Source organism: Ambystoma mexicanum, chromosome 2p, assembly GCF_040938575.1.
Source record: "Ambystoma mexicanum isolate Mex_15411 chromosome 2p, UKY_AmexF1_1, whole genome shotgun sequence".
In the NCBI taxonomy this organism is placed as follows: domain Eukaryota; kingdom Metazoa; phylum Chordata; class Amphibia; order Caudata; family Ambystomatidae; genus Ambystoma; species Ambystoma mexicanum.
Genome location: NC_090923.1, coordinates 245,251,718 through 245,323,806, shown reverse-complemented (window position 1 = coordinate 245,323,806; position 72,089 = coordinate 245,251,718).

Below are 72,089 nucleotides of genomic sequence, written 5' to 3'. Positions count from 1 at the left end.
GGAGCGCACATTCGGAGTGCTGAAGTCACGCTTTCGCTCCCTTGACCGTTCTGGCGGGCAGCTGTTGTACGCTCCCCCAATAGTGTGCAGGATCATAGTGGCAGCATGTGTCCTGCACAACGTTGCAACACGCCGGGGCCTGGCCATGGACATGGTGGTGCGCCCCATCCCCAACCACATGCACAGCCGCTGCGCATGGGAGGGGAAAGGGCACGGGGGGAGGCAGCCCGTACACAGCTAGTGGCTAATTACTTCACATAGAAATCACACCCCTGTGGAGTGCACACTGCCCTGGCACATTCCATCTGACAATCAATGATGACTCAACCTGACACTGATCCTGAATGTCTGGAGAAAGAACCGTGAAAACCATATCAGCCTGAGATTGTTCACCTGGAAGTGTCACAATGTGTGCATCCCTACCCACACAGACAGCACCAATGCAGTTTTGTGAAGTTACACATTCAAGCAGCTAAAATGAACACCCACTTGCAAAATGCAACAAGAGGACAGTGCCATGTCAGCCAACCCAACCCCAGCACCGCCACACCACACACCGTGCCATGTCATGCTATTTGCAGGTAAACAAAGTAATCCACACAACATGACACTAGGGTCACAATGTACAGTGTCCCTATTAGAAACTTGCAACACCTGAAATGCTCACAGTAATGCCGGACCAACAACAAACTTGAGCATGTACTACCATTAACATGACATCACTAATGTTAAATATTAGTAGTCTCACCACCTGGAAATGCCTGCACTCCCACCACTACCAACTGTGCAGTGTTGGCGCCATGTGGAGTTGTAGGTACACAGCTGCCAACAGGGACCACATCTCCAGACTAGAGGTCCTTGTGTCGACATGAGGAAGGGACCTGCAAATTGGGAGGTAGACACAGAAGATGAGTTAAACATCAATGCAACATGCAGTGTACAACACAACAGCAATATGCACTAGGAATGTATACACAGTATTGACTACAGACTGCCCACACAGCTCATGGGAGTCCAACGTCACTGTGTAATTCACTGTCACTTGGGCACACCCTTTGCAAGCCCATGGAAACGGGAAGCAGGAGGGGTGTGTGTGACTCAAACCCAAGCATCGGAACCAAATACATTACAAGCCTGCATGTGCCCAGCCACAATGCAGCATATGCCCACAGGAACCACGGAAGCCAACAAATCGTCCCAAAAAAATTGGGAATAAAATAAATAAAAATAAAAATAAAAATAAAAATAAAAATAAAAATAAAATCAAAAATGGCCATTGAAGGGCCCGGGGGGGTTGGGGAGGCCACCCAGGAGGTCCGAGGACAGGATGCACACCAGAACCCACCTGCGTGGATCCTGGGAAAATAAAACACCTCCATGGGCTCATGGCCCACACGGCTACCCTATTGTGGGAGTATCACTGCTGTCGCTATTATCACCCTGTGCAGCTGCATCCAGAGGTGTTTGCACTATGGGAGGCAGCCCACGCAAGGCCCTAGTCTGCTCCTCCATGGCTGCAAGCATGCGGGTGTGGTAGGTCTGGTTCTGGAGGATGAGTGTGCGGAGGTCCCCATGCAACAACTCACGGGATGCCCGGACCTCCGCCCTCGTTGCCTGCATCTCAGCTGAGAGCGTATGGGTGAGACGCTCCAGCTGCTGTTCTGTCCTTTGGTGTGTTGAAGCCTCAAGCTCAACAAGAGTCGTCCTGAGGTGAAGGAGCTCCTGCCTCAGGGCTTCCCTGTGGCCCTGGGACTCAATGGAGATGGCCTCCTGCAGAGTCGCCAGTGCCGCCCGCCTGTCCCTGTTGGACCCCAACATGTCCTCCCTGTGTGACTGGCAGATAGAGTCGGTTGCCTGCTCTAGTCGCTCCATCAGCCTTTCAGGGGGGACAATGGAAGTGGCCACCCTATCCATGGCCTGAGCCATCATCTCGGATGATGCTGCCTGTTGGGTTGCCATACCGTAAATGGATTGCTCCCATGCGGTATTGCCAGGTGGCGTACGGCCACCACCTCGGCGGGCACCACACCTGTCTGGGGCAAGGCGAACTGCGCCTTGCTGTGCCGGCACTGCCTGAGGCTGCAGGACTGCATTCCCCCTCTGATCTGCTGGCCCAGGAACAGGATCAGATGTCCCGGAGTGTGACCCTGCATCCGTAACCACCAAAGGCGTAGCTGCCAACACTGACATCCCCATTGAGGGTTCTGACCCTGGTGCAGGTGGGTGAGACAGAACAGAATCCCTCCCTGGAACACTCACCTGCGACGGCACGTAGGTCTCATCCGAATCAACACCTGAGTACAGCTCGGGGGAGGTGCAGCCAGAGACACCCCTTGAGAGCACAACCTGCAGCACTTGTGGGTTCTCACCCACCACCACACCACGTCCCTCACTGGTGGTTGGTCGGCCCTCGGACCCCTCCTGGGTCTGCACCATCTCCACAACCCCAGCAGTATCAGGTGCGTCTTCCCCTGCAAAGACATGAAAACAAAGAAATGGAAACAGGCATTAGCACCATGGCACACAATGAGGGCTGAGAAGCAAGAGAACCAGTACTTGTTTGACACATGTCCCACATGACTAAAACCCTCCCATGCATGCACCCTCACTGCGTATGAAGGGCAGGCAAATGGCACACACTGATGACACCAAGATGGAAGATGAACACATTTTCTGCATGCTGCCTGGCAGTGGCATCACACATTGGCCTGTGATTGCCAGGTGAAACACATATGCCATCACACAGATGGCATGTACCATTGCTATTGAGTGAAGATGGAGAGGAGGGCAGCACCTATTCATTCAGTCCAGTTCCCGCATGTAATAGCTTTTCTAATTCAAACAGGTCAGATTCTTCACCTGGAGCTGCCAGTCCGAAATGGTGCAATTGCACAGGGACATGTTTGAACAAATGATATCCAGGTAACAAAGTCACTCCACTTTACCATAGCCATGTCAGACATGTGACTAGAGGATTGCGACATGCCTAGTAAAAGTGGTGGAATGCAAACAATCTGACTAAATGAACAGTGAAAAATCAGGCAACAATGTTGTGGCAAGGTGACACTTCAAGGGCAACTGGCGTGCAGTTGGGCTAGATGTCTACTGTTGGCAGAAGGGATACTGCTATGGCCAAATGCAACTGCGCAGGACGTATTGCATGAAGCACATGGCTGACCCATACGACTCAGGTGCACACACTCTCACCTGTCACACAAACAGAAGCCCTCACACACACCATGCACATGGATGACACACACATGCATGTGCACTCACCGGACAATGCCTCGTAATCAGCCAAATCTCCCACGCCTTGGATCTGTTCCTCCGTGACGTAGATCCCAGCGACTGACTCATGTGGAGTGAGTTCCATGTCTACTACTGGAGACCCACCTCCAGTCACTAGAGTTGCGGCATGACTTGAGGCCAGCTTACTCTTTGCCCTGCGCTTTAGGTCATTCCAGCGCTTATAGCAATCATTGGCTGTGCGCCTCACGATTCCAAGGGCACTTACGATGTCCGCAACGGTCTGCCAGTGTGCCTGGCGTTGTGCAGATGTGGTCTTGGATCCTGCAACAATGACCATCTCGTTGTCATGTGCGGACACATACTCGACAAGTGCATTCAGTTCGTCATCCGTGAAGCTGGGCTTCCTGGATGGGCCGGACTGTGTAGCCGTGTCTGGGGCATCAGCCTGTGCCGGACGAGCACTCTTCCTCTTCCGCTTGGAAGGTGGTGGTGATCCTGAGTGTCCTGCGCTGCTCTGGACACTAGGGGCAGGAGCCCTGGTGGACTCTGTATCAGGAGTGTGGGATTGCACACTCAGCATGGGAGTTGGTGCAGGCATTGGCTCTAGTGTGATGGTGTCAGGGGGAATGTCAGCAGCATGGACTAGGACCGACACTGTCCGGGCTGGGTGTGTGAGGGCTGGGGTGGATGGAGCCGCAGCTGCCCCTGCAGCCTCTCCGCCCTGCCTACTTGGTGCAGCAGATGACCTTGCTGCCACAGATGCACGTGGCATGGTGACATCAACGTGCACCAGCGCACGTGTCATAGGCCTGCTGACCTGGAAGTCAGCCATGGAGTCAGCCAGGTCTGGTGCCACAATGGGCTGGTCCAACAAGGGCTGAGCATGGATGGTGTCAGCCACATCAGCCTCAACGGGAGGGGGGGGATTATGGGTGCCCTTGACTGGTCCTCCACACATGGGGGGGCAGGCTCACCCTGCAAGTAACGACCACGTCCCCTACCGGATCCACCACGGCCACCACTTGTGGCTCTTCCACCTTTGCCACCCTTACGGAATCCTCGCCTCCCAGCCATGGCACTGATGTTAATGTGCGTATGGGAGTGGGTGTAAAATATTGTCCTGGGCAATTGGGGGTCAAAGGGGTTGGGTACCAGATGGTAATTGTACCCTAGTGCTCTTGCAAGGCTGATTGTAACCCCTGGGGAAGATGACGGGTCACGCTACGCACAGGAGCCCCAAAAAAGGGAGATGACGTGCACGCAACCCCTCCTAGACCACGTGTGCAGAAAGAAAAACCTGCACTACGCTGTGGCACCCAGTAACACAAGAATGAACGTATGCATGTCACACGCAGCCTAGAATGACCTCTGAAGGGGTAGGCTACACACGGGGCAAGCACAGATGTTAGATATGTGCGTGACTCACCGTCTGCCAGGTAAAAGAGCGTGAAAAAGGAGCGCGTTTGGTTGGCAACACCCCCGCCAAAAGAAGATTTGTACGTTGTCTGAGGAGACAGGACAACAGTAGTAGGGAACACTGTTTGAGGGAACAGGCCCAGGTAAACCAGTAAAAGTGAAAAAAGAGAAAAAGCTGTCAGAGGTAACAGGGAATACGAACTTGAAACGCTGTGAAGTAAATCGCGTGTGAAACGACAAGAAGTACAGAATTCACCCACTCGCTCTCCACGAAAAGCACGTACAAGGAAATGGTGTTCTACGCGTACCTTTTATACAGGCCCACACGTCCAGCGTCACTTACGCGGCGTGTACGCGCTAGGGCCATTTCCACCAATTACACGCTATGTCACTTCTGCGTGTAGGGCCATTTCCACCAATCACACGCGATGACACACTGACGTGCAGTCCAATTACACGCGATGAGACTCTGCCGTGCTGTCCAATTACACGCGATGAGACTCTGACGTGCTGTCCAATTACACGCGATGACACTCTGACGTGCAGTCTTTCCACGTGTGCTCTGTCATCACGTGCTGTGTGGGAAACACCCGTGCGGGTCACGTCACAGACGCGCTTATGCGCTGAGGGCCTTTGGTCCAATAGAATCGCGTATGCGTGCTGACGCGCTTACGCGCTAAGGGCCTTTCCTCGGTTTTCACGTTGACGTGCAGGATTTTCACGTGCCAAATCACTCCGTACCAAGCTGGCCACGCGTAAGCAGACGGAAGACCACGCTCCTGCCCAGAAGGCCGAACTACTGCCCCCCAGAGCCCCGAGCACACTCCCACCTGCCATCTGCTGCTGCCTGACTGCCTGCTGCCCACGTGCACTGCCATTTGCTGCCTGCACATCAGCCAGGGGTGCTGTTGCTGTGACCACCCCTGCTGGAACCGAAGACTCCCGACTGGAATTCCATCGCTCCACAGCCCAGCCCCAGGACCCAGTTGCCCACCCACTCCTGCCTCTGGGGTTGTCATGTCGGGGCAAACACCATCTGTGACCACTGGCAACCCCCGGCCAGAGAGGCAGAGGGGCACCAGCTTCAGTGCCACCGAAGTTGGTGTCCTGGTGGAGCAAGTCCTGGGGCAGTATGATGCCCTCTTCGGAAGTTCCCGCGCCGACAAGGAAGGACGGACTCGGATCTGGACTGACATCATGACTGCCATCAACGCGGAGGGGGTGGCAGTCCGGGACTTACAACATGTCAGGAAGCGCTGGGAGGACTTCAGGTCCAGGACCCTGAACAAGGCCCGGCGCCTCTTGAAGGCAGCGGATGCCAAGGGGCGCCAGGGCCACTTGTCGGAAGAACAGATGGGGGTCCTGGAACGCATATCCCCAGCGCTCCACGTCCAGGTCCTAGAGAAGCAGACCCGTCTGGAGTCGAGCGGTGAGTGTACATGCATCCTGATTGTGAGCAGTGCGTGTGGTGATTATTCGGCATTGTGCCGGTTGCACATCTGTTTGTATGGGGTCGAGTATGGGTGGGGGTGTACAGGGCCGTGGGGCTTACACATGCGAGGGCTGTAATGTGTGAGACATGGATGGTTTTTGTGTGTGTGGGCTTGCATGGCAAATGCAGTTGTGCGTGCACACATGTTTGGATGAATGTGCATGAAAGTAGACATGTCCGTGATGTCAGGCATGTATGTTGTTTTCGGCTGCATGTATGAGCACTGTGTACATGTGCATGTGTGTGTATTTATCAAGGGTGCAACAGTGATGCAACATGGATGCATGTGACAGCGGTATGTGGAAGCCTGATTGGCAGATGTGACATGGATGCCCGTCTGAACAGTGCGACACTTGGCAGAGGTGTAGACATGCATGCAAGTGTGGTGGTGTGTGTACATGTGTGGTGCACTTCCTGTGTTGCATGTGATGTCTGGCTCCCCTTTGGCTGCTGATGCTGTTGTATGTGTAGGGATGGTGGTGGCAGTTGCGATATGGCTGTGGTATGGCTCATGTGTGCGAGTTGCAATGACATGTGTGTTGGGGATTGTGATGACATGTCTGAGGTTTGCCAATGCAACTCATGTGCAACTGTCATGCGTGTATGTGTCCATTGTACAGTGCCCTGATGCCTGTGTTTTGTTTCTCCCTGTCTGCAACGTCAACTGATGAAGAGGGCGGAGAAGGTGCTGTGGAGCACAGCAGCGGGGATCCGACCGCCAGCCGGAGACGCAAGGCCCGGCTCCCCTCCCGTGTTGTCATCTCGTCGGGGAGTGAGAAGTCCGGTGCCGCGTCCCAGGCCGCAGCTGCCGGGGGGAGGTCCAAGTGGCGGAGGTTGCAGTTGGACTCCTCGGCAGCAGAAGGGGCAGCTGGGACCCCACAGGGCCCAACAGGGGAAGATGGCACGGAGTCATCCAGGTTGGTGGGCGGTTTGGTGGAGGAGGAGGCCGTGCAAGCACCAGAGACGGGGTCTGGAGGTGGGGATCCCACTGGTGCTAGTGGTGCAGTCCAGGACCAGGGACAGGAGGCAGCACAGGCGGCCGCGGAGGTGCCTGTGTGCAATCCTGTCCCCGATCCTGTCCCTGCATCATCTTGCACCAGCAGGGTTGCCTACGTCCAGACCCCGTTTTCAGGCAGGGGATGAGCTGACGTTAACTGGCCTTCCTCTGCCTGCGTACGTGGCCATCCAGGTCCGGGTTGAGCCTCTCCTGGCTGGTGTGGCGTTGCGTCAACGGGCCATGCGAGGTGACCTGCAGTCTTTTCATGGAGAGACTGCACGTCATCTCGAATGGCTCGTTGACCACGTCAGCCTGCTGGGACAGGTCACCCAGGCCAGATTCCTCCGTCTGATGGGGCTTGCTCCGACCCCCTCCTCAACTGGACCCCCTACGCGCCAGTCGTCCTCTGTGCCATCTTCCCACCCATCAGTCACCTGGGTGCCCTGTGGAGCTGCCTCTGACGGTGCGGCCAAGCTGGTGGAGGAGGCATCCCTGCCACAGTCGGGAGTCGGAGGTCCAGCAGGGGTGGCCACATCAACAAGTGCACCCCAGCCGGCGGAGGATGTGCAGGCAGCAGGAGGCAGTGCACGGGCAGAGGCAGAGCAGCAGCAGCAACAACATGGTGGGAGACATGAAGGCTCGGGGCTTTCGACATCGGAGGGGCAGGCATCGGCCGGAGGGCAGGGGGACCCAGGACAGAGAGTGTCTTCCGTGTGGCAGCAGTTGGGCCACGCCATAGGTGCGGAGCGGCGGCGGGCGGAAGAGGCGCGGCTCACAATGGTCAGGGCGGAGAACTCCATGCGGAGGGCCCTGAGGCGGGCCGAGTGCCTCGAGGCAATCCGCAGGGGGTTGGAGGTGGACACGGCGTCGTCCCTGCGGACCCTCGGGGCCATGGAACTGGACCGGCTCCGGGACATTGAACAGGAGTTCGATGATGCCCTGGCCCGGGACACCACGGAGTGAGCCGCTGGACTTGCCCGCTGCCTTTGTATATAGTTCTTTAGTTTTAGGTTTCCTTTCTTTCTTATTATGATTTGGAGTCGACGGACACTGCTCCACTTTTTGTATATAGTTGATTTTTAGGTAGGTTTATTAGTAGGTTTCCTTTGTTCAGTTGGGCTCATGGACCCTTGTTAGTTTTGTACATAGTTCTTTTTTGCATGGAGATTTTTTTACATTTGACTTTGGACATAATTTTTTTGGATTCTGATTTGCAGTTTTGTGTTTTTATATGGACATGCAGCTCTTTTTTTCACATTCACATTGTAGTTATTTTTCTTTCTTTACAATACAATTTTGTTAGCATACTTCACTGTGTGGTATCATCTCATTGGTTTCATGCATGTCATGTTGTGTGTTTTCCCATTCAATTGCAACCATTGTGTGTGACGGACATGGGTTCATTAGCTTGATGAACATTGGGGGTGCAACATGTGATTTCCATTTCCATGTGGGTGAATGGGTTACTTGGTAGGGCTTTTTGGCTGTGGAGGCTGACCATTACGCACATGATTGGGGTATGTGAGGACCTGGTGGGGGCTGCCCATGGTGGCAGGGGGGTGGGGGTGGTGGGAGACATGAGTGGGGGCCTGCTGGAGGCTGCCCCTGCACTGCTGGGGTGTGGGGGTGGTGGGAGACATGAGTGGGGGCCTGGTGGAATCTGCCCATGGTGGCAGGGGGGTGGGGGTGGTGGGAGACATGAGTGGGGGCCTGGTGGAGGCTGCCCCTGCACTGCTGGGGGGTGGGGGTGGTGGGAGACATGAGTGGGTGCCTGGTGGAGGGTGACCCTGGATGCTGGGGGGTGGGGGTGGTGGGAGACATGAGTGGGGGCCTGGTGGAGTCTGCCCATGGTGGCAGGGGGGTGGGGGTGGTGGGAGACATGAGTGGGGGCCTGGTGGAGGGTGACCCTGGTGGCAGGGGGGTGGGGGTGGTGGGAGACATGAGTGTGGGCCTGGTGGAGGCTGCCCCTGCACTGCTGGGGGGTGGGGGTGGTGGGAGACATGGGTGGGTCCTGGTGGAGATTGCCCCTGCACTGCTGGGGTGTGGGGGTGGTGGGAGACATGAGTGGGGGCCTGGTGTAGTCTGCCCATGGTGGCAGGGGGGTGGGGGTGGTGGGTGACATGGGTGGGGGCCTGGTGGAGGGTGACCCTGGTGCCTGGGGGGTGGGGGTGGTGGGAGACATGAGTGGGGGCCTGGTGGAGGGTGACCCTGGTGGCAGGGGGGTGGGGGTGCAGGGGGACATGAGTGGGGGCCTGCTGGAGGCTGCCCCTGCACTGCTGGGGTGTGGGGGTGGTGGGAGACATGAGTGGGGGCCTGGTGGAGGGTGACCCTGGATGCTGGGGGGTGGGGGTGGTGGGAGACATGAGTGGGGGCCTGGTGGAGTCTGCCCATGGTGGCTGGGGGGTGGGGGTGGTGGGAGACATGAGTGGGGGCCTGGTGGAGGGTGACCCTGGTGGCTGGGGGGTGGGGGTGGTGGGAGACATGAGTGGGGGCCTGGTGGAGTCTGCCCATGGTGGCAGGGGTGTGGGGGTGGTGGGAGACATGAGTGGGGGCCTGGTGGAGGGTGACCCTGGATGCTGGGGGGTGGGGGTGGTGGGAGACATGAGTGGGGGCCTGGTGGAGGATGCCCATGGTGGCAGGGGGGTGGGGGTGCAGGGGGACATGAGTGGGGGCCTGGTGGAGGGTGACCCTGGATGCTGGGGGGTGGGGGTGGTGGGAGACATGAGTGGGGGCCTGGTGGAGTATGCCCATGGTGGCAGGGGGGTGGGGGTGCAGGGGGACATGAGTGGGGGCCTGCTGGAGGCTGCCCCTGCACTGCTCGGGTGTGGGGGTGGTGGGAGACATGAGTGGGGGCCTGGTGGAGGGTGACCCTGGTGGCAGGGGGGTGGGGGTGGTGGGAGACATGAGTGGGGGCCTGGTGGAGGGTGACCCTGGTGGCAGGGGGGTGGGGGTGGTGGGAGACATGAGTGAGTGCCTGGTGGAGGATGCCCATGGTGGCAGGGGGGTGGGGGTGGGGGTAGACATGCATTGTTGATCAGTAGTGCAAGGTGACATGTGGGTTGGCTGGGGGGCATGCCCATGGTGGATGGGCTGCCTGCGGGACATGAGCATGGGTGCAGGGTAGTCCCCCGTGGTGTGGGCTGCCTGCAGGGTCCGTGGAGGTTGTGGAGCGTACACCTGGGAGGGCCCACACGGCCAATTCACGTGTGGTACTCCCCAGAACCCCTGAAATACACGTACCCTGCTGAAATCGCGTGTGGAACTTCCCGCGCACCCCTGAAATACACATACCTTGCTCGCACTGGGCCAATCGCGTGTGGAACTTCCCGCGCACCCCTGAAATACACGTACCCTGCTGTAATCGCGTGTGGAACTTCCCGCGCACCCCTGAAATACACGTACCCTGCTCACACTGGGCCAATCGCGTGTGGAACTTCCCTCGCACCCCTGAAATACACGTAGCCTGCTCGCACTGGGACTATCGCGTGTGTAACTTCCCGCGCACCCCTGAAATACACGTACTCTGCTCGCACTGGGCCAATCGCGTGTGGAACTTCCCGCGCACCCCTGAAATACACGTACCCTGCTCGCACTGGGACTATCGCGTGTGGAACTTCCCGCGCACCCCTGAAATACACGTACCCTGCTCGCACTGGGCCAATCGCGTGTGGAACTTCCCGTGCACCCCTGAAATACACGTACCCTGCTGAAATCGCGTGTGGAACTTCCCGCGCACCTCTGAAATACACGTAACCTGCTGAAATCGCGTGTGGAAATTCACGCGCACCCCTGAAATACACGTACCCTGCTCGCACTGGGCCAATCGCGTGTGGAACTTCCCGCGCACCCCTGAAATACACGTACCCTGCTCGCACTGGGTCAATCGCGTGTGGAACTTCCCGCGCACCCCTGAAATACACGTACCCTGCTAAAATCGCGTGTGGAACTTCCCGCGCACCCCTGGAATACACATACCTTGCTCGCACTGGGCCAATCGCGTGTGGAACTTCCCGCGCACCCCTGAAATACACGTACCCTGCTGTAATCGCGTGTGGAACTTCCTGCGCACCCCTGAAATACACGTACCCTGCTCGCACTGGGCCAATCGCGTGTGGAACTTCCCGCGCACCCCTGAAATACACGTACCCTGCTGAAATCGCGTGTGGAACTTCCCGCGCACCCCTGGAATACACGTACCCTGCTGTAATCGCGTGTGGAACTTCCCGCGCACCCCTGAAATACACGTACCCTGCTGTAATCGCGTGTGGAACTTCCCGCGCACCCCTGAAATACACGTACCCTGCTCGCACTGGGCCAATCGCGTGTGGAACTTCCCGCGCACCCCTGAAATACACGTACCCAGCTGAAATTGCGTGTGGAACTTCCCGCGCACCCCTGGAATACACATACCTTGCTCGCACTGTGCCAATCGCGTGTGGAACTTCCCGCGCACCCCTGAAATACACGTACCCTGCTGTAATCGCGTGTGGAACTTCCCGCGCACCCCTGAAATACACATACCCTGCTCGCACTGGGCCAATCGCGTGTGGAACTTCCCGCGCACCCCTGAAATACACGTACCCTGCTCGCTCTGGGCCAATCGCGTGTGGAACTTCCCGCGCACCCCTGAAATACACGTACCCTGCTGAAATCGTGTGTGGAAATTCCCACGCACCCCGGTATACACGCACACGTATTTTTTGTCAGCGGGTGTCCGTGTTTGTGGGTACCCCTTTGCACGTCATTTGTCCTGGAGGGCCACAGTATAGGACATTCATCATGGCAGTATATAGGTGCTATTTGTTGGCGCACCTTTTGGCGCACATTTCTTACAGCCGCAGAGACGCTACCGCCTGCTTTCTTGTGGTGGTCGTGTTTGTACCTGTGCGCTGGTTTGAGCGTGCGCTTTTTTGCCCTATTCTATTCCATGAATACGTGTTGTAGGCGAGCGTGTGGGCGTTCCGCGCACTTGTGCCCTGTACTTCCCCCGTGACGCCCACGTTTTGGCAAGTTGTTCCCCATTCCGAGTGTTACGCACGTGTTCCGCCTACTTTTGTTGCGTGCGCCGCGCTATGTGCGAATTTCGCTGTGGCCTGTGCGATTTTCGCTGTTAGATGGCCTGTGCGCCAACGTGCGCCGCGCTCTTTTTTATCGCACATCCGCTGGTTTTCTTGCGCACGGACTTCCATGAATCGATGTGCGCTGCTTTTCGTGCGATTTTCGCACTTGCACTGCGATTTTCGCTATTCCACTGTGATTCGCACGTTTTTGCCCACTTGCGCCGCGCTAATTATTCCATGAATCGGCCTGTGAATCTGTTAGGTGTCTTCATGACCATCAGTCTTGCTTCAGAGCAGCTAGTACCATGGAAACCTCTCTCCTGAACATCTGTGAAGACCTGCTCTCCAACCTCAATTCTAATACCCACTGTTTCCTCATCATACTTGATCTCTCTTCTGCCTTTGACACAATCAACCATGCCATCCTGCTCAACCATCTCCGTGATAACCTGGTATCATTGATCAGGCCCTGGCATGGCTGACCTCTTCCTCTCCGATCGACCCTGCCTGGTCCAACGAGGGTCCTTCCTCCCCTCTATCTCTTTGTCTACCTGTGGTGTTCCCCAGGGGTCTAACCTCTCTACCTGGCTGTTAAACCAATATCTGGCACTTCTTGCCCACCACATTTCCGCTCCCTCCCCCAGCTTTCAGTGCTATGCGGATGACACTCAGCTTGTTTTCAGGCTCCCTCAAGCCCAGGGATCTTATCTCTCCAGCACTGAAATCTCTGCACTGGCTCCCAGTGGCCGCGAGGATTAAGTTCAAAACCCTCTGCATTGTCCACAAGGCCTTCTGGGGCCTGAGGCCTCAATACCTCCAACTCCCACTTCCTAAATATCTTCCTTCTCAAGCTCTTTGCTTCTCTGCCTCCAACTCCCTCAGGGTCAGGCATTTCTCCATGCAACAAGTTGCTGGTAGATCTTTTTCTTCGGCTGGGGCCTCCCTCTGAAACAGCCTCCTTGCCTCTCTGAAACTTGAGGAGAACCATCTCCAGTTCCGGAAGCACCTCAAGACATTCCCCTTTGCTTCTGCTTTCTCTTTTCCTCTCCCCTGCTGAACTCCAGGCTGAAACTGAAACTGAACGGGTCAACTGGCTACCCTCTGTTCTCTGGCCCAGGTCCCCTCCCCTCCAGTTGCACACCTGAACTGCCCCCCTGACAACCCTTGCACTTGGGGTTTGTTTTCTGTATCCCTCAGTCAGTGATGTCTGAACTTACCATTGCAATTGCCACCAGTTGGCTGCACTTTTTGATTGTTTTAATGTTTACTGTTTACTGTTTGATCGCATGTACTGCACTGCCCTTCTCCTTTCCCCTCACACTTTTCCTCTCCCCCTCCCCTTCACTTGCACAATCTCAATGTCACCTGGCCTAGTAAGATTGTTGTCTCTGTCTTCCCTTTGTCCCCCCCTTGCCTCTTCACTCCTTGAAACACTTGTGTATATGAGCGTTATAAAGGCTATATCATATCATATCATCTTTCAGAAGCTTGGTTATTCAAGGGGTGCTGCATGCACCAGGGTTTAATGTGTCATCAAACTCTCAAAAGGATAGTATGGAACAAAATGACATTTTTTTCTCTTGGGAGAAAATCTCTATGCAACTGCAAAACTTAGAAAAGAGCAAAGCTGCCGGGCCAGACTGCCTAAGAACATAGAGGACCAATTCCTGGAATTATTTGTGTGGGAAATGATGGACTTGCACACCAAACTGTGTGTGCAATCCTCTTTGTTGAGTCATGTAATCATGTAATCATATGTGTGGTACTTTACCAGGACTTGCGTGGAGTTCACACAGGCTCAGCATGTCTCTGCAAGCTGTCCAGCACCCTGTGCGAGAGTCCATGCAGAAGGCTAACAGGGCGGAACACAGAAAATGGGGAAGAAAATGCAAAAAAGTGGGCGCTATAAGGGACAGCCCACAGGAAGTTCCTCACATTCCCATAATTGCGCCAAATGACACGTGTTCATGGAACCCCCCGCACAGTCTTTCAGCAGAGAAATGGCCATGCAAATCCCTCGATCTTTACGCCACCTGTAGGGAGACGTACGGACACTTGCGCATAGGAATCACCACACAGAGGTGGGATTGCATGTTGGATTTAGGGGTGCGTGCACACTAATGAGGTTCTGATCTAACTTAGGGGTGCACATATGCAGTGTAGCAGGCTTCATGAATGGTTTACGGGGGTTCGTCTGCAGAGTTTTTGAAATTTACCCGAGATAAGGAGGACTGTTTGTGGGGAACCCACACACTGTTTGAAGTGTGTGTATAATCACACCGGTTGAACCCACAGATGTAACTGTTCTGGCTTTTGATGCTATGCATGGTGACGTGTCAAGGGCACTGCAAGTGATCCCCTCTGCTATCGCCTGATTGCACTGCTTGACGCATCTAATACGATCTTCACTGTGTGCCTGGTGGCAAGACTGCAAAAACGGACCATAGAAAACCATCTAATGCCAGATATTCAAGCCGGCTTTTGAAAAGTCTTCTACACCAAGGACCAATGCTAAACTGTTTTATATGGCAGTGATATTTTGGGGCTTCCTCATGTGGGAGGCAAAAAGTAATGCAGGATTCTTTCCTACAGATGGTTTTGAGACTTCGTGTGAGCTCCCCGGGGGACATGCTGAGGTGCGAATTTCGAGCCCTTAGCATAATCAACCAGGCCCAGAGGAGATTTCTGGATGTCTTCTTAAAGGTCCCGCTCAGCTTAACATATGGGTAAAGCAGTGGAAAAGTTAGCTCGGTTCAGTATTAAGGAGCACTCAAGCTGCTTCACTAGTGGAATTGCCCTGTTGCAAAGCTGGGGGTTGGAGGATGCAGCCGCCTGTAGCATGGCATGCCTTTAACTGCTTAGCATAGGACTCCACTCATAGGGCCATTTTAACAGTTTCTGGGTCATGGGGCAAAGACATCCCCCTCCTGAAATCCATGCCCTCCTCCCACCTCCCCTGAATACCTATCACGCCCCCAAAATCCATGCCACCTCTCAATCCACAAAATGAAGGGATTATGTACCTCAAGTCAAATTAAACATAAACTCATCTAGGCTATAAATGCATTATCTAGTTGTTAATAAAATATAAACATTACACATCTGTGTGACATGTGTCCCCAAGAGGGTGCTATTATTGAAGACATGTTCACATTGTTTTTCAAATAATATATTGATTTTCAAAGAAAATGAAGGAACATTACTTTTGAGCAAATACATGTTTAATAAAACTATCACCTAATAGTTCAACCTGACCATACCTTTTGTATGAATGGGTCCAAAGTACATGCCTATGGAAAAACATTAGATGAATAGCAGCAGAGAAAAAAAGCATGTAACAAACATCAAAATTCACTTAGCATTTCAGCCCATGGCCACACAAAAGACAAATAATCATAGAAAAAATTAATGAGAAGCACCCAGTGACTATATGCTTTCTGCTACCCATGCATTATGTTTTATGTGCCTGAAACACTAAACTATATATTTCTATCTAGATTTGGATATTGCTGAATCATTTATTAGGTCACAAAATTGAATCATTCCAGACTCAATGTTTAACAGAGTCAAAGAATGTAATCTGGCTTCAATCACCAACGTAAAATGGACAGTTTAGAGATGTACCTCCTGTGCCATTTGCAGTAAAGAGGGCGAGGTAAGTCTATGCTCTTAAGAGGGGTGTGAATGTGAACCAGTAGTGACCCAAACAACACAGCATCACAGTCCAAAATAAAGAGAATTTCCAATCAAGGATCTATACAAATATATATTTATGTTTCATTAAATACACCACCTGTAATAGAACAAAGAGAAAATGGTGTACAAAATCCAACCCTGAAGAAAGAACAGAGAAGATTTAAGAAGGAAATAGCACCTTGAGCATGTTTAAAGGGGTGGTAGGAGAATTACTAGCCACATAAATGATATGTCAATGTTGCAAAGAGGTGCAATCATGACTGAACCAGTCATTAGGGCCCAAGTTGACCGAGGCGGCAGTTCAGGGTCAACAGTACCTTGACTCAGTTCTTGGTGGGTGCTGAGTAGGGGTGAATGTGGTTGTTCTGTGCAGCAGAACAGGGTTCTCTCAATTGTGCAGGTCAGAGCAGTCCCAGAGTTGCTTTGTAGTTAAGCCAGGCCGAGTCGGGTCTTAGCTGCTGGGAGGCGTCGATGAATGATGCTCCAGTGGTTCGAGGCAGCATGCAATGGTTGTCAAAGGGGTGATTTTGTGGACTTCGGTGTGCAGGTCGATGAGGTGGTTATTCAAGGGCTAGCTGGGCTGAACCATGGTTGTAACCCATGGTCAGAGACAGTGTGTGACTCACCAGTAATTCAGATCGGATCCCATTGAACAGGGGGATATCTTCCATCCCATCAAGCTTCTGGCATCTGTGAACACTTTCAGATACAGGCGACAGGAGACAGGAGAAAAATCATCAGGTGCGCCAGAGAGGCTTTCACATTACTCTTTACTGGATGTTTATTCAAGACACTTCTGTAAAAGCACTCAGCAACATTTCGCCTTCAACTTGCTTATATAGGCTTATTTGGATGATGCAACATCCTCATGCAAATGACTACCTGGTCAAAGTATGCTTCTATGATTGGATGACTTATCTGGTCCACCTCAAGCCCACATTAGCTTACTTGCCATTAACACTTGCTGTCTGACGCATAGACTGATTTTAAACCCGACTAGGCACAATTACAACATTCTTCAACTTCTGCTAAAAACAATTTCATCACATCACTGTCAATTCTCATCTACTTTCGAGGTCCTGCCATGTTTAGTTAGCCTTATACCATGGAGAAATAAATACGCCCAATTAAATGGTGGCAAGTAATGCAGCTGATCTGTTCAAATTGATAATTTCTCCTGCCTTTATCTGACTTCATCCTCAGTCTGCTTGTCCTGCCAAGTTCCAAATTCAACCTCCCAGACCTAACTATCTCACAGTGAGATTCTGCCAAAAACCATTTCTTATCAGCATGAGTCCGGATTTCCACACCTGCCCTTAACACTAAAGACCATTTTGTACTTGAGGTGTCCATTTTGAAATATATCTCTTTCTGCCTGCTGTATTACTTCTTCCGGGAGCCATTAATTATCTATTTAAATATTTCTCAGCTTGTATCCTCTATTTATAATATCTCTTTATCCTTATGACATGTGTGTGATATGTAAAGCACCCTTCACTTCCTGGGTCTTCTTAACCCAGATGGTGCAGCGCCATGTGCACTTTTGACTTTTAATAAAAGGCACTATAAGCCTGATTTCTGCAATAATGGAACCATTGATCTGCCTATCAGGTTATCTGTACTTAGTTGAGGGGAGGGAGGGATTGGCACCCCTTATACACCCCCCCTTGTTGATATTCAACCATAGTTTAATATGCGACCACTACACCCATTGTCACCCTCCCCCATATACAGTATACCTATGCATCCCTAATTCAGTCAACCCCTCAATGTAGTGCTATATCTCAACATGGGGAGTATCATAAAAGAAATTTCTAAAGAATCACCAGTGTCTTCAACCATATTGTATTCTCCTAATCTAAAATATGTCTGTCTCTTTTTTCTGTCAAAAGACCATGGCATATGTTTTGCCCCCTTTTAATCTATGTATGTATGTATGTATCCTCAAAGAATAACTTACTTTGTTCTGCACAACAAGTGATTTCAGCCACCACGAGAATTGGGAGAGATCATTCTTTGAGGGAGCCCACCATCCACGTGTAACATTTCACTGTTCATCTGCACTTTTTGCTTCCTCCCACCTCACAACACTTCCTTGTTTCCTGCCCTTTCCTCAGGCACATTTAATTTGGTCATCGTCTTCCATCAGCACATCTTCCATCCGATTAATCTTATTCTCCATATTCCGCATTCAAGGACTGTTTTTAATCTTCATTCCATATAGTATTTGTTTTATTTGTCCTTTGGGCTGCTTTGCGGCAAGTTCAATAGCCCCTTAATTCATAGGCCAGTCTTTTTTGTTTCACTGTTTTTGTGATTAGAGAAGGCTTGAACTCTCAATCTTCTTTATTCACATAAGCCCTCATTCCGAGGTTGGTGCTAGTCATGGTGCTATTAGCGCCATGGCTAGCACCAATACCGGTACCGCCACCGACTTGGTGGCACAGGGACTTACCGGTCCAGTCCGACCTTGGTAGGACAGGTAAGTCCCCATTTGTAAAGCCATTCCCCATTCCCATTTGAGCCCCCATAGGGCTCAATGGGAAGGGGGAAGGCGTCAATAACGGTACCTCAAATTGCGTTACCATTATTGACCCCGGTATCCCTTTGCGGGTCCTGTCCTTAACACCTGGTAAAACCAGGCGTTAAAGGGAAGGACTCAAACACTTTTCAAAATGTTTTTTCTCCCTGTTCGCAGGATCGGTTGCCGGCAGTCACCTGGTGTGCAGGTACCTCTCATCCATCTGTAATATAAAAACTGAATTAGATTCTTGAAAAATAAGAGTTTTTTATCATCAGTAGTGCCTCATAAAAACCAAACCTTAAAATAACCATGTCCTTCCTTTAAGCATTTGAAGGCACCTACTCATACATGTGTTCCAAGAGTAATGCAAAATAAGATAACACACCTCATCAGGGAATGAGACCAAGAGAGAAGTTGCAAAGATGACAAAGTTTAGATAATATAATGAATGCCAGCAAAGAACTCTGCTGCACGAGAGCGCTCTGCCAAAAATTACATGGGCGGCACATTATTAGAAACAATTTTTTCATGAATGACGTCATACATATAGTCAAAAAACTCACAATGCTGTTTGGAGTGGCCGTACGGCACAGCCTGCTCTATTAGTGCCAGGCACTAATTGGCCGCTGCTTCCCAGTCGGTCTTGGTGCACGTGGGTCAGCTGGGCCCATCTCTGCAGTGAAGGTCAGGGCGAACAAGAGATATATAACAATCTGTCTAAGCTAAACAACAGGAACTGGTAATACAAGAATTATGGCAAGCATCAGGTCATTGCATGAATGGGGGTGCTTAGAGAAAATTGCCTAATATATTGGCCTACTGACCTCTACATTCGAGGCTTCATTGATACTGTGGTTCCCGCTCCCAGGTGTCTTCCCCCAGAGTTTGATTTACTTTCTACCTTTCCTAGTGCCTCATGACACAAACATATGTGTGTTTCTTTTGGGAGAATATACTGCTGTATGGGATTAGAGTTGTGGGGGTGTTCTGGAATGGCCAATGTAAGGGGGTCAGATGTGTATCATCATGAAAGGTACTGGGGTTCATGGCTGGTGGACCCTGGCCTGGTGGGGTGGGGGTTGAGAGGGCATAGACAGTATAGTGGAGATGGAGAGGTACTTGTGCTAGGGCCTGTTTTGGTATCACGCTCTGCGGAGAGCACATTCGGTGGAAATTATACTAAACATTTGCAACAATGAATGCCTGGACTTCAGTGAGAACAAGCCTCGTGGAGAGGAGGTCTGGAGTGTTGGCGACTTGGGCTCTCTGTGAGACATGCTGAGGAGGGGAGGGATGTGAGCTGCAGAGGGATGATTTTCATGGCCTAGTAAAAAGATGGTGTCTGGTGTAATGAAAAATGGTGGCTCAGGGCAGAGACATATGCTATGTTATTCATGTAATTGCCTATGTTATCTCATACGAATGAGTGCCGTGGGGTAAGGGCGTCTCCCCCCTTGCTCACATGTGGTTTAGTTACCGAGGGAGGTTGGGTTAGGATCATCTCCTCAAAAACACATTCCTACCTCCTAAAAACCATGTCTACTGAATTGTTTTCCTTTTATAATATAATAGAATGGCTGCTTCCTTCTCCCTTCCGGTATGGCTTAGTATCACCTAAGCTCGATATATATGGATTGATACTGATGCCAGGGTTGGGCTATGATATGCAACCATAAGGAATATACATATCTGCCTTTTCCTGGCTTTGCGCTATTTTTTCATGGCCTTTTTTCTAAAAATTGTACAGTGTACTTATTAAATAACAAAGGAAACATTTTCTTTACAGTTGAGTCGTTCTTCACACCAATAGAGTTATACAGTCTTCTTCTTCATGATAAAAATAATAAAAAACAAAACATACAACATAACACATTCAAAACAGTTTTTTGAAAAAAGAATGTGTCTTCAGTCGCTTCCCCTTCTTTCTTCTTGGAATATCTGTAGGTGATGTGGTTGCAAAGTAGGCCTTTGTTATTTCTTTCAACATGATGTTGCTGAGGTCATCTTTTGACATTCTCAGCCCACTAAAATGTAGGCTGCTTTTTCAGACAAATACAATTGTTGGTGAACTTTTAGTTGCTCGGTCATTAGTGTAATAACAGGCCTGTTTTTTGGTTTCTTCTGCTATGCTGAATATTTTCTCTGCACTTTTGAACTCCTCCTCCTGATGGTGTGGGGCCACGGTCTCTTTTTTCTGTACTGTATTTATTCTGTTGAGACATAATTAAAATGTTTTGTTGTCCTACCGACGCTAATCTTGCCTATCCATGTTATTTGGAACCCAGTACTGATTATATTAAGTGCATGTAAGTGTGGCACATAGGCATACATAATTTTGCATATCCTTAAAGTTTCATGCACTTGCCAAATGTACATATTTGGCATTTCCTTAGCACCAGAATTACAAAAAGGTGACTCTACCTTCTAGCCAAAAGTCTTCTTCATTCTCGTCAATAGATATGGCCATATTCGCATATATATGCTTTTCTGTGCTCACACCTGTTTGCACCTTTCTTGGGAAAATGCTACCTATTCAAAAGGACTTTGCGGCCCATTCATGGAATAATTGTGCGCTGAAATCGGTGGGGCAAGCGTGAAAAATCCAGCGTGTGTTTCGCACGCAGGCGGTTCATGGAAGGCTCTGCGCGTGTTTTTCGTGGGAGCTGCGCCTAATCCGTGCCTACCTTACACATCATTAGGACATCCCGAACGCTGTGCGTGATGTGCACAGTGAAAGCACACAACATGTAGCGCACACACCAAAAAGGAGGTGCAACATGCGGAATGGGGAACAAAGCCTGCAAATGAGGGTGGAACTGGGGAAGTATTGCTGGGAAATACATGGAACGCCAACATGCTCGCAAACAATACGTATTCTTGGAATCGAATAGGGAAAACCTGCGCACACCAAAAGACATGCAAAGGTGTAAACACGTCTGCCACACGAAAGCAGGCGCAAGGGGACCTGCGCAGTATAAAAGTGCGCACAAACAACAAACACGTATATACAGCTACGATAAATGTCAGATTTCTTGCAGCAGTGATCGTGGGACACCGCAGGAGGAGGTGAATAGCCAGGCCCTGCATTTTTTTGCCCAGGACCACAGGCCACGCAGTCACGCTGCCTACACCAGGTGTTGGCAATCATGACTGTGAGCCCCTCATTCCGCAGGCACATATACATGCCCAGAACACCTGCAGAAATGCAGGCCATGGTCCAGGACTTTTACAGGATGGCACACTTCCCCAAAGTGCTCGGTGCCATAGATTGCACACATGTGGCCCTATGTCATCCTAGGGCCACTGAGAACATCTACTGCAACTGCAAGCACTGGCATTCCATGAACGTACACGTTGCATGCAATGCCCAGGGAATCATCACCTCTGTATATGCAATCTATCCTGGGTCTACCCATGACAGTTTCATATACAGAATGTCTGCCCTGAGCTGGGCCCTGGAAGCTGTGAAGCATGGCAACCCATGTCTCATTGGTGAGTAGAAATGTCTGTGCACATGCATGCATGTTACACACAGACAAATACACAAACCCAACTAATGACAACCATCATCACCTCCCCTGGGGACAGTGCCTACCCTCTGAGCACCCACATTATGACGCCAATACAGAACCTCACCACCCCACCCCAGGTTAGATACAACACAGCCCATATTGCAACCAGGGCCATAGTGGAGCGGACATTCAGATTGCTCAAGTCACGCTTCCTCTCCCTTGACCCTCTGGTGGGCAGCTACTATATGCACCCCCAGTAGTGTGAAGGATCATTGTGGCAGCATGTGTCCTGCACAATGTTGCAATACAGCGGGGCATATCAGTGGACATGATGTTGCCCCCACATCTCCAACCACACGCACAGGCACTGCGCATGGGAGGGGAAAGGGCACGTGGTGAAGCAGCCCAGACCCAGCTTGTGGCCACATTTATCACCTAAACTCCCACCCCTGCGGAGTGCACACAGGCCTGGCGCATACCAGGTGAAAATCGATGATGACAAAGGGACAGTCAACTGTCGCAACCTTGCCATCCTGAGAATGTTTCCACAGAAGTGCTACATTGTGTGCATCCCTAGCTACTTAAACTTAACCATCCGGTGTGACCAAAAGGAGCACATGCAAGGTGCATATCCCACCACCCCCCTGAAAATCACTGGTATGTCACCCAAACCCTCCCAACCCCCATGACCCTTGTTGGCTACACCATGACATGACATAAAAGAGCAAACCAAATGAACAACACATGACAAAATCATCACAAAGTACCACGTGATAAATGGAAATAGGCCTGAGACAATTACACCTGACATGGAATCAGATGAAATGACTGACCAACAACCACCCACACATGCAAAGTCATACACAAATGCATGCCACCAGCAGTACCATCAATAAAAGACAGAATGCCTGTTGGCATGAACATTGGGCAATCCAAATCCGCAAATCCCAAAACCGTGTGCTGTGTGTGTGTGTCCCCTGCAACACACCGCTCAGCACACAGCACAGTGAGTGGCCTTTGCGTTGGGGATACACCTTGAACATCACATACAAAAGGACAAGCAACAAAAATGACTAGGTGACGCATGTCCACGATCCGAAGTTTGTAAATGATCATGCGCTGCAGGGACACAGCATGGCAGAGAAGGCAATCTGTGGGCACGTGTGGGCATGGGTGGGTGGTTGTATGTGTTTTGGTGCATTGTGTAAGTGTGTGTGTCAGCAGGCACATGCACTCAATACATGCATGTGAAATGAAGTGACCCTCAGTGTCCTGTACATATCACATGTGAACATTGCCCTTGTGGACCCCATCAGTGTGTTAAACCACATCAATCCCCTGACACCTGAAAAGTAAACCCAACACAGGAACATCCATTGACCAGCAGAACACATCATGTACATAGTAGCCCACATTGACAATGACAGACAATGACCAATCACTGTAGCCCAAGTGTTCCAACTTGACATTGTCACCACATGGCCCCCTCCCATCATCAGTGTGACTTTGGCAGCTAAAGGCTGCAGGCTACCACCTACAGCATGAAGTGCATCAACCACGTAGACAGACAAGTAATGAAAAAACATCACACTCAAATTAAAAAAAGCACAGTTCAAAAATATACTCACCAAAATTGATTGCAGACATGCTGTGGATAAAACATCCTTAATCCCCACTAGGGGTGTATACACAAGTAGGACTGCAGACTGGCCACAGATATGACGAAAGTCCAATGCCCCTGTGTAATTTGCTGTCACTCCGATCCATCCTTGCAAGCCATTGGAAAGGGGAAGTTGGAGTGGCATATGTGTCAGGACCTCAAGCCACAAACACATACACGAGACAAGCTTGTATGGGCCCAGCTGAAACACACAGTGGATGCTTTCAAATGCTGCAAAGCATCGCACTGTCACATGAATGCACAATAGACAAACAATAATACAAAACAAAAATCAAAATTGCCACATATGACCCGGGGGGAGGGCGGCCAGGAGGGGGGTTACAGGGTGCACCTCAACACCCACATGTGATGATGTTGAGATAAAAAAAAAACCTCCATGAGCTCAAAGCCTTCAGCGCCCGCCCTGTGTGGAAGATAAGTCGTCGTCCTCTTCACCGTCTGGATGTAAATCAGAAGGTGGACATGGCACTGAGCACGCCTATCCACAGCTTGCCCCTCCATGGCAGCAAGCATGTGGGTCTGGTAAGCCTGGTCCTGGGGGGGAATGGCATGTAGGTCACCATGCAGCACCTCACATGATACACGTGCTTTCTCTTGCAAGGTTGCACGTATAAGACGGAGTTCTGCCTGCATGGCCTTACATGACATTTGGAGCACCTCCCGGCTTGCATGTAGCTCAGCCGAGATTGTGTTTTGAAGCTGCTCCATCCTCACTTCTGACCACTGCCTCTTTGACATTGAGAGCACACCCAGAGTAGATCTTAGGGATTGGTGTTCTTCCCTCAGGGCCTCCCTGTGTGCCACTGCCTGAGCAGCAAGTGCTTTGCACAGAGACAAAATTTCAGCCCGGTGTGCCCTGTTTGAGGCCGCCATGACCAGCCTGAATGAGCGGCATGTGGACTGTGTTGCCTGCTGCTGGAGCTCCACCTGCCTATCAGGGGGAGCATGGTTCGTGCCACACTTTCCATGCCTTGAGTAATCATCTCAATAGCTTCCCCCTGTTGCTGTGAACTGGCATACATGGCATGCTCCCACTCAGTGCTCCCTGGTGGCGTATGGCCACAGTGTTGCCAAACATTACACCTGCAGGACCCAAGGAGCTGTGGTCCTTGCTGGATTGCACTGCCCACGGATGCAGGACTGCATCCCTCCGTCGACCTGATGCCCCAGGAACATGAGCAACTGGTGTGGAGTGTGACCGTGCACCCGTAACCACCACAGGCTGATGTTCCAACACTGCCTGTGCCCCTGAGGGCACTACCCCCACTGCAGGTGTTGCGGCCAGAAGATCATCCACATCAAGATCACTCACCGGTGACGAATCGTCATGATGCAAATCCAATTCAACATTGTGCTCAGAGGGGTCATCAGAGTTTGACTGATTGTCAGCCCTGGACACGACGTTCTGGAGCAAAAATGGGTTCTCGTGGTCTAATACTCAACAACCACCACTTGAGCTGGGATGTTGCTGTAAAATCAACCCCGTGTCTGGAATGACAACCTCATCCTCTGGCTCCATTGCAACATCACATGTAATGTGAACAAAACAAACATGAGTACACATGTCAGCAGCACATAACACACACACACATAGACATCACTACATCGACAGCCAACACATGAAAAAGACAAGTCACACACAACTCAAACTCCAGCATGCATCCAGTGGCATTAATATCAACGGCATCCCGAAAGCAGAAATAGATGCGTGTAAATTGCAAAGCCTACATATGTACTAAATGTAGTATATCACCTGCATCACAAACAACCTCTGGCAGGCACAGATCACAGGCAAAAATGACAGATGTCAACAAAGAGATGGCACGTAGCATAAGCATGTTTAAACAGCCAAATGGCCACAGCTGCAAGTGAATCAAAACACACCATGACACACGTAATATGCATGTAGACATGCAGACATACATCACTAAATCATCATCAACAATATTGCTTCATCGATCTGCAGCTTGGCCTGTACCGTGCGTCATGGGCCCTGAAGACATAGTTAATGTCCCGAGCAAAGAGAGGGCCTTCAACGAGGTATGGTTACGGTCTGAGCTGCTGGTCATACGAATGTCTGTATGTGAAAGTGTACTCATACACATGTGCTGGCAGCTCCACGGTAATTACAACCCGATTTGTGGGCTGTGATCAATCTGCGGGCTATACCAGTTAGTATTATCCTCAGATTGACCAATCAACTTTGCTAAGCACCCGCTAGGGTGTTCTAATACATAGTACATGTGTCACAGGATGCACCTATGCTAGTGCGTTTCATAACAGTGAAGGGATGAACATCTGAACATACATGCCATGTCACTTTGACATTGCAGCAGTGAGTAGGCATGCAGAATGCTGTAACATGGCTCAAAAGTGGGTGGGTGCAGTGCAGTACATGTGTACGTTCCCAACAATCTACATCAACAAGTACTTTTTGATGTCAATCAGTTAACATGATGGCAGTGTAAGGGCAAGTTCAGCCATCATGTGCAATGTGCATACACTAGGTTAAATGGCTACTGTTAGGCCCCCACACCTCCTTAGTGAAAATGCACACAGACAATGACACCCTAAACATGTGCGTGATGCAGGACTGAGCCAGAGTGAGCATGGAATGGATGACCAAATTCCACTCATGTACATGGGGAGCTTCTGCTTGCCATCTGCACAGTCCGTGTGAGACACCCTGCATTAAGGACAAAGGATGTACCCCACATTATGTGTTTGGTAGGTTTGCAGAGAAAAGTGTGCATTTACACAGGAGCGTGGAACAGGCCATTGCAGTAATCCAACATGTTACCCACCAGTGCAATGGTGAAATTGCAGTGCAGGGGAGTGGAGGGGTAAGTAAGCATGCCCGCGTGGATTACACGCATGCAGGCTGACCACACATGCATGTCAGTCATGAAATGACATAGTCCGAGTGCTGAGTGGAACAACACCACAGGCTAGATGCAGACAGGTCAGTGAGCTGGAACATGGACCAGAGGGGCAGCCAAGTGATTAGCATGTGAGTAGGGTGCATGTGTGGTGATGAGGACAGTCCCCATCTGCTTCACATATCCAGCATGCATCACAACAGGCATGCATTAGTGAAGCATTGCATGACTCGCACATGAGAACCTTGTACACATCACATGTAGTGGCAGTCAAGCACAGCACATCACACAAGCAAACAACACATGGGCTGGAGAAACACGCAACAACACTCACTGGACGATGCATCATAATCCAGCATCTCGCCCACTCCTTGGATCAATTCTGCCTGGATGAACTCTGCAGTGATCTCCTTGTGTGGATTGAGTTTTTCCTCCTCAGGTGGTGGCCCACTGCCAGTCATATGAGTCATGGCATAATTGGAGGCACGCCTTTGCTTTGCACAGCATCAGAGGTCATCCCAACGCTTTTTGCAGTCCTGAGCTCTGTGCACCTGATATCCAAATGCATTAACACCATCTGCAATAGGCTGCCAGTGGACCCAATGCTGGGCAGGCGTAGTATGGCAATTTGGGACCACTAGTATATTGCATTCGTGTTCCGACACGTAGCCAACAAGGAAGTCTGGTTCCTGCTTGTTGAAAGGCTTCTTCCTCGATGTGCCGGAGGCCGGAGCCGTATCTGGGGTCCCAGCCTCTTGCACAGGAGCAACCTTCCTCCTCTTGGCAGTGGTACGGACCCTAACTGGCAAATGCTGCCCTGATCAGTAGGGTCAGTGTCGCTGGTGGACTGGCCCAAGGGAGTGGCTGGTGGAACAGGATGGAAGTCCTGACTTCCGTCCATGGCTGCTGGGTGCAGTTGCTAGGACCCAGCACAGCAACTGCCACAGTGCCAAGGTATGTGACCGACACAGTCCTGGCTGGCAGACTCACAGCCGGGGTGGTGTTGGCTGCATCTGCCCATGCAGTTGCCATCACCCGGCTGCTTGGGGCAGCAGATGACAAAACTGCCCCAGGGACATGTGCCTCGGTCAGAGCATCCATGCGCGCACATTGCTTGTGCCTCCTGAATACCTGAAATTCAGCCTGGGAGTCCTCAGGTGCCAACGCCTCATGCACTGGCCGACCCAGAGCCTGGGTGGTGGTCGCCACAACTGCACCTGCAGCTACCACTACTGTTGGGCCCATGACAGTAGATGAAACTGACTGCCGGGTCACATGGGCGCCAGTGTCAGATGCAACAGCTGCATCTCCCGGAGCCTCAGGAGGTGGTGGCATGACTGCGCAAACACGTGGCAGGACATCCTGCCAAAGTGGCACACCCCTGTCTCTTCCCCCTCTGCAGCCACCCTTGCCACCCTGGACTCCTTCTACTCCCTGGTCATCCCGGAGACGTCCCTGACATGGCCCATATATGGATGTGTGTGTGCAGAGACATGCCGTGCTGCATGTGAGTCCAGTCATGTGTGATGCACATCAATGGTGTATGTGTTCCAATGCATGATACCCAACTGCATGTGGAGATGCACACATGTTTGCATTTCTGGGTATGTGCTATGCCATGGTTGGGGTATGACACATGGATGCTGCTCCCACCTTCATGTAGGTGCATGGTGTACATGTGCGTGTGTCTGTTTGGTATGTGTGTGACTGTGAGATGCCATGGATACATGTGACACATACATCTGGGTACCTTATTGGCAGATGTGACATAGTTGCCAATGATTGCACTATGACAGGTGTTGGTGATGTACAGATGCTTGTCTGTCTGGTGGCATGTGTGCATGTGATCAGCACTCTCCACGTTGCTTGTGACGTCATGCCAACCTTTGGATGTTCATGCAGTTACATGTGTATGGATTCTGATGCCTGTTGCACATTCCCTGCATGTTTGGGCATGTGTGTGTGTTCAATTGACCTGAGTGTTGGGGAGTGTGATGGCATCTGTGATGTCTGACACTGACACTCATGTGCAATTGTTATGTGTCTAGCAGACCATTGTACGGTGACTGATGCCTGTGTTCTGTCTCTCCTTGTCTGCAGCATCGACCTATGAATAGAGCAGAGACAGTGCTGTGGAGCACAGCAGCAGGGATGCCACTGCCAGCTGGGCACCCAAGGTCCAGCTCCCCTCCCAGGTTGTAATATCTTCTGGGAGTGAGGAGTCTGGTGCCATGTCCATGGCCGCAGCTACCAAGGGGAGGTCCAAGAGGCGAAGGTTGGAGGTGGACTCCTCGGCAGCAGAAGGGGCAGGTGGGCCCCCACTGGGGCATACTGAGGAAGACGACATGGAGTCATCCAGGTTGGTGGGGGGTGTGGTTGAGGCCATATCAGCCCTACACAGGGGGCCTGTAGGGGGTGGTTCCACTGGTACAAGTGGTGCAGTCCAGGGAAAGCGGTAGGAGGCAGCACAGGCTGTCGTGGAGTTGCCTGTGTGTAATCCTGCCCCTGATCCTGTGACTGCATCATCCGGCACCAGCAGGGATGCCTTTGTCCAGACCCGTTCGAAGGGAGGGGATGTGTCTACAACAACTGGCTTTCCTCTCCCTGCGGATGTGGCAATCCATGACCGTATTGAGACTGTCCTAGTCGGTGTTGCCTTGCGCACACGTGGTATTCGGGATGACGTGCAGGGTTCTAGGAATGACAGTGCATGTCATTTCAAATACCTGTGTCCCCACCTCGACTTGCTAGGACAGGTCACCGGCACATGGTTCCTCCGTGTGCTGGATGCTCTTGCCACCCCCTCCTCAACTGCACCCCCTATGTGCCAGTCATCCTCTGTGCTGTCTTCCCACCCTTGCCTGACCTGGACACCCTGTGGACCTGCCCCTCAGCACGCAGCCATGCTGCTGGTGACCACATACCTGCCACAGTCAAAAGTCGGAGGTCCATCAGGGCTGGTCACACAACCAACTGGACCCCAGCCAATGGAGGATGTGCAGGCATCTTCAAGCAGGGCAGGTGCACAATGGTTCCGGGGATACCATTGTACCGGAGGCTGTCGTGCTGGCACAGGCACGTGTCATCTTGGCAGCAGCAGGCTCAACGTGAGAGGCATCAATCCCGGGGTCAGGCATCGGCCGATGGGCAGGAGGACCAAGGACTGGGAGTGTCTTCCGTGTGGCAGTGGTTGGGCCAGGAAATTGATGCAGAGCAGCGGTGGGTAGAGAGGGCACGGCCTACGATGGTCAGGGCGGAGTACTCCATGCACCAGGCGTTGAGGCGGGCTGAGTGCCTCGTGGCAACTCACAGGGAGTTGGAGGAGTTCATGGCAGAATCCATGGGAGCCCTCAAGGCCAGGGTACATGACCGCCTCTGGGACATCAACGTTCCCTTCGATGATGCCCTGGCCCACAACATCAAGAAGTGAGCCATCGGACTACCCCACTGCCTTTGTATATGGTTATTTAGGGTTAGGTTTCGTTTAGTTTTTTTTTTCTGTTTTGGAGTACACAGACTTTGTTCCACTTTTTGTATATAGTTTTGTTTTTATAGGGTTTTATGTAGGTTTCATTTTGTCATGGGATCATGGACTCTTCGGACTTTCAATGTAAATAGTTCAGGACCTGTACATACTTATGGTTTTATGATCCCATGAAGGAATGGTTTTTTATACTTTTCATTTTGGATTGAGTTTATAGGACTTTGGAGATGGACCACTTTGCAGTTTACATTTTTTTAATTTAGATTTTTCACGGATTGTGCATTATTTATGATTGGAACTTCCATGACTTTTCAACTTTCATCTTTTTATTTCATTTTGTCATTTCATATTTATTTTAATACATTTCAAAAATGTTAATTATTGGTGTGGTCTACTCTCATTGGTTTTGTGCATGTGTCAGTCAGTATTGGCTCAGTCATGTGTCACTGCTGTGTGTCTCTGTTGGACATGTCTTTGGATGCATGTGTGTGCTTTTCTGAATGTTATGGCATGGGCAATTTACTGGGGAGTGGGTACACTGGATGGTGGTTTGTTTGGACTGGGGTGGTGCAGCGTGTGGTGTGATTTGGGTTTTGCATTTGTAACGTGGGCCTGTGTTGTGACAATGTGTTTGTTGGGGGGATATGAGTCGGGCCTGCTGGCAGGTTGCCATCACTGGGAGTGGTGTGGGGGGACATGAGTCATAGCTTGCTGGACGGTTGCCGTCACTGGGGGTGGGGTGAGGGGTCATGAGTCAGGGCCTGCTGGCAGGCTGCCGTCACTGGGGGTGAACATTATTGGACACATGCCTACTGGCATGCTCACAGGTGATGGGGGGCTCCGTTGTTGTGTGGGCTGCCTGCTGGCATGCTCACGTGTGATGGGGGCTCTGTTGTTGTGTGGGCTGCCTGCTGGCATGCTCATGGGTGATGGGGGCTCCATTGTGGTGTGGGCTGCAGGCTGGCATGTGCACGGGTGTTCTGGGGTCAGTTTTGTGAGGGCTGCTTGTGAGATGTATTCACGGGTGATCCAAGCATGCACGTCCTTTTTCATGCGATTGGGCTGGCGCGAGCTGTGTACACGTATTCCGGGGGTGCGCATGGAGTTCAACATGCGATTGGGCGGGCGCGAGCGGGGTATGCGTATTCTGGGTGTGTGTGTGGAGTTTTACACATGATTGGTCTGGCGCGACCGGGGTATGCATATTCTGGGGGTGTGCGTGGAGTTTAACATGTGATTTGGCTGGCGCGAGTGGGGTACGCGTATTCCGGGGGTGAACATGGAGTTCAACACGCGATTGGACTGGCATGAGCGGGGTATGCCATATTCCAGGGGTGCACGTGGAGTTTTACATGTGATGGGTTGGCGTGTGCGGGGTACACATATTGTGAGGGGTGAGCAAGGAGTTTTACACGGGATTGGGCTGGCGCGAGCGGGGTACATGTATTCCGAGGGGTGTGCAAGGAGTTTTAGATGCTATTGGGTTGTCACGTGAGGGATAAGTGGCCTTTTTAGCACAATTTATTTGTTGGGGAGCTGTATGCTGGTCCACTGGCCTTTGCACCATGTAGGGGATTTGGTGGATGTTTTTGGCGCAAGGGGCAGGGTTGGGGACATAACTGGCACTGCTGCAGGGTCGCTGCACCACGGCTGGTTATGAATGTTGAAATCCATGAATACACGGTGCATGAAAATGCGTTTTGGCACACGCAGCTGCCGCAAGCTGGTGCACGCTCCCTCTGTGCGCCAGCCACGTGTGCCACTTCTGCGCTTGATTGCATGAATTACCCCCTTTATCCCTTACTACCTTTTTTTCTATACTCAGCTGGGTCTTCTTACTCCTAATAATGATCAATAAGGTTGTTCCCACACTTGCTGTGCCAACTGGTACTTACCATTTCGATCTCTACTTGTCCACTAGTACTTACTTTTGTCATAATGTTTTCTTCTTATTATATTGCTATACTCCACTATGGCCATATACACATTCCTCCTGTGCATCAAACATGACAGTTTTTTTTTTCATCTGTAAAACATAAATCATGTGAAAAAAAATGTTTGTGTTACTTACTCTCACATGTTCTTTTGTGCAGTTCTACTAAAAATTCTCTCATATTGTTAGATCAAACTTGGCCATCCATACATGTTTGGCCTTTCATTAATCACATTTTATTTTCATCAAATGTACTTCACTGATCTGTTGAAACAAGTGCCATCCATTGTGCTCATTGTTTGCAAATCTGGATATCCTATCCAGACCTTCCTCCATTACCCTTTTCTCACAATGTTATTCCTTGTTCCTTTATTTGCACCTTCTATCAACTTGTGTTTTTGCTGCTTTAATATACATTCATTTATGTGTTTATTTATTTATTTCACACCGTGGATTGATGTCAATATTTTGTTTTTTAACTTCTTACTTCAGGGCTTTTAGCTTTAACTGTTAATTATTATCTTACATTAATTAGTGTAATCACAACACAAACACTTATATTTTACATATTATAATACCTTGAATGTGTGTATTTTTGTTGTTGTTCCTCTATTCCTGTCAATAGGGCCTATGTCCAACTTACAATTGGCACCTTCTCCAAGTCTTCCTGAAAATATGCTTGGTGCTGCCTCCTTATTGCCATATGCTGTGACATTTCCGTCTTTTCTTATTTTTATCCAGTATGTGATGCTCATAAAGAACACCACTTCATTATCTATTTGGGCTCTCTAAACATGTTGTCATCAGTGATGTCAGTCAACCTAGACCCTTCTTCAAGAGCTGTCAATGCCCTCCATGGTCTACCCTCATCGTCCATACCTTCGAGCATTGCTATTTACCTTCATACCACAGTGTGCCCCACTAAGTATGGTAGGATGTTAATAACATGCTCACCCCATAATGGAAAACCTCTAGCTCAACTGAAACACCTACACAGCTACTTGCCCTGTGTATGCCAGTATAAACTCTCCCACCTTTATGTAGTGTACTCCAGGAGTAGAACACACTATCCCTTGGTCAGTAAATGAAATTGTCATGTTAAGTTTTGACATCAAATCTCATCCCAAAATATTAACTGGAATCTGTCGTGAAATATAACAAAGGAACAGTCATATCAAACTCTCCTATAGAGACTTGTAAGTCATCAGTAAAAGAAACTCGACTTGTAGCTCCAGAGAACCCTTGAGCACTAATGGCAATTTCCTACCATTGGTTACCTTCCCTTCCATATAGATGAGCCTGTAGCCCCAGTATCCAATAGACATAAACATGAATGTGCCCCTTATCATCACAGATAGTGCTGAACACATATCTCACCCTGTGAACTGTCCTATTGTGGGTGTATGCATATTCCCATTCCTGTGAAAGGTTACCCTCCTAACACAGTGGCAACTCCTATTCTGGGTGTCAATACCTGTCCGTATTGCTGAGTCTGCATGGGGGTTTGTTATGATTTCCTTTGTAGTGGATTAATTTGCACTCACTTGGCTATTGTACCTGTCGCACTCTCGGCATTTGCATCTGATACAATGTCTGATCCTGGGTGAACCCTAGTATCTCTATATCTCTTCCATTTACAGTCTCCGAAAAATCTAGCTACTTTTATATCATATGTAAGTAAAACATAATTCCTTCTACTGACTTACTTCCTTGCCTTCTGTTTCAATTTATACAACTGTGTGCAGCTTCTCTTCCCTTTGGTAGTGCACCTTTCAGCATAATTGGCCAATGCATTCCTTATGATCTATACTCTTTCAAAATGTCCCATGTATCACTAATAGGAATGTCTATATTGTTTTAAAATGAAATTAACACATCAGTGTGCTTAACAGAGAAAATATCTAACATTAACTCCAACAATAACTAACCCCTTTAAAAGGGTGACTTTAAGCAGTGAACTAGTGGAACCTTCTTAGTTCACATATGTGCAATAACTGGGGGCAGCTTCTAATATAAAACAGTAAACTGGCATCATGGTTCAATCACATATAGCTTGTTTGGCAAACAACAATTTTTCAAAAATGTATACCTTTGCTTGACCAAACAACCAGGGGCTTAATTTTCCCCCAATGTCATATAATTCAATCCTGTGCTTCTCTAGCACATGGCTTCAATAAGCATTCACAAATGCTATGGAAACATGCTGTTTTTCAAAACCTACTCAATTGTCAATTTCCTCTGCTGAAGTTTGTCATACGGACCTACAGCTGAGGTTCCTTATTCTAGAACACAAGTGTTACATGTGTGTGTCACGAAAATCCTTAGAAAATCCTTAGAAACAACAATCAATTCATTGAGTTCTGGTAGAAGACTATGGGCCTCATTATGAGTCCAGCTGTAGCCGTGCCAGTAAAAACGGCGCCTGGCAATGGGGATTTACCAGGGCATTACAACCCTGGCGGTCCCAGTAGTTCCCCATTGCTGGGCGCCAGAAAAAATTACTCCCAATTCCCATTGAGTCCCATCAGACTCAATGGGAATGGGGAGTACGGATGCACCATCACCATTCATGAATGGTGTCGGTGCATCGGTCAAGGTCTACGAGCGGGTGCTGTCTGCCCGCCAGGTCAGACTTGGTAGGCTGCAATGCACCCACTCACAGACCTCAGAGTATGCCAGTCTGGTAACAATGGTGCCGGTAGTTTACCGGTACCACTGTTACTGGACCGGCACACTCGTAATGAGGCCCTATATTTCCAGAAGGGTGTGAGTCAGCCCTAGCTCACTTACAGTTTGGTACAAAAAATATGAATATTTTCAAAAATAATACACAATTACCCCACTACTTGTTCCCAGAAAACATATATACATCAGCTTTGAATACTGATTGTCAATTGTTTCAGTCATATCTTCACAACTTTTTATGTATTTATCAGTTTGAATGTTAATAGACATACATACATTTTCCTGAATTGCCCAGGACTTAGTTAGTGTTTCATGAAAGCTATTTGTCAACAGCACATTGCTATTTTTCTGTGCAAACTGATACATAGATGCTTTGACTTGCAGAGAAATCTCATGTTTTTCAAAATTCACGCAACCTTGATTTCTTCCAACTTGGCTTTGTGTCAGCACAAGGAGCCTTGGCTAATCTTAAAAGGCACTGCAGTTTGGAACATAAATCTCATTATTCATGCTCCGTAGCTTTTATCAACTACGCACTTTAAAATGAATATATTTCTGCCCTCTGTTTATTCTAAATCATGTCATGTGCAAAAAGTTCTTCATCTATTCAAACAGAAAAAACACTGTTGGATGTTGGCTCATAACTTAGTTTAAAGACTTTTTTTCAACTCTGCACTTTTTTCCCAGCCATGAAAATGCTTACATAGTCTCCTACATGCCTTATCTGTTCCTTCGTTTTAATATGTGGCTTGTTGGTTTTCTATTGTTCAAAGCTTTTCAGTCTGTGAAAAGCCTTCTCATTCTGCGTATATACATTTTAACCCTTTACTTGATTTCACTTGCTTGTTTTAAAGGTGCACAGTAGAGTCACAATATGACTGCATATTTTTTATCAACTTTATTTAGTTTTCAAAAGCATTTTGTACCAGATTTTTTAAACAATGCCTTCAAACATCTCAAAACAACAAATGTGAGGATGTTCCAACAATCGCTTGCTCAAACCTCTTACTTCACCAACTATCTTGGTTTTTTCCTCCCCTCCCTTTCTGCACCCCTCTCCTTCACCATTTTGCTTTTCTCCGCCTCTGCCAGAAATGTTGTCAGGCCTAGTACGGTAGTCGCCTGTCAGTTTCGATTTCCTTCCCACTCCCCCCTCCCTTCCTTATCTTTGTCTTAGCTCTTGCACTATCTGAAATGTCATCAGGCTGAGTACGATAGTTGATTTCACATCCTTACTGTTCATGTCCTGTAAGAATGTCATTGTATTTTCCCTTGTTCCCTCCCTTGCCTTGAAGCACTTTGAAACATATTGTGTATAGGCGATATATAGTAAACACACTAATGGCAATCTTAACAGGACTTTGTTCTCTGGGCGAATTCTGGTTTTATAGCTTATATTCTGTAAGGCTGGTAATTGGCTGTTGTTGTATTGTATATTTATCTTGATTGCCAAAGATAGAGTTTAAAGTGTTTTAGTATAGATATACAAATCCACTTGTGACAGTCCAATATTCCATAAACAGTTGTGAGTGCCAAATAAATTATTTCCACACTTTGCACATTTTTCAAGGACTTGGTCTCTTTATTATAAATCATACACAGGGTATATAACCCCTCAAATTTGCAGACTCTCAAATTTGTGGACTCTCTACACATGTTTCACCCTTATTAAAACATCAAAAAGGGATCATCAGGAGAGATTTTGCTATAAAACAAACAACAACAAATACATTTTTGTAAACAAATTGTTTGTGAAAAAGCATTTTAGCCTTCCTTTTTAGACTTCCTCTTGGCTAAACGTATCTATATTTGTCTATTTCAACTCCAAAAAATGTTGGCCTTTCTTGTGGCTAATCTTATACACATTCATTCATTTTGGCACAGCATCATTTTTTCTTGTAGTATGAATAGAAAGAATGGTGAAAAAGCAAAACACTGAGATTTGTCATCTCTTAATTGCACATGAATTGTTGTGGCACTCACTAATAATATTTTTTTCTCCTCAAATTTTCAAGTGTTTCAAAGTTAACTGTTTTTTGGGTTTCTATGTGGTTTCAAAAGAGAGAATTCAGGATCCAATATATGTATAGGCAATATGTAAATAAACAATCATATCATATCTCTGTCTATCTCTGGATTGGTATCAATGACTTCCCTAGATAGATAATATAACTTCTTGACTTTATCTCAATTCTTACACAACTCTTTGTGTCACTCCTCGACACCTTAATTAAACACAAATACATACACAGACAAACTAGTTTACTCTTCACATAAAAACCATGGTGATCACCCTTACTCCTTTTAGCACCTACTTAGTACTCTGATCACAGAGTTTAGGCTGTCTCGTTATGCGGATCTGTCCTGCACGTGGCCTTGTTTACTCTGATTGGAGTGTGAGAGAACCTCTTCTGTACTCCTTGAGTCAGGACTCGTTAGGCATTACTCATCCCCTCACACAATATTTCCTGTTACTCCCGTTATTTTTAAAATTACCACAACCCCGTCCTCTTAATATGTATATGATCAAATTGTATTTTCTGTTGCCTCTGTCCCTCATAATACATACCATAATTCACAGATGCCAAGTGTGCCATGCTGACGGTCTCCGCCAACACATCAACGTGAAGCCTGGGTCATTGTCCCTGAATCTTTATGAAAGACTTTAGGGTCCCTCTTCGTGGTCACCAAGTGAACATGGGGATCTGTACCATCCAATCAAGCTTCTGGCATCTGTGAACACTTTCAGAGACAGGAGACTGGACTAAAATCATCAGGCGCACAAGGGAGGTTTTCACAGCAGTCTTTATTGGATGTAAGTTCAAGACACTTCTGAGAATGCGCTTAGCAAAATGTTGCCTTCAACCTGCTTATATAGGCTTATTTGGATGATGCAACATCCTCATGCATATGACTACTTAGTCAAAGTATGCTTCTCTTAGTCAGAGGAAAACCCTCCCTTCACTACGATTGGATGACTTATCTGGTGCACGCCAAGCCCATATTAGCATACTTGGCATTAACACTTGCTGTCTAACGCATAGACTGATAGGCTTTTTTAAACCTGGCTGAACACAATAACAACATTGTTCAACGTGTACCAAAAATAATTTCATCACATCACTGTCAAATCTTATCTACTTTTTCGCCCTTATACCGTGGAGAAGTTAATCAGCCCAATTAAATGGTGCCAAGTAATGCAGCCGGTCTGGTCAAATTGATAATTTAACCTACCTTTATCTGACTTCATCATCAATCCTGTCTGCTTTTCCTGCCAAGTTCCAAATTCAACCTCCCAGACTTAAATATCTCACAGTGAGATGCTGTCAAAGACCATTTCTTATCAGCATGATTCAGGATTTACACACCTGTCCTTAACACTAGACACCATTTTGTACTGGATGTATCCATATTGAAATATTTATCTGTCTGCCTACTGTATTAATTCTTCAGGGATCCATTCATTATTTATTTAAGCATTTCTTATCTGGTATCCTATATTCATAATATCTCTTTATCCTTATGACATGTGTGTGGTATTCAAAGGACCATTCACTTTCTGGGTCATCTTAACCCAGATATTGCTGACCATGTGCACTTTTCACCTTTAATAAAAAAAACACTATAATCCTGATTTCTGCCATAATGGAATCATTGATCTGCCTATCATGTTATCTATCCTTAGTTGAAGGGCCGAGGTATTGGCAGCCCTATACACCGGCATGGAGCAGTTGATTTGGGCCTTGCACATGGCAGGATTAGCTTTGACATGAGGCAGCATCAAGCTGGTTCCAAGATCAAGCAATAATTTGGTTTGGTGGAGGAAAATGGAATTCAGTGCCAGCACCTTCCCTCTCATTCACAGTGAAATAAACATGAAGCAACCGGTTCTGTAGAGCAGGGTTCTTTGGCTGGTCTGTACCTCCAGCAGCTGTGAAGCCAGCTCAGGGGAATGGGCATAGGACATTCCATTCAGAGTCTGCACAGGGTGGTAAGTCCTGGTCCACAGTAAAGTTCACTTCAGATGGCCCTGGGAGTGGGTCGGGAGCAGACCGTCCTTCCACCTTAGACAGTTCCTTCTTCACCTCCGGTGGATGGCTTTAGAAAGCACAATATTCCCAAAGGAAGTCTTGTGAGTTATTCTCAGGTGAATCTTCATGTCTTGAGAGGATCCGAGAGGATCTCAGAGAATCAATATAAGTGGTGGGAGACCCCTTCTTTTAAAGGGAAAAGTCCCCATGTGATTGGACTAAAGCTACCCTGACTTAGTGGACCAACCCCTATTCTTGAATGGATTGGAAATTGCCTTCTGATATCACACCCAAAGTGTTTTGACCCAGAGGAAGAGGAGGGGGATGAAAAGATAAAGAGAGACAGAGAGAAACAAGATGGTAGGAGTCTGCTTCCATTGACCAGGGCCTCCTGCCTACTCTAGTACCACCTCCTTCCCTTCCCACTAAGAACAAAGGCCCTTAAAGATGCAACACCCTTGTGTGAGTCTATTTCTTTTGAATGGGTGTTCTCTTTTGATGCCTGGGCTCAGGACAGCTGCCTCTGGCGGAGGGTGCCCAGTTAGGGATCCCTAGGGGGATTCCCCAATTAATAAAGTTGCTGTATGAGGACCATTTAGCTAAAATCCAGACAACTGTTTTACATGGCACTCATTTCGTCACAAGGAGGGCTAGCCGCCTAGCAAAGTTGAGACATATTATAACTTCTGTATGTAGTCAGTTATATTAAACTTGGTGGTGTATACAACATTTCACCAATGATTCATCCTAGTGATGTAATCTAGAATCCCCTGGGGAGGTGTGGGGAAGACAATGTAAATTATATTGTATGGGTATGCTCTATGTTATTTAAGAGAGACCACTCTATTGAGGTGCAGTTTTAAAAAAAAATATTATTGCACTCCATTTTCTTAATCAAAACAGTAAAATCCAAAAACAAATTGGGAAAGCAAAAGGTACAGGCAACAATAGAGCATAAGTCTCAGACCTGTTCTGTAAGCAGAGAAATAAAGTAACCAAAACCAAAAAAAGAAATTGACTAGATAGTGATTATAAGTTTTAGACCAAATCTCTGCATAACATCATCGCTTGAGTGGTAAAATTCTTTACCAAAAACAGCAGAGGTACATTTGCATTCATTACAAAAAGATAAACAACAATGTTTTCCCATTCGGGGAATTCTGCAACAAGAGCAAAGCAGGACAGACTGGTGCGTGTTAGTAACTGGTGTACATTTGCATATAGGTAAGGAGCAATTTTCCTTGCAATATCAATTTATGAGTCCTATATAGTTGTACACTAATTTTTCGATCTATGAGTGACCAATCCTCAGTCGGCACTCATATCTGGGGGCTGTCAGCATGCGTGCGCCGAAAGGTAGTACAGAATTAGTTCCTATGGACAGTTTTGGGTCTTTGGGTGAACTCCCCGGGGGTGCGAATTGGGAATCTTTAGCATAACCCACCAGACCCAGAAGAGAGTTCTGAAGTTCTTCTTAAAAGTACAGTTCAGCTTAAAATATGGGTAAAGCAGTGGCCAGTTAGCTTGGTTCCATATTAAGGATCGCTCAAGCTGATTCACTAGTGGAATTGCCCTGTTGGAAACCTGAGGGTTGGTGGATGTAGCCGCCTCTAGCATCCCTTCAACTGCTTAGTGTAGCACACCCCTCATAGGGCCATCTTAACAGTTTCTGGGTACCGGAGCACAGACATCCTCCCTGAAACCCATGCCCTCCTCCCACCTTCCCTGAAGCCCTATCACACCCCCGAAACCCATGCCATCTCCCAATCCACAAAATGAGGGATTATATACCTCAAACCAAATTAAACAGAAACTCATCTAGGCTCTAAATGCATTATATAGTTGTTAATAAAATATAAACATTACACATCTGTGTGACCTGTTTACCCAAGAAGGTGTATTATTGAAGACATGTTTGCTTTGTTTTTCGAATGATATATTAATTATCAAAGAAATAAAGGAACGTTATTTTTAAGCAAGTAAATATTTAATATAATGATAATCTAACAGTTCAACCTGACCATTTCTTTCTGTATGAATGTGTACAAAGTACATACCCTTGGAAAAACATTAGATGACTAACAGCAGAGAAAAAAAAGGCATGTAATAAATATCAAAATTCAGTTAGCATTTCAGTTCATGCCCACACATCAGACATATAATCATAGATACAATTAAATGAGAAGTACCCAATGAGTAAATGCTTTCTACTGCCCATGAGTGATTTGCCTGAAACACTGCCAAGATCAAACTATATATTTCTATCTAGATCTGCATATTGCGTAATCATTAATTAGGTCATACAATTGAATCATTCCAGACTCACAGGCCGATTCATGGAATTAATGTGCGCCGAAAACGCCAAAACGTGTGATTCGCAGTAAAAGTGCGAAAATCACGGTGCAACTGCGAAAATCGCAGGGAAACCAGCGCACATCGATTCATGGAAGTCCGTGCGCGAGAAAAATATTGGATGTGCCCTGAAAAAGTGCACGGCGCACGCCGGCGCACAAGTCATCCAACGGCGTGCGCCACGGCCGCTGCGAAATCACACATAGCGAGGCGCACATAACAAAAGTAGGCGGAACACGGGGCGTAACACTCGGAATGGGGAACAATGCATGAAAATATGGGCGTCACGGGGGAAGTACAGGAGGCAAGTGCGCGGAACGCCCACACGCTCGTCTACAACTCGTATTCATGCAATCGAATAGGGCAAACCAGCGCACAGTCAAAGATGCGCACAGGGCCAAACAAGTACGCCACAAGAAAGCAGGCGGTAGCGTCCCTGCGGCTGAAATAAATGTGCGCCAAAATGTGCGCTAACAAAAAGCACCCATATATAGCTATGATGAATGATCCGTACTGTGGCCCTCTAGGACAAATGAGGTGCAAAGGGGTACCGACAAACACGGACACCCGCTGTGTGAAAAATAGCGTGTGCATGTATTACGGGGTGTGCGGGAAGTTCCACACGCGATTTCAGCAGGGTACGTGTATTCCAAGGTGCGCGGGAAGTTTCACACGCGAATTTGCAGGGTACATGTATTTCGGTGTGCGCGTGAAGTTCCACACGCAATTTCAGCAGGGTACGTGTACTCCGGGTGCGCGGGAAATTCCACACGCGAATCCAGCAGCCTACGTGTATTTCGGGGGAGTCCTGAATTGGCCGTGTGGGTCCTCCCAGCTGTTCCCTCTACACCCTCCACGGCCCCTGCATGCGGCCCACACCACAGGGGACTACCCTGCACCCCTGCACATGTCCCGCAGGCAGCCCATCCACCATGGCCATGCCCCCCAGCCAACCAACATGTCAACTTGCACTACTGCCCACCAACGCATGTCTCCCAGCACCCCCAACCCCCAGCATCCAGGGGCACCCTCCACCAGGCCCCCACTTCATGTCCCCCTGCACCACCACCCCCCAGCACTGTGGGGCACCCTCCACCAGGCCCCCACTCCTGTCTCCCTGCACCCCCACCCCCCTGCATCCAGGGGCACCCTCCACCAGGCCCCCACTCATGTCCCACTGCACCCCCACCCCCTGCATCCAGGGGCACCCTCCACCAGCCCCCCACTCCTGTCTCCCTGCACCCCCACCCCCCAGCACTGTGGGGCATCCTCCACCAGGCCCCCACTCATGTCCCCCTGCACCCCCACCCCCCAGCATCCAGGGGCACCCTCCACCAGGCTCCACTCATGTCCCACTCATGTCCCCCTGCACCCCCACCCCCAGCACTGTGGTGCACCCTCCACCAGGCCCCCACTTCATGTCAACCTGCACCCCCACCCCTCAACAGTCAGGGGCACCCTCCACCAGACCCCCACTCCTGTCTCCCTGCACCCCCACCCCCCAGCACTGTGAGGCACCCTCCACCAGGCCCCCACTTCATGTCCCCCTGCACCCCCACCCCCCAGCACTGTGGGGCACCCTCCACCAGGCTCCCACTTCATGTCCCCCTGAACCACCACCCCCCAGCAGTCAGGGGCACCCTCCACCAGGCCCCCACTTCATGTCCCCCTGCCCCACCACCCCCCAGCACTGTGGGGCATCCTCCACCAGGCCCCCACTTCATGTCCCCCTGCACCACCACCCCCCAGCACTGTGGGGCACCCTCCACCAGGCCCCCACTCCTGTCTCCCTGCACCCCCACCCCACTGCATCCAGGGGCACCCTCCACCAGGCCCCCACTCATGTCCCTCTGCACCCCCACCACCCTGCATCCAGGGGCACCCTCCACCAGGCCCCCACTCCTGTCCCCCTGCACCCCCACCCCCCAGCATCCAGGGGCACCCTCCACCAGGCCCCACTCATGTCCAACTCATGTCCCCCTGCACCCCCATCCCCCAGCACTGTGGGGCACCCTCCACCAGGCCCCCACTTCATGTCCCCCTGCACCCCCACCCCCCAGCAGTCAGGGGCACTCTCCACTAGACCCCCACTCCTGTCTCCCTGCACCCCCACCCCCGGCACTGTGGGGCACCCTCCACCAGGCCCCCACTTCATGTCACCCTGCACCCCACCCCCAGAACTGTGGGGCACCCTCCACCAGGCCCCCACTTCATGTCCCCCTGCACCACCACCCCCCAGCACTTTGGGGCACCCTCCACCAGGCCCCCACTTCATGTCCCCCTGCACCACCACCCCCCAGCACTGTGGGGCACCCTCCACCAGGCCCCCACTTCATGTCCCCCTGCACCACCACCCCCCAGCAGTCAGGGGCACCCTCCACCAGGCCCCCACTTCATGTCCCCCTGCCCCACCACCCCCCAGCACTGTGGGGCACCCTCCACCAGGCCCCCACTTCATGTCCCCCTGCACCACCACCCCCCAGCACTGTGGGACACCCTCCACCAGGCCCCCACTCCTGTCTCCCTGCACCCCCACCCCCCTGCATCCAGGGGCACCCTCCACCAGGCCCCCACTCATGTCCCCCTGCACCCCCACCCCCCTGCATCCACAGGCACCCTCCACCAGGCCCCCACTCCTGTCTCCCTGCACCCCCACCCCCCAGCACTGTGGGGCACCCTCCACCAGGCCCCCACTCATGTCCCCCTGCACCCCCACCCCCCAGCATCCAGGGGCACCCTCCACCAGGCCCCACTCATGTCCAACTCATGTCCCCCTGCACCCCCATCCCCCAGCACTGTGGGGCACCCTCCACCAGGCCCCCACTTCATGTCCCCCTGCACCCTAACCCCCCAGCAGTCAGGGGCACTCCCCACTAGACCCCCACTCCTGTCTCCCTGCACCCCCACCCCCCAGCACTGTGGGGCACCCTCCACCAGGCCCCCACTTCATGTCCCCCTGCACCCCCCCAGCACTGTGGGGCACCCTCCACCAGGCCCCCACTTCATGTCCCCCTGCACCACCACCCCCCAGCAGTCAGGGGCACCCTCCACCAGGCCCCCACTTCATGTCCCCCTGCACCACCGCCCCCCAGCACTGTGGGGCACCCTCCACCAGGCCCCCACTCCTGTCTCCCTGCACCCCAACCCCCCTGCATCCAGGGGCACCCTCCACCAGGCCCCCACTCCGGTCTCCCTGCACCCCCACCCCCCTGCATCCAGGGGTACCCCCCACCAGGCCCCCTGCACCCCCACCCCCCTGCATCCAGGGTCACCCTCCACCAGGACCCCACTCCTGTCTCCCTGCACCCCCACCCCCCAGCACTGTGGAGCACCCTCCACCAGCCCCCCACTCCTGTCTCCCAACCCCCCCACCCCCCAGCAGTGCGATTTCCCTGGGTACGTGTATTTCAGGGGTGTGCGGGTAGTCTTACACGCGAGTACATCAGGGTACATGTATTATGGGTCCGTGTGAACTTCCACACGCGATATCAGCAGGGTACGTGTATTACGGGTTTCGCGTGAACTTCCACACGCGACTGGGCCTTTGAGAGTGAGGTACGTTTATTCCAGGGGTGGGCGGGAATATTTACTCACGACTGGGCTTGGGAGAGCGTGTTCTGTGTATTCCTGGTGTGGGCGGGAAGATTTACACGGTCGCCTACAACGCGCCAAAAAAAAAGGTCCATTCCGGAAACACGTACGCCAGCATGAAGCGTGCGCAAACAACAAAAAAGCTCAGACGCCAGGATGAATATACCGTTCCTAGCAGCAGTGGCCATGGGATACCGCAGGAGGAGGAGAAGAATAGTCAGGGCCAGAATCTTCACACCCAGAACCAGCCTATTTGGTATGCCTGATGACCAAGTGTATGGGAGGTACAGGTTTCCACCACACATAATACTCGACCTGGTCAGTGAGTGGGAGGATGACCTCACATCACCCAGCCTGTGCTCCCAAGCACTCAGCCCCCTGGAGAAGGTCCTCAATGTACTGCACTTCTTGGCTACCGGATCATTTCAGCGACAAGTGCCATAGTGGGGGGGGTGTCACAGGCCACGCAGTCACGGTGCCTACACCAGGTTTTGGCCATCATCACTGCACGCCCATCAGTCCGCAGGCACATATACCAGCCCAGAACACCTGCAGAAAGGCAGGCTGTCAGCCAGGATTTCTACAGGATGGCACAATTCCCCAAAGTGCTAGGTGCCATTGATTGCACCCATGTGGCTCTACGTCCCCCCAGGGCATCTGAGCACATCTATAGAAACCGCAAGCACTGGCATTCCATCAACGTCCAGGTAGTATGTGATGCCAAGGGAATCATCACCTCAATATATGCCAACTATCCAGGGTCCACCGACGACAGCTTCATTTACAGGATGTCAACCCTAAACCGGGACATGGAAGCTGGGCGGCATGGAGATGCATGGCTGCTTGGTGAGTATAAATGCCACAGCACACGCATGCATGACAGATACAGAGTAATGTCACTACCCCACTAATGATCCCCATCACCACCTCCCCAGGGGACAGTGCCTACCCTTTTGAGCACCACATGATGCCAATTCGGAACCCCATCACGCCTCCCGAGGTAAGATACAACACAGCCCATATTGCAACCCGGGGCATAGTGGAGCGCACATTCGGAGTGCTCAAGTCACGCTTTCGCTCCCTTGACCGTTCTGGCGGGCAGCTGTTTTACGCTCCCCCAGTAGTGTGCAGGATCATAGTGGCAGCATGTGTCCTACACAATGTTGCAACACGCCGGGGCCTGGCTGTGGACATGGTGGTGCCCCCACATCCCCAACCACATGCACGCCCGCTGCGCATGGGTGGGGAAAGGGCACGGGGTGAGGCAGCCCGTACGTAGCTGGTGGCTAATTACTTCACATAGAAATCACACCCCTGTGGAGTGCACACAGCCCTGGCACATACCATCTGACAATCAATGATGACTCAATCTGACAATTCTGATGAATTAAGGGACAGTCAACTGTCAGAACCATAGCAGCCTGAGATTGTTCATCTGGAACTGTCACAATGTGTGCATCCCTACCTACACAAACACCACCAATGCAGTGTCATCAAAAGACACACTTCTATGCAGCAAAAATGAATACCCACTAGCAAAATACAACATGAGAACAGTGCCATGTCACCCAACCCCTCCCCGGCACCGCCACACAACACACCATGGCATGTCATGCTATGTGAGAGCAAACAAATTAATCCCCACAACATGACACAAGTGTCACAAACTACAGTGTCCCTAATGGAAACTGGCCACACATGAAATGCTCACAGTAATGCAGGACCAGCAACACACAATACCAAATGTTTACCAATAATACTAATCACCTGCACAACCTCCAACCTACCATAAACATGACAGTACGGACTTAAAAAATTGGTAGCCTCACTACCTGATAATGCCAGCACTTCGAACAACTGTACAGTGTTAGCTCCACGCAAAAGTGTAGGTGCACTGCTTACAACATGGACTCCATTTCCAAAGTAGACCGCCTTGTGAAGACATGAGAAATGGACCTGCAAATTAGGAGGATGAGATGGATGTAGAGGCACATATCAATACACCATGCAGTGTACAATACAACAACAATATGCACTAGGAATGTATACACAGTATTGACTACAGACTGCCCACACATCAAATGGGAGTCCAACGTCACTGTGTAAGTCAATGTCACTTGGGCACACCCTTTGCAAGCCCATGGAAACGGGAAGCAGGAGGGGTGTGTGTCACACAAACCCAAGCATCTGACCCAAATTCAGGACAAGCCTGCATGTGCCCAGCCACAATACAGCGTATGCCCACGGGAGCCACACAAGGCAACACACTGTCCAAAAAATCAGAAATCAAAAATCAAAAATCAAACATCAAAAATGGCCATGAATGGGCCAGGGTGTGTGGGGGAGGCCACCCAGGAGGTCCGAGGACAGGGTGCACACCAAAACCCACCTGTGTGGATCTTGCGAAAAACAACAACTCCATGGGCTCATGGCCTGCACGGCTACCCTATTGTGAGAGATTCACTGCTGTCGCTCTCCTCACCCTCTGCAGCTGCATCAGGAGGTGGTGGCACTATGGGAGGCAGCCCATGCAAAGCCCTAGTCTGGTCCTCCATGGTAGCAAGCATGCGGGTTGGAAGGTCTGGTTCTGGAGGATAATCGTGCGGAGGTCCCCATGCAACAACTCACGGGATGCCCGGACCTCCTCCCTAGTTGCCTGCATCTCAGCTGAGAGTGTACGTGTGAGCCGCTCCAGCTGCTGTTCTGTCCTTGTGTTAGTTGAAGCCTCAAGCTCAACAAGAGTTACCCTGAGCTGACAGAGTTCCACCCTCAGGGCTTCTCTGTGGCCCTGGGACTCAATAGAAATGGCTTCCTGCAGAGTCTCCAGTGCCGCCCGCCTGTCCCTGTTGGACGCCAACATGTCCTCCCTGTGTGACTGGCAAATGAAGTCTGTTGCCTGCTGTAGTTGTTCAATCAGCCTTTCTTGGGGGACAATGGAAGTGGCCACCCTATCCATGGGCTGAGCCATCATCTCAGATGATGCTGCCTGTTGGTTTGCCATACCATATATGGATTGCTCCCATGCGGTATTGCCAGGTGGCTTACGACCACCGCGTCGGCGGGCACCACACCTGTCTGGGGCAAGGCGAACTGCGCCTTGCTGTGCCGGCACTGCCTGAGGCTGCAGGACTGCATTCCCCCTCTGATCTGCTGGTCCAGGAACAGGATCAGATGTTGCGGAGTGTGACCCTGCATCCGTAACCACCAAAGGCGGACCTACCAACACTGACATCCCCATTGAATGTTCTACCCCTGGTGCAGGTGGGTTGGACAGTACAGAATCCCTCCCAGAAACACTTACCTGCAACGGCACATAGGTCTCACCATCCGAATCGACACCTGAATAGAGCTCGGGGGAGGTGCACCCAGAGACACCCCTTGAGATGATGGTCTGCAGCAAGTGTGGGTTCTCACCCACCACCACACCACATCCCTCACTGGTGCCCGGTCGGGCCTGCGATCCCTCCTGGGTCTGCACCATCTCCACAACCCCAGCAGTATCAAGTGCGCCATCCCCTGCAAAGACATGAAAGAAAAGAAATGGGAACAGGCATTAGCACCATGGCACACAATTAGGGATGAGAAGCAACATAAACAGTACTTCATTGACACATATTCCACATGACTATAACCCTCCCATGCATGCACCATCACTGCGTATGAAGGGGAGGCAAATGGCACACATTGATGACACCAAGATGGAAGACCAACACATTTGCTGCATGCTGGCTAGCAGTGCCATCACACATTGGCCTGTGATTGGCATGTCCAATACACATACATGACACATGCCATCACACAGATGGCATGTACCATAGCCATGTCACACATGTGACAGTAGGACTGAGAAATGCCTAGTGAAAGTGGTGGAACGCAGACAATCAGCCTGAATGAACACAACTATGTTGTGGCAAGACGACACTTCAAGGGCAACTGGCGTGAGGTTGGGCTGAATGTCTACTGTTGCCAGAAGGGATACTGCAATACCCAAATCCTGGTGCGCAGAATGTATTGGATGAAGCACATGGGTGACCCAAACCACTCAGGCACACACACCCTCACCCTGCACTCAATCAGAAGCCCTCACACACACACCATGTACATGGATGATACACACATGCATGTGCACTCACCGGACAATGCCTCGTAATCTGGCAGGTCTCCCACGCCTTGGATCTGTTCCTCCGTGACGTAGGTCCCAGCAACATACTCATGTGGAGTGAGTTCTATGTCCTCTGCTGGAGACCCACCTCCAGTCACTAGAGTTGCGGCATGACTTGAGGCCAGCTTTTTCTTTGCCCTGCGCTTCAGGTCATTCCAGCGCTTGTAGCAATCATTAGCTGTGCGCCTCACAAATCCAAGGGCACTTATGAGGTCCGCGATGGTCTGCCAGTGTGCCTGACATTGTGCAGGTGTGGTCTTGCATCCTGCAGTAATCACCATTTCGCTGTCATGTGCAGACACATACTCATCAAGTGCATCAAGTTCGGCCTGATTGAAGCTGTGCTTCCTTGGTGGGCCGGACTGTGTAGCCGTGTCTGGGGCATCAGCCTGTACTGGATGAGCACTCTTCCTCTTCCGCTTGGAAGGTGGCGGGGATCCTGAGTGTCCTACGCCGCTCTGGACACTAGGGGCAGGAGCCCCGGTGGACTGTGGACTAGGAGTATGGGAATGAACACTCACCATGGGACTTGGTGCAGGCATTAGCTGAAGTGTGATGTAGTCAGGGGGAACGTCAGCAGGATGGACTGGGACCGACACTGTCCTGGCTGGGAGACTCAGAGCTGGGGTGGATGGAGCCGCAGCTGCCCATGCAGCCTCCCCACCCTGCCTACTTGGGGCAGCAGATGACATAGCTGCCCCTGATCCACGTGGCCTGGTGACATCAACGTGCACCGCCACACGTGGCCTAGACCTGCTGACCTGGAAGTCAGCCATGGAGTCACCCTGTGCCAGGTCTGGTGCCACAATGGGCTGGTCCAACAAGGCCTGAGCAGGGATGGTGTCAGCCACGATGCCCTCAACCAGGGGGGGCATGGGTGTCCCTGACTTGTCACCCACACATGGGGGCTAGGGGCACCCTGCAAGTCCCGGCCACATCCCCTACCGTATCCACCATGGCCACCTTTTGTGTCTCGGCCACCTTTGCCACCCTTACTGCGTGCTCGCCTCCCTACCATGGCACTGATGTTGTTCTGCGTATTGGAGTTGCAGTAACTATTGTCCTGGGCAATTGGGGGTCAAAGGGGTAGGGTACTAGATGGAATTCGTACCCTAGTGCTCTAGCAAGGCTGTATGTGACCCCTGGGGGAAGATGACGGATCACAAAATGCACAGGCACCCCAAAAAAGGGAGATAATGTGCACGCAACCCCTCCTAGACCGTGGAAAAATAAACCTGCACTACTCTGTGGCACCCAGAAACACAAAAATGAACGTATGCGTGTCACACGCAGCCTAGACTGACCTCTGAAGGGGTAGGCAACACACGGGGCAAGGACAGATGTTAAATACGTGCGCGACTCACCGTCTGCCAGGAAAAATCACGTGAAAAATATGCGCATGTGCGCGTTGGCAACACCCCCGCCAAAAGAAGAATTGTACGCTGTCTGAGGAGACAGGACAACAGGAGAGGTGAACACTGTTTGAGGAAACAGGCCCAGGAAAAAGACAAAAAGAGAAAAAGCTGTCAGAGGTAACAGGGAGTACGAACTTGGAACGCCGTGAAGTAAATCACGTTTGAACCGACAAGAAGTACAGATTTCACCCACTCGCTTTCCACGAAAAGCACGTACAAGGAAATGGCGTTCTACACGTACAGTTTAAACATGCCCACACGTCCAGCGTCACTTCCGCGTGTACGCACTAAGGCCCCATCATCCAATTACACGAGCTGACACTCTGACGTGCAGTCATTGGACGTGTAACATGCACCTGTGTACAGGGAAACGCCCACGCACACGTCACAGATGCGCATACGCGCTGGTGGCCTTTGGGCCAATGAATTTGCGTACGTGTGCTGACGCGCTTATGCGCTAAGGCCCTTTCCTCGAATTACACGCAGACGGGCTGGATTTTCACGTGCCAAATCACTCCGTATCAAGCTGGCCACGCGTAAGCACACGGAAGACCACGCTCCTGCCCAGAAGGCCGAATTACTGCCCCCCAGATCCCCGAGCACGCTCCCACCTGCCATCTGCTGCTGCCTGATTGCCTACTGCCCACGTGCCCTGCCATTTGCTGCCTGCACATCAGCCAGGGGTGCTGTTGCTGTGACCACCCCTGCTGGAACCAAAGACTCCCGACTGGGATTCCATCGCTCCACAGACCAGCCCCAGGACCCAGTTGCCCACCCACTCCTGCCTCTGGGGTTGTCATGTCGGGCACTGCAACATCTGGCACCACTAGCAACCCCCGGCCAGAGAGGCAGAGGGGCACTAGCTTCACTGCCACCGAAGTTGGTGTCCTGGTGGAGCAAGTCCTGGGGCAGTATGATGGCCTCTTCGGAAGTTTGGCGCCGACAAGGAAGGACGGACTCGGATCTGGACGGACATTGTGACTGCCATCAACGTGGAGGGTGTGGCAGTCCGACTATTCCATCATGTCAAGAAGCGCTGGGAGGACTTCAGGTCCAGGACCCTCAACAAGGCCCGGCCCATCTTGAAGGCAGCGGATGCTAAGGGGCGCCGGGGCCACTTGTCGGACGATCAGATGAGGGTCCTGGAACGCATATCCCCAGCACTCCACGTCCAGGTCCTTGAGAGGCAGACCCGTCTGGAGTCGAGCGGTAAGTGTACATGCATCATCATTGTAAGCTGTGCGTGTGGTGATGTGCCAGTAGTGTGCAGGTTGCACATGTGTTTTTATGGGGCCAAGTATGGGGTGAGGTGTACAGGGCCGTGAGGCTAACACATGCGAGGGCTCTCATGTGTGAGACATGGATGGTGCTTGTGTGTGTAGGCTTGCATGCCAAATGCAGTTGTGTGGGCACACATGTTTGGATGAATGTGTATGTAAGTAGGCATGTTCGTGATGTCACACATGGATGTTGGTTTCAGCTGGATGTATCAGCACTGTGTACATGTGCATGTGTGTGTATTTGACAAGGGTGCAACAGTGATGCAGCATAGATGCATGTGACAGCGGGATGTGGAAGCCTGATTGGCAGATGTGACATGGATGCCAATCTGAACACTGCAACAGTTGGCAAAGGTGTACACATGCATGCAAGTGTGGTGGTGTGTGTGCATGTGTAGTGCACTCCCTGTGTTGCATGTGATGTCTGGGTCACCTTTGCCTGCTCATGCTGTTGTATGTGTATGGATGGTGCTGGCTGTTTCGATATGGCTGTGGTATGGCTCATGTGTGCGAGTTGAAATGACATGTGTGTTGGCGATTGTGATGCCACGTCTGAGGTTTTCCAATGCCACTCATGTACAACTGTCATGTGTGTATGTGTCCATTGTACAGTGCCCTGATGCCTGTGTTTTATTTCTCCCTGTCTGCAGCGTCAACTGATGAAGAGGGCGGAGAAGGTGCTGTGAAGCACAGCGGCGGGGATCGCACCGCCAGCCGGAGACGCAAGGCCCGGCTCCCCTCCCAGGTTGTCATCTCGTCGGGGAGTGAGGAGTCCAGTGCCGCGTCCCAGGCCGCAGCTGCCGGGGGGAGGTCCAAGAGGCGGAGGTCGGAGTTGGACTTCTCGGCAGCAGAAGGGGCAGCTGGGAACCCACAGGGCCCAACGGGGGAAGATGGCACGCAGTCATACAGGTTGGTGGGGGGTTTGGTGTAGGAGGAGGCCGTGCAAGCGACAGAGACGGGGTCTGGAGGTGGGGATTCCACTGGTGCTAGTGGTGCAGTGCAGGACCAGGGACAGGAGGCAGCACAGGCCGCCGCGGAGGTGCCTGTGTGCAATCCTGTCCCTGATCCTGTCACTGCATCATCTTGCACCAGCAGGGATGCCTACTTCCAGACCCGTTTTCAGGCAGGGGATGAGCTTACAACAACTGGCCTTCCTCTGCCTGCGGACGTGGCTATCCAGGTACGGGTTGAGTCTGTCCTGACTGGTGTGGCGTTGCGTCAATGGGTCATGCGAGGTGACCTGCAGTCTTTTCATGAGGAGACTGCACGTCATCTCGAATGGCTCGTTGACTGCGTCGGCCTACTGGGACAGGTCACCCAGGCCGAATTCCTCCGTTTGCTGGAGCTTGTTCCGACCCCCTCCTCAACTGAACACCCTATGCGCCAGTCGTCCTCCGTGCAATCTTTCCACCCATTTGTCACCTGGGTGCCCTGTGGAGCTGCCTCTGACGGTGCGGCCAGGCTGGTGGAGGACACATCCCTGCCACAGTCGGGAGTCGGACGTCCAGCAGGGGTGGCCACATCAACGACTGCACCCCGTCCAGTGGAGGATGTGCAGGTAGCAGGAGCCAGGGCACGGGCACAGGCACAGCAGCAGCAGCAACGAGGTGGGAGCCATGATGGCTCGGGGCCTTCTACATCGGAGGGGCAGGCATCGGCCGGAGGGCAAGAGGACCCAGGACTGGAAGTGTCTTCCGTGTGGCAGCGGTTGGGCCACGCCATAGATGCGTAGCGGCAGCGGGCGGAAGAGGCACGGCTCACAATGGTCAGGGCGGAGAACTCCATGCAGAGATCCCTGAGGTGGGCAGAGTGCCTCAAGGCAATCCGCAGGGAGTTGGAGGAGAACATGTCGTCGGCCCTGTGGACCCTTGGGCCATGGAGGAGGACCGCCTCCGGGACATTGAGCAGGAGTTCGATGATGCCCTGGCCCGGAACATCCCGAAGTGAGCCGTCGGACTAGCCCACTGCCCTTGTAAATAGTTACGTAGTTAGTATAGGTTTCCTTTGGTTTTTCTGGTTTTTTTGGACCTTTTGGACAATGGACCACATTTTTGTATATATTTTTTTAATTAGGTAGTATTAGTAGATAGGTTTCATTTCTTCTGTTGGGATCATGGACCCTGGATTGGTTAAGCTGTATATAGTTGACTGTTGGATTTTATTTTTTTATTTGGAATTTACCCATGGAGCAATGGTTTTCGGTTTTGATTTTCCTTTGGATTTACTTTTTTGAACTGTGACTTTGGACACCTTTCCTTTGGATTATGATTTGTAGTTTTACATTATTTTACGGACATGCTGCTTTTTGTTTTTAATTCCCATTGTCATTTGTTTATTTTTGATTCCATTTATGTTGCTTTTAATACATTTTCTTTATCAAACTTCAATGTGTAGTAGCATCTCATTGGTTTCATGCATGTCATGATATGTATTTTGACATTCACTGACACCCATTGTGTGTATGTGAGGGACATGTGTTCATTTACATACTTGCCATTGGGGTTGAATCATGTAATTGGCATTTCTAAGTGGGTGGATGCAATACTTGGGTGGGTGTTTGGCATGAGGAGGCAGCCAATAAGGGCCAGGGATCTACATTCTGATGACGTGGTGGCTGGGGGACATGAGTGGGGGCCTGCTGGCAGGTGCCCCACAGTGCTGGGGGGTGGGGGTGCTGGGAGACATGAGTGGGGGCCTGGTGGAGGGTGCCCCTGAATGCTGGGGGGTGGGGGTGCTGGGAGACATGAGTGGGGGCATGGTGGAGGGTGCCCCTGGAGGCAGGGGGTGGGGGTGCAGAGGGACATGAGGTGGACATGAGTGGGGGCCTGCTGGCAGGTGCCCCACAGTGCTGGGGGGTGGGGGTGCTGGGAGACATGAGTGGGGACCTGGTGGAGGGTGCCCTGCACAGCGGGGGGTGGGGGTGCTGGGAGACATTAGTGGGGGCCTGGTGGAGGGTGCCCCTGCACTGCTGGGGGGTGGGGGTGCAGAGGGACATGAGTTGGACATGAGTGGGGGCCTGCTGGCAGGTGCCACACAGTGCTGGGGGGTGGGGGTGCTGGGAGACATGAGTGGGGGCCTGGTGGAGGGTGCCCCTGAATGCTGGGGGGTGGGGGTGCTGGGAGACATGAGTGGGGGCATGGTGGAGGGTGCCCCTGGAGGCAGGGGGTGGGGGTGCAGAGGGACATGAGGTGGACATGAGTGGGGGCCTGCTGGCAGGTGCCCCACAGTGCTGGGGGGTGGGGGTGCTGGGAGACATGAGTGGGGACCTGGTGGAGGGTGCCCTGCACAGCGGGGGGTGGGGGTGCTGGGAGACATTAGTGGGGGCCTGGTGGAGGGTGCCCCTGCACTGCTGGGGGGTGGGGGTGCAGAGGGACATGAGTTGGACATGAGTGGGGGCCTGCTGGCAGGTGCCACACAGTGCTGGGGGGTGGGGGTGCTGGGAGACATGAGTGGGGGCCTGGTGGAGGGTGCCCCTGGATGCTGGGGGGTGGGGGTGCTGGGAGACATGAGTGGGGGCATGGTGAAGGGTACCCTGCACTGCGGGGGGTTGGGGGTGCTGGGAGACATGAGTGGGGGCCTGGTGGAGGGTGCCCCTGCAGTGCTGGGGGGTGGGGGTGCTGGGAGACACGAGTGGGGGCCTGTTGGAGGGTGCCCCTGGATGCTGGGGGGTGGGGGTACAGGGGGACATGAGTTGGACATGAGTGGGGCCTGGTGGAGGGTGCCACTGGATGCTGGGGGTTGGGGGTGCAGGGGGACATGAGTGGGGGCCTGGTGGAGGGTGCCCCACAGTGCTGGGGGGTGGGGGTGCAGGGAGACAGGAGTGGGGGCCTGGTGGAGGGTGCCCATGGATGCAGGGGGAGGGGTGCAGGGGGACATGAGTGGGGGCCTGGTGGAGGGTGCCCCTGGATGCAGGGGGGTGGGGGTGCAGGGAGACAGGAGAGGGGGCATGGTGGAGGTTGCCCTACAGTGCTGGGGGGTGGGGGTGCAGGGAGACATGAGTGGGGGCCTGGTGGAAGGTGCCCCTGGATGCTGGGGGGCGGGGGTGCAGAGGGACATGAGTTCGGCAGGTGCCCCACAGTGCTGGGGGGTGGGGGTGCTGGGAGACATGAGTGGGGGCATGGTGGAGGGTGCCCTGCACTGCGGGGGGTGGGGGTGCTGGGAGACATGCGTGGGGGCCTGGTGGAGGGTGCCCCTGCACTGCTGGGGGGTGGGGGTGCAGAGGGACATGAGTTGGACATGAGTGGGTGCCTGGTGGAGGGTGCTCCTGCACTGCTGGGGGGTGGGGGTGCTGGGAGACATGTGTGGGGGCCTGGTGGAGGGTGCCCCTCGATGCTGGGGGGTGGGGGTGCTGGGAGACATGAGTGGGGGCTGGTGGAGGGTGCCCCTGCACTGCTGGGGGGTGGAGGTGCAGGGGGACATGAGTTGGACATGAGTGGGGGCCTGGTGGAGGGTGCCCCTGCACTGCTGGGGGATGGGGTGCAGAGGGACATGAGTTGGACATGAGTGGGGGTCTGGTGGAGGGTGCCCCTGCACTGCTGAGGGGTGGGGGTGCTGGGAGACATGTGTGGGGGCCTGGCGGAGGATGCCCCTGGATGCTGGAGGGTGGAGGTGCTGGGAGACATGAGTGGGGGCATGGTGGAGGGTGCCCCTGGATGCTGGGGGGTGGGGGTGCAGAGGGACATGAGTTGGACATGAGTGGGGGCCTGCTGGCAGGTGCCCCACAGTGCTGGGGGGTGAGGGTGCTGGGAGACATGTGTTGTTGATCAGTAGTGCAAGGTGACATGTGGCTGGGATGGGGGGCATGCCCATGGTGGATGGGCTGCCTGCGGGACATGAGCAGTGGTGCAGGGTAGTCCCCTGTGGTGTGGGCTGCCTGCAGGGGCCGTGGAGGGTGTAGAGGGAACACCTGGGAGGACCCACATGGCCAATTCACGTGTACTACTCCCTGCGCACCCCTGAAATACACGTACCCTGCTGGATTTGCGTTTGATACTTCCAGTGCACCCCTGGAATACACGTACCAAGGACGATCGCGTGTGGAACTTCCCGCGCACCCCTGAAAGACACGTACCCTGCTGAATTCGCGTGTGAAACTTCACGCGCACCCATGAAATACACGTGCCCTGATGGAATCGCGTGTGACACTTCCTGCGCACCCCTGAAATACACGTACCCTGTTGAATTTGCGTGTGATACTTCCCGCGCACCCCTGGAACACACGTACCCAGGACGATCGCATGTGGAACTTCCCGCGCACCCCTGAAAGACACGTACCCTGCTGAATTAACGTGTGAAACTTCACGCGCACCGATGAAATACTCGTGCCCTGATGGAATCGCGTGTGACACTTCCTGTGCACCCCTGAAATACACGTACCCTGCTGAATTTGCGTGTGATACTTCCCACGCACCCCTGGAATACACGTACCCAGGGCAAACGCGTGTGGAAATTCCCACGCACCCCTGAAATACACGTACCCTGCTGAATTCGCGTGTGAAACTTCCCGCGCATCCCTGGAACACACGTACCCAGGACAATCGCGTGTGGAACTTCCCGCGCACCCCTGACATACACGTGCCCTGATGGAATCGCGTGTGTTACTTCACGCGCACCACTGATACACATGTACCCAGGCCAATCGCGAGTGAAACTTCCCACGAACCCCTGAAATACACGTTCCCCACTTGGCGTTTGCTGTTTGGCAGCCCTGTGAACTGGTCCAGGGTTAGCGCAGATATTTGCGATGAATTGGGGATTTTGTTGGCTTTTCCTTGCGCAAGGGCGTTCTTGGGGGCGTAACTGGCGCTGCTGCAGGGTCGCTGCACCACTCTGCGCCACGGATGGTTTTGGAGGCTAAAATCCATGAATACGCTGTGCGATGAAACAGATTTTATCGCACGCGGCTGGCGCAGTGTATCGCACGGGGACACTGTGCGCCAGCCGCGTGCGCCACTTTTGTGCGAAATTCTATGAATTACCCTGTGAATGTTTAACAGAGCCACAAAATGTAATCTGGCTTCAATCATAAACGTAAAATGGACAGTTTAGAGATATCATTTGCGGTAAACTGGGCGAGGTAAGGCTATGCTCTTAAGAGGGGTGTGAATGTGCACCAGTAGTGAGCCAAACAACACCGCATTCAGTCCAAAATAAAGGGAATGTCCAATCAAGCGTTTAAACATATATATATATATATATATATATATATATATATATATATATATATATATATATATCAGTGAAAAAACTTTGGACGTTATGGTTAAGTTGCGCTACTAAAAACCTATGAAATTCAGTGAAAAAAACGTTGTTAAAGGGACGTTATGGTTTCAAGTAAAACCGAAAAACCCTTGAAATTCGCCAGTTATGGTAAGCTAAGCAATCATAACTCGCGCCACCACCGTGCACTGCTAAAACTAACACCCAGGACATCAAAGATGACATCACAAATGTCATTGATGACATCACATGGCTGGCTCACTCTTTTTTCTTTTGCTGACATATCTAGGCCACATGGTTTTCTTCAGTAACAGTCAGAAACTAAACATTTTATTTTATTTGTAGACATATCCTTCAAGTAGGTTCTTACAGTAATTCTGTTAGAGTCCAGTCACATCATATGAAACATATACATACGGGAAGACACAAGCTTGAAAGACAGCAATACTTTTTGTGCATAAAGATAATCAATAGACTTATGAGCACTTTCTGATAGTTCTGTTGTTTTTTTTTTTATGGCTGTACTTTCCCTGTGGGTCCAATCACATCAAGTGATACATATATATAGGGTGAATAGCAACTTTGAAACAGAGCAATCATTTATTTGCATGAAAATAATCAGTTAAGTTATGAATTGTTTCTGCTACTACTTGTGCTTTTTTGCTAACTTCACTTTCCCTGTATATACCATATTGGTATGTGTTCTTGTGTCTTTGTGTTTTGTCTATAGTAATGTTTTATTAGCTACGTATTACATATTTCACAGTACACAAAAATATATTAAGAAAACAATTATCATTTCATTATTCAACATATTAACATTACGAATATTATACCTCCATCTTGTACACTGCACACCATGTTATGTTTCTGTATGAGTAGCTTAGTATACTAGATAGAACCCCATAATAGAATGCTATTTATATCAATGCATCGTTCAATGCACTAATTAGGGTATGATATTTATTGCAATGATCCTTGACACTTCTTTCGCAACATTATAATAAGAATCCCTTGTACACATATTTCATGAAAAGTACATACACATGTGATGTCATCAGTGATCATCAGTGATGTCATCAATGACATTTGTGATGTCATCTTTGATGTCCTGGGTGTTAGTCTTAGCAGTGCACGGTGGTGGCGCGAGTTATGGTTGCTTAGCTTACCATAACTGGCGAATTTCAAGGGTTTTTTTAATTTTTATATTGTATTGTGAATAGTTTCCGTTTTTTTTTTAAAACAATAAAAGTGTCCGCGGACAGTGCGAGTGTTCTGAAATGTTCATACATAAACGAAAATGGAGGTGTCCTGAAGAACACCACACCTGTTCATACTGTTCGCTAGTAAGTTGAAACTGTTCTAAGAACACACGTGGTGTCCTGAAATGTTCGTAAATAAACGAAAATGATGTGTCCTGAACAACAGTACAACTGCTCGTAGTGTTCGCTAGCAACATGAAACTGTACTAAGAACCCACGCGGTGTCCTGAATTGTTCGTAAACAAACAAAAATTAAAGTGTCCTAAAGAACACTATACCTGTCCGGACTGTTCGCTAGCAAGTTCAAACTGTTCTAAGAACGCTATTGGTGTCCTGAAATGTTCGTACGTAAACGAAAATGGAGGTGTCCTGAAGAACACTATACCTGTGTGTAGTGTTCGCTACCCAATTGAAACTGTTCTAAGAACACAATTGGTGTCCTGAAATGTTCGTACATAAACAAACTTACACATGTCCTGAAGAACAGTATATCTGTCCTTACTGTTCGCTACCAAGTTTAAACTGTTCTAAGAACACACGCGGTGTCCTGAAATGTTCGTTTCACGTGTGACGCACTTTTAATTACTTTAGAACCCGAACAGTGTCCGTAGGACATCAATGCGCATGCGCTAACCAATCTCCGTGCACTTGGTGTCCTGCGGACAGGCGCTTCCTTCGCAGACTAGTTCGCAAACAGATCATATGACCGCACCCACGCTCATCGTGTGTCCTGAAATGCGGACACTGTTCATGTCCCCGAACAATTTAAAAGTACATTTTCAGTTAATCCATAATATTTTTCAATAAAATCTCACCATGGCACAAGTCCTACATAGCAATCTTGAGTTTCTATATACCTTTTGAAACTTTCTGATCCTTTTTTTGTGTTCGATCTGTCCGCGCACAGTGCGCATGTCCGTGGACCGTGCACAAGCACCCCTATGAAAGACCACGCCCAAGAGCTTATTCCCATTGCGTTTCTGGCTATTCTTCAGAACACAGTGATTTTTGCTGCCACCTGCAGACTACACCATCATCGAGATGGCATCCTTGGATGCTGAACTGCCACTTGGTGCTGCACCTGCTTCACCACCACCACCACCCCCTCCACCACCACCACCTCCCCAAGGGCCTGAAGAGGGGAACAGGACTGAGGATGCGGAGGAGGAAGAAGAGGATGATGAGAATGAGGTAGAGGAAATCCCTACTACCCTCACTAGGCGTGAGTCTTGGGTGTGGCGGTTATTTACCATTCATGCGAATGGTCCTAAGGCTCGTTGCAAACCATGTTACCTGCAATGAGTGCAAAATGATACTCAGTAGCGGGAAGCACGGTAACTACAGCTTTGGGACCACTACTATGAAGCGACACCTGAGGTCATTTCACTCTGGGGCTATTCGCAGGGTTGTACCTTGCGAAGAACGTAGCAGGTTGATTTCCTCTACTTCATCCTCTGTTTCTGATCCTGTCACCACAAGGACCACCTCTGTGGAACAGCGTCTTTCTCAAGCTGCCTCACAAGCCATACAGAATGCTGATGACCCTTACCTTTCGAGGGTCACAGTTGTATGTATGTACTGTGACACAGTACTCTGCAGGGGGGAGCGACTTCGGAGTGCTTTTGAGACTATCGTCTCAGAGCACGAGAAGACCTGCTCACTACCCAAATAAAACCCACTCTACATCTTCCTCTCTCAGCTCACCCTTTCTTATCCCGGTGGTTGGTGTCCACCCCTTTACCCTCCTTTACCCTCCTCTCCTAGTGTGTCGTGTTGAAAAACCAAAAAAAATACAAAATTACAAAAATCAAAAAAAAATAAGGCTCTTTTCAGAGCCGCCTTTCCCAGTTAAAAAATAGAAGTGAAAAAAAATGAAGTAGGGCTCTATGTATTTTTTAGAAGTCCGCGGACAGTTCGCGAACATTCAAAAAATTGGGTTGCTACTCCATCACAAAAATTGTAATTTTCTCGGGAAAGAAGTGGTGGCTCTGAAAAGAGCCTTTGGGTGGTGTGTGTAAGTCAAAAATTATAAATGCTTAATATCTACTTAAAAATCGTTGTTGTAATTCCAAAAAAGGTCGCAATGCATTTTGTACATTTCTCAGAAAAATCTGATTGCCAGCATAAGTAAGATGGACTCCATCTCTGCGAAAAATGTATGTACTACAAAACATAATATTTTCATTGTGAAAAAAAGACATGCCAAAATCTCTTAGAAAGCCACAAACAGCCTTATTAACATTGCGCCTTGCTTTTTCCATTTGTGGACCAAATGAAGAAGAACAAAGCCACATTTGTCTCTGCGCAATCCGTGAAACTATCACTTGAGAATTAGGAAACATGTCCCCAACCTTCCTAAATCCTTCTTTCATAGCAAATTGCAAAAAAATTCCAGTCACATGTCTTAAACTGTTCCCTCCACAATGAATTACAATTATGTCTGGATGTTGCTCTGTCTCCAAAGTAGCACAGAGAGGTAGCAAGTCCAACCACTTCATTCCACGTACTCCATGCCAGTGTACTTCCACATGTGGGAATCCAAGATCTACATCTACTCTACAGCTTTCTGCATGCACCTTCAACCAATGTATCCACGAATCTCCTAAAATCCAAACAATCTGTTTTCTGAAACACACAGCCATAGCTATCTTTTGTTCTCGCAGCAAAAAGACTATCTGAGAAAATCTCTCCTGGCACAACACACCCACCAAACTTTCCTGACCAATCCCTTTCAGTGCTTATTCTCATTTGCATGACTTCTGAACCCAAAAATCCCCGGATGTAACTCCCGATGTCCGCGAACTACCGCCATGTCCGCGGACATATCGTAACATGAACAGCCCTTCTACCATTTCCACTACACTCTCTCTGCCATTCCCTCATTGGATGTACCTCAAACATCACATGACCATGCACCAATCACATTCAAGACCTCTACATCTAACTGCATCATCATAGATCAGCACTGCAAATGTACTCTGAATCTCTCTGAGTACAAGTGTCATATCATTGGCAAGCAGCATCTACCAGAAATACTGTACAAGTCTTCAAGATTTCTACTTGCAGCTCCATGCATATCCATATGCATGAACACAAACTTCAGGTATGCATATTTTCTGTATAGTAGATGACATAGCTCTCAACCATTTTTGTTTTACTGGCGGGTGAAATCACCCGATTTTGTTTTTGGCGGGTGAGACGCCCATTGGAATGAATGGGCGTGCAGGAAGCTTGGCGAGTGAGTCTGCCCTTTACAAGGCGTGTGACACCCGCCAAAAGCATATGAGTTGAGAGCTATGAGATGAACACATTTTCAAACAGACTTTTACCTTGTAAAATCTGTAAAATGAATTTACTGTACTTTTTTCAATTTCCTAAAATCAACTATCACTTATAAACCTTTATACTTTTTACTTTCTTTATACACACACACTCAAATCATGTTAAACTAACATTTTTTAAATGAAATATATAGACTACATATATTCAAACAAAATTGCATGCAAACACAATCTATGTTTAAACCTTTATAAAAATACTTATACAATTTCATATTTTTTGTTTTTATGTATTTATTTACTTAATTACTTTAAATTAGACATGACATTGAGGCGCTATTACCTAGAACAGTTTACTTACAGAAATAGTGGTATTCACTAATATATTATAAATTTCACAAGACATAGTAAAGATATTTTTTTTTGCTACAGTTAGTCATTCAATACAATTTGTTCATTAAGAACATATCATATGTACTGAACTGATGCAATGTATCTTATGTAAATAAATTAGTTTAATGGTTTTACAGAAGGCACTGAGGATTTCAATTAAAAAAATCAATATCTAAATTAAAAACAGTGCTATATACAAACAAAGTTACTAATTTGAAGCTTTTCCAATTGCAGTGAAGACCAGATTCCTGAAAAGAAGCAGCCGAATTTGAAGAAGAAAGAAAAACTAACAAGTTACCTGTTAATTTAAAAAAAAAGTAAGTAAAATATCACCATAATATTTGTATTATTAATCAAATATACTATAACATTAATACGAGCTATTTTGGTTTCTTAAAATAGAGATTTTGTACCATTTTGTCCAAAAATTTCCATGTCTTAAACAGCGATTTACAGCCAGAATGGCCCACAAATTTCTATTTTTGGACACACAAATTAGCCAACTGAACCACTACAATTTTCATATTATAGAACAAACAACTGTTTTAATTGTATACATTAGATTTACTATTTGTACTTTTCCACACTACTAGCTTACTTTTTTTTTGTCATCTGAACCCCAGTTTAGTAACACATAAATTCAAGAATACCTATCCCTACTAGTTTTAGTTCCCAATGCACAATCACATACCATTACATACATCTTGATCATCTTACTCAAACACTCATGCACACAGCACACATACATTCCAGAACACCCCAACCCATATCTTCTTTATTATTTCAACAGACCCTAAAGAATGCCTACCAAAAGACAAGTCCGTAGAAAGCAACGCAAAAGTAGAGCAAATGAAAATAAAGGTGTCCAACATAAGCATCCATCTCTAGCAGAATTTGTAAAAAAAGTTGAAACAAAACAGCTAATACAATCATTTAGTGAAACACAAGAAGTTTCAAGTACAACAACTTCGCTTCCTCTATCAAAATGTAAAACATGTAAAACAAACCAAAAAACAATTAACAGAAAATCAGCTATCAGTACAGATAAAAGTACTTCTTCAAATTTTAATATAGTGCAAAGTAAGCATACCAAGAAAAGTATTTTAGCCAAAATATACCGTCACAAAGTCCTTCAGAATCTTATAAAAACAGGAGAGAAATCAGGTTCAAAGCTTAAAACCTATCGTAGGAAATTAATCTTAGAAGCATTGATGGACAGTGCAATTCTTCTCAAAAGAAATGTATTTATTTTACTGTTAAACAAAATTAAACCACTAACAAAACTAATAACTAAATTACAAAAAAGACTTCTCAATAAGCGAAATGTCAACAGAAAGAACTTCTTAAGTATCTGCGGAGGTGAATGGAATCACACTACGAACACAGAACCATATTTAAATGAAGAAGCTTACAAACAAAAGCAAACAAATACAATTGCCATAAATAGCAGTGGTCGAGGTTATGAAAAAGTGAATAATACCATAATGGAACAAGAAGTACTCCTTACAAAAATATTCCCTGAAAACTTAGAATGACCCCTACATTCAACTGAATCAGAACGTCTAGTGTACAAATGGCCATGCACGTCAATGTGTAACATTCCCAAACAATGTTTCAAATCTTTACACCAATTCCTCAATAAATATGTAAAAAGCAAAGACAAAATCAAAATTAAATTACTGCAAAATATAGATACCTGTCCAGTGCGCAAGTACACAGGACTACAAGGACATTCATTGGCCTGCATTACAGGACCTACTTGTAAAACCACTTTCCATGATATCAAAAGGATATCAACACATCATTCAACTATAAGAAATCTAGTCTATAAACTGTACTATGCTAAAAGTCCTGCTTTAGCACTAGCAAAGTTAAATAACATCCTTCTACATGGTACAGCAAAAGACCTACTTGAAGAAATTCACTATATCCAGAAAAAATATTTTGGAAGTGAAAGCCATTTACAGAATGAAATAGCTTTAAACCAATTAAGCAACAATTCTACACATGGCAACCTTTTGCTAAACACATACAAAAAAGAAATACTAACATTTGAAAGTACATCAGCTGAAGTACAAAACCATGTATGTGTATGTTGCCGTAGAATTTTTTTATAAAAGTAACACAAAAACTGTGGACCTATCATACAAAATAGAAGACAATGAAGATTCTAAATGGTTTGAATTAGCTCTCTACCTTCTAGCAGAAAACAAATATGAAATAACTGAGCCCTTAATACTTTGCAGTTATTGCACTACAAAACTTGACAACAACCAAACTCCACGTTCTGTCACAAATAATTTGGAATTATACCCAGTACCAAAACCTCTACAACAACTTAATTTATATGAGAGCATCATAATTCAAACAGTACACCCATTTCAAGCAATAATATGCCTTCAACCAAAAACAGCAAAATTACCTCCCTCTGAATTGGTAAAAGGCATTCGTGGAAAAGTAGTTTATTTACCATTAAATCTAAAATAAAATGTGCATACTCTAGGAGTGCAACGTCCAATGCAGCAATCTTTAATTATATTAGTAAATGGAGTACCTACAAAAGACAAAAAAATATGGCAACAGCTGGTAGATTTATATAAAGTTAGACAAGCCCTCCAATATCTTGAAGAGAATAATGAATATTACAAAGAAATTAATATTGAAGAAAACTTGAAAGATACAACTGAAATAATTCAAGAAACACAAGAAGCTGGTCAATTTGAGCTACTAGATCCTGCTACAATATCAAATACTTTAGACCATTATACAATTCATCCTTTGCACTGTAATGACACCGTACAAGATGTACTAGAAACTTACCAAATGCGTCAAACAAAAGGATCGCCAATCAGTATATGGGAAAAAAGTATAGAAGCACGTGCTTTTCCTATACTCTTTCCTACTGGCAAAGGAGGAAGGTATGATGATAGACCTATTCAAATATCAGCTTCAGAATACCGCTCATTACGGATGTATTCTGAAGATCCCAGATTTAGACAAAATGTGGAATACATAGTCCACCTACTCTTTGAAAGTGAACTAGCAACTTTATGTTACAGAGTTGCACACATATTAAAATCAGGATCACTCTTTCAAAATATGACAGCTACACAATTATTAGAGAAAGTGCAACAAAAGGATGAGGTTTTACAATCAAATATTACAAATCTATTAGCAAATATGCGTGGTACTAAAGAGTACTGGTTTCGACGTCATGGAGATGTACGTTGTATGATCAGAAACCTTGGCCCACCCACTTGGTTTGTTACATTAAGTTGTGCAGAATATGCATGGGAAGAATTAACAGATTTCCTACGCATATCAAATAAAAACAAAACAAACATAGATATTCTAACACCTGGAGAACTTTGTTGTTTGGATCCTGTTAATGTTTCAAGATATTTTCACCATCGCTTCATTGCTATGCTACATTTTATTTGTAATAAAACTGTTCCTCCCCTTGGAGAAGTGCAACACTTCTTTTGGAGAAAAGAATACCAAGCCAGAGGAGCACCACATATCCACATGCTTTTATGGATTAAAGATGCTCCTAAATCTGGTCAAGACAGTGATGCCAAAGTTTTACAGTTTATTGAAAAATATGTCACTTGTGAAATTCCATCAGAAGCCACAAATAGTGATCTTCGTGCACAAATGTTACAATTTCAAAGACACAAATCTGGAAAATATTGTCGTCTCAAATACAAAAACAAAGGCAAATACTACACCAAATGCCAATTTGGTTTCCTTAGACCAGTTACAAATACAGGTCAAGTAAACAACCTCATGTCTTCAGTTAGACATAGTGTTAAAGGTAAGTCACCTAAAAATACATATTACATAACAAGAAAAGAAGAAGAAAAATATATCAATGATTATAATGCAATCATTGCTCACTTATGGAATGCAAACATAGATGTGCAGTACATTGCAGACAATTCTACTGCAGTTGCACGATATGTCACAACATACTTAACTATAGCAGAAAAGACAGAGCTTCAAGACCTCTGGAATGACCTGTCATCAGATAAAACAGTATCTCAGAAATTATACAGCTTGGGCATAAAAATGCTCACCCAGAGAGAATGTGGATCTTATGAAGCAGCTGATCGTTTAACTGGTACTTCATTGTATGGTCAATCTGAAAATATAGTATGGCTAAGTCTTGGTCCAGCTAAATCTAGAAAAAGAGTTCTAAAATCATATGAAGATATAGAAACAATAGCCAAACATGATCCCAACAGCCAAGACATTTTAAAAAACAATTTATTGGACACATACTACCCAAACAGAAGTAATACTTTGGAAAATATGTGTCTATACCAAATAGCCCAAAACTACACATACAAAAATAATATGAAACCTGATGAAAAAAAAGGTAAATATAGAGTGACAGACTGTGAAGGCAGCTTAGTTAAACTCACTAAACCAAATTTAATTAATCATATCAAATTGTCATTGAAGACTCCTCAACATAAAGAAGTATATTACATGTCCCTGCTACAACTCTTCAAACCATGGAGAAAAGAGGAACAATTACTAGATAACTATGACTCATATGAGGATGCTTTCAAAGCAAATGAAAGCACTATAACTGATGTAAACTTTACACAGTACAAAACAATGTTGTACAATGAACAGCAACATGAAGAAGAACTCCAAGCCCAACTAGATAAGGATACTCCTGACAGTAGTCAACCTTCTGTAAGAGGAAGCCAAGAACCACTGGGAGAACCACTAATAACAAATGAGGCAGAATTAGCTATGATAGAAGTAGAATACACCATGTGTCAGTATGAAGATAAGGAAGACTTAACTATACTACAATCAAAACTAAACAATGAGCAAAGTAGCATTTTTCAAGAAGTAACAAAACAAATTGCACATGGTGTAAAACATGAAAATAAAGAATGTTCCTGCCATAATTATAAACCTATACTACTGCACGTCAGTGGTGAAGCTGGTTCTGGCAAAACATTCCTAATCAAAATCATTAGTAAGTTCCTTCAACAATTGACAAACAACAAACTGTCAGCTGTTGTCACTGCCCCCACAGGTTTAGCTGCCTACAACATAGGTGGTGTTACATTACACCGATTACTACTATTACCAGTAGAACACCAGAACAAATTAGACTATTACAAACTTTCTGCAGAAGCTGCAATGGAATTACACAGAGTATTGAAACAAATGAAAATGCTACTAATAGATGAAGTGAGCATGGTCTCCAACCTGATGTTAGCTTTGATTCACCTCAGATTACAAGAAGTACTCAAAACAGACTATGAAGAGCTCTTTGCAGGAAAACACATTATTGTTTTTGGAGATCTGCTTCAATTAACACCAGTAAAAGGTGAACCTATTTTTAAAACATTAGGGCACAAACTCTGCCATAAAACTGTTGGCAGCATTGGAAATGTCAACCTTTGGCAACATTTCCAATACAGAGAATTAACAGAAAACATGCGCCAATCTGCAGATCTCACTTATGCCAACATTTTAAAAAGTTTGAGAGTTGGTATACTTTCTAAAGAAGCAGAAGCAACATTGAAAACCCGGCACATTAATGCACTTTATGGCGATAATGCATGTGCTACAGATGTTATGGAACAATTAGCCCACAAAAATGTCAATTGTATGGCCTTAATGCCAACTCTTGCAAGCTGTCTCAAATTCAATGAAATAATGTTAAGTGAAGAAATGCAAACAATAATGGAAATTAGAGCCACAGACAAACTAGATGTACATGGTATGACACTACCCATGTGTGACCAAGCCACAACAAGACTAAATAATTTAGAAAAATCAATCTCAAACACAGCAGGCTTAGAAAAGTTGTTAAAATTATCCTTAAATTGCAGAGTAATGCTTAAACGTAACCTTGACGTGGACCAAGGACTAGTTAATGGAGCACTGGGTACAGTTGTTGGCTTTCAAACATACCCACGTGACAACAAAATTCAGTTTGTCAATATACTCTTTGACAAACTTTCAGAAGTAAAACGGATAGGACGCTCAACAGCTAGATTCCTTATCTTCAAAGATATGTAAGTACGCAGAGAACAATTTTCTGTAACTCTTGCATACGCAGTCACGATTCATAAATCACAAGGTCTTACCATAGACAAAGCAATGATAGATATTGGTAACACAGTCTTTAAAGAAGGCATGAGCTATGTAGCACTATCACGCTTACGTACACTTGACGGTCTATTTCTAATCAACTTTGATGCAAGTAAAGTAAACGCTGATATTCCTTGCATTTTAGAATATAATAGACTTCACTCACTATACACTCCCCATCTAAACACATATTCTGTTCCACAAAAACTAAAACGTTGTAAAAGAAAACTAAATCAAACAGAAATGCAACAGGACGTCACTGCAAATCCTCCAAAGAGAGTAAAAGAAACTAATACTTCATCAAGTACCACAAACAAAAAAGAATCAATCAGAGAAAGTAAACCAGGTACTTCTTTAAAGAAGGAAGACAAACTCCAAAAAAAGCAGTTAGATACAGAACTACCTGGACCATTTAAATTCTCAAATATAGTTGATTTAAGTTGCTATGCAAATGTAGCAATGAATATTCTATTTCAATTACAACCAATTGTTGACAACATTTACTTACACAGTACAGACCCATTGTGTTTGCAAATGTTAGTACTTCACAGAAATGCAGCAAACAATCTTGACAACACATATAGTGTTTTTGGAAAAGGACGACAATTGGACTACTGTGCTGGAATGGTGAAATTCACTATAAACTCACAGGAAGATCCACAAGAATTTCTAATGTACTTACTATTAGTACTGGAAAACAAAAACATACCTATAAATGAAATCTTCTAGATTTCATACATGTGGAAACGTACATGCACTCTGTGCAACAATGTGACACAAGAAGAAATTCCCAATGAACGCTTCATATATATATATCAATACCAAATTGTGAATCCATTCCATTTCAGCAACTTGTACAAAATGCAAATCATGGTAGATTATGCTCTACCTGCAATTCAGATAATCGCCCCACGTTAGTAATACAAACACATAGTAAATACGTAATACTAATGCTTCTACGTTACAATGCAGATGGTACCAAAAACAACTGCAAGCTGACTGGATTCACACATAGTCAAATATCACTTGGTAAGAAAACCTTCACAACAATAGGTATAATCTACCACGCAGGAGCCACAACCAATTCAGGGCACTACACGGCATATATAAAAAAGAAATGTGGATGGTTTGAATGTAATGATAGTACCATTACTCTAAAGCAGAGATTACCAGCAAATCTTACAAACGCTTATTTGATGTTCTTAAAACCAGAATTTGATAAATAAACTGTATTTAAAACTTTAAGTAAATTTGTGTTAAAAAAATATAAACTGTTAGAATACTCCAAAAGCTATCTAACTGCTCAAAGATTCTACAACAACTAATCAGATAAATGAATACCACTAAATTAGACCAAAAAATACACAGTTAGAATACGCCAATTGGTATCTAACTGTCCCAAAATTATAAATGTGTGTTAAAATAATATAAACTGTTAGAATACTCCAAAAGCTATCTAACAGCTCAAAGATTCTACAACAACTAATCAGATAAATGAATACCACTAAATTAGGCCAAAAAATACACAGTTAAAATACGCCAATTGGTATCTAACTGTCCCAAAATTTAACAATATCCAAATAGATAAATCAAAACCACTAAAATATATTAAAAAAATAGACAGTTAGAATACGCCAATTGGTATCTAACTGCTCCAAAATTGTATAATTTCAAAACAAATGAAGAATCTGTTACTGCTCCAAAAAAAATACAACAAAGCAAAGTATAAAGCTTAAGCCAGAAAAAACAAGTGAACACTGAAAACAAACAAACAAATAAACTGTAGCATAACAGAAAAAGTTTTTTTTTTTAATCCAACATGGATTTTTTTTTCTCCCATAGACCCAATGATTTTAACAACAAATACAGAAACTGAGCAAATTGCACAGTACTCTGATTTGTACTCTACTAAATATAAGGGTCGAAAAAAAATAAAAGTATATTGCTTATACAATGTAATAAGTCATTACAAAATACTAATACTAACATGCTATTTTCTTTTATCACAGAAATGAAGAAGAAAAACATGGACTCCCATTACTAGACCAAACAGTAAGTATACAATAATAAGGATAACCATAGCAGCATATCACATCCATAGTATCTAATACCTTTGTTCCTTATACATTTGTTTTTCACCCAAAGTTATAAGCAAATATGAATGTGATATGCTGGGGTGGTTGTTGCCAGGGCAAAGAGTCTTGGGTGCATGGCCAAATGGCCATGCACCCAAGACTCTATGCCGTGGCAACAACCACCGCAGCATATCACATCCATAGAGTCAAACATTTCAACTATGATCTATGGGAAACTTTTAATGTCCGCGAACAATGTGAGTGTTCTTAGAACACTTTGAACTTGCCAGCGAACAATACGGACCCCGTTTTCAGGACACCCCCTACGAACATTTCAGAACAACGCGATAGTTCTTAGAACACTTTCAAATTAACAACGAACAATACGGACAGCGTCCTAAGGACACCCCCTACGAACATTCCAGGACACCGGGAGTGTTCTCAAAAACGTCTTCAGAACACCCCCATCTTGTTTATTTGCGAACATTTCAGGACACCGCGAGTGTTCTTAAGACACATTCAACTTGACAGAGAACAATACGGACAGCGTCCTCAGGACACCCCTACGAACATTCCAAAACACCGGGAGTGTTCTTAGAAGCATCTTCAGAACACCACCATCTTGTTTATTTGCGAACATTTCAGGATACCGCGAGTGTTCTTAGGACACATTCAACTTGACAGAGAACAATACGGACAGCGTCCTCAGGACACCCCCTACGAACACTCCCCGGACACCGCGAGTATTCTTATAAGCGTCTTCAGAACACCCCCATTTTGTTTATTTGCGAACATTTCAGTACACCAGGGGTGTTCTTAGAACACATTCAATTTGACAGAGAACAATACGGACAGCGTCCTCAGGACACCATCTACGAACACTCCCCGGAAACCGCGAGTGTTCTTAGAACAGTTTCACTTTGCTTGCAAACAAAACGGACACATATTGACTCCTTAGAACAACCCCTAGTCAGTTTATGTAGAACATTTCAGAACACCCGTGATTTCCGCAAACAAATCGAACACAAAAAGAACGTCTAACACATAAAAAACACAACTTTCATCCTATCTCATGCACTCCCACCTTCCCCAAACACTCCTACACACCAACACACTCTACAAGATACACATTTTGAACAAAGTTTCACCGCGCTGTCCGGGGATGTCCGCGAATCCAAGATGGCGGGCGCTACCGAAAAATCTGACGCGCTTCACGCTCCACGCCGTCCAATCAGCGAACACGTTGCATGTCCGCGAACATCACGCAAGACGATTGGCCAATCAGCACACTGTCCGCGGA